The sequence below is a fragment of the Adiantum capillus-veneris genome, chromosome 16, assembly GCF_014529385.1.
Source record: "Adiantum capillus-veneris isolate H3 chromosome 16, ASM1452938v2, whole genome shotgun sequence".
NCBI lineage: Eukaryota > Viridiplantae > Streptophyta > Polypodiopsida > Polypodiales > Pteridaceae > Adiantum > Adiantum capillus-veneris.
In genome coordinates, this window is record NC_140946.1 from 72,467,585 (window position 1) to 72,539,673 (window position 72,089).

The following is a 72,089-nucleotide window of genomic DNA, read 5'->3' on the forward strand; positions in this document are numbered from 1 at the left end:
GTAATGTTGTTTAGCAGTACTTGTACCTTAACAAATCATTCTAAGCATCCGACAATTTCTAGCCACTGAAATTGTTCCTGATACGCCGTGCTAAAAATGGTCTAGAAAACTGATGGGACCAGCACTTAGGGACTTTGTTGTGACACATATTTGAAATAGTGGGCGCCAGTGTCAGTCCCAGAGACTCATATCCTCCACATGTGGAATATGTCTCATGTAAGAATGTCTAAAGAAGAACATTCTTCAAGTATAAGATGTACTTGTGCATGGAGGTAATGGCAAACACTCTACGATGGGAGTGAGAGAGACCCTCATTATCCTTGCTCCACACTGGATAAACCGAACTCCTTGAGTTCCTAGACCATGTTGTATCCCATGTGACAACATGTGCCAAATCGAATCTTACCAGTGGATTCATAACAGCCTAATGTACATTGGACACTACGGCCCAAAATACTTGTTTTGACATGCCCTTGGCATGGCCCTGAAATATTCAAGCGTATTTAATCGACTTGAAAAAACCAAGCAATGCATACTAAAAACTGGAATAACACCATACAATAGATGCGTACCTGGAGATTGAACTGAATGTTCACTTACCCGTATTCAAATACAGAGGAACACGTCATCCATATGTGAAAAAACAAGCAAAATTGCACTAGAAACCCTGGGTGTTGCCGTTGCAATCCAAACCCTTTGATTAGAATGTACATAGTCAAACCCTTTGGTAAGACCCTTTGTAGAAACTGCTCGATTAGTAGGTAACGATAACCAACATAGTCAACCATGTATAGAATGATTTGGAATCAACTTGAGAAGGTGAATTCGTCTGCTACCGCATGGTATAGTGCGGACTTCTTTCCTTGAAAGTATAACGAGAATAGATCAACTGTGATGTCCACGATTATGGGGTGATTTAGTAAGCACCCTTGGGGTCGTACCCCAAAACAATGCGTCCATAGACACTCGTAGTGCTATAGAGAGAGCAGAAGATCCACACAAGTGGAAGTCTAGCTCTTATGGACAGCCATGCTGTCGCAACGGTATGTTGCATCTAAATCCGTGGTAGAAATCAACCAAGAAAGAGAGAGAGAAGATGTTGGGATGAGGAACTTTCCTTAAGTGACGAGTTTGTATATGTTATGCCCAATCTGTGTCCTCTGACGCATCTTATGCCGGACTTACAACTTATCCTATAAGCATGCAACAATCTGCTATATAACACTCTCATCGAGAGAGGGAAAAGAAAACATAAGCCACAGCTTGACCCTCTTACCATGTATGGGGTCGTGACTTTAGAAAAATGACTTAATATGGCACTTTGCCGGTGAAATAGGTTGTAGATTTAGGTTCCATTTAGTGGTAGTGTGCGTTGACAACAACCATAAATTTAAACCATCCAGAACGTAGTTTGTCTGCGACAGAGTGCCTGGTGTGATAGCGGAAGCGTAATCTCTGAAGTGATGGAATTTATGCCACCTGGTTAGCATGCTGTGCATACAGATTGTTAAGCCCAACCACCATTATATAGGCAATTCCTTGGCCCTTTTCCCTAGTTGGACTCCCCGTTCCACACCGCCTAGCCTGGCCCTGCCCTTGTCTAGTCCGGCCTTGCCGGTGTCCTGACAAGTCCGGATTGCTTCCCATTGAGGTCTTGGGCATGCAAAGGGTTGTGGAGTACATGCTTAAGACACAACGTAGCCCTTTGCATCGACTTCCTAGAATCGCATATGAAGCAAGTCAAAAGGTCCAAAAGACATGCAAGAGCAAAATACTAAGTTCGGGGTGGATGCTTGACATCAAGAAATGGTTTGGAAGATGGGATGCATGTCACTTGGTCAAGGATGTGTTGATCGACTCCCAAGTTAATGAGGCCTTCTTACAACGCCAATGTATCACGGCTTGGGAGAAATCCGGAGGTTCTCGCTTCAGCCATTACACCGCACACGTTGCCCCGAACTACAAATCTCTCTTCTTCTCCGAACGAGGTAACCTAACCCATCCCTACATCCTTGAGCCCATCCCGTTGAGTGTGATCCACACCATTGCCTCCATTTGTCTTAGCTCCCATTCTCTACGCTGCGAGACAGGACATTAGGGCACTGGCAAGGAGTCTCATCAACTTTGCACCTTATGCCCTTGTCAAGTGCGAGAGAGTGAGTACCACATATACTTGAGTTCTCAGCTTTTGACCACATTAGGTCCTCTTTTCCCCATATATTCAGCCATGAGCTCTCCCTACATACCTTCCTCTCCCAACCACGATATGGACTCTCTATTGTGACGCTCATTTCAGCCATTTTTGAGCATCGAGAGTCAATTATGACCTCCACTCACACCACGTGACATGTTCAATTGGTCCCATAGGTCATATTTGACCTCCAAGGATGATAATAGAACTCTCTCTCTCTCTCTCTCTCTCTCTCTCTCTCTCTCTCTCTCTCTCTCTCTCTCTCTCTCTCTCTCTTGCATGGAATAAATTGTCTGCAGTGCACTGCCCTCTATAGTCTAGTTTCTGTGCGTGAGAGCAAGAACCCCCCTTCAATTCCTAATGCGTCTAGGTTCCAAATCTGCCACGATGATGAGGTAGAGCAGACTGGGTCCTTGGAGGTTGGGCTGGTGGTGGAGCCTCTCTCTAGGTTCAAGGGTACACGTCATGAAATGTGGAGTTGGAAGCTTGTAACCCCTCTCAAGCCTCTCTCTCTCTCTCTCTCTCTCTCTCTCTCTCTCTCTCTCTCTCTCTCTCTCTCTCTCATGTGCACATTGTGTGATGTTCCTGAGACGTAAATCCTTTTCCACTGTCACGTCACGCAGGGCAAACTGATCTGATTCCCGCGGATGAAGCTCGTGTTGACATGTGTCCGGGGGAGTGTCTGGAAATATGCTCTCTCTCTCTTTCTCTCTCTCATACACATACAAACTCAACAATGTTTGCCGTTTGGGAAAAGCGTGCCTTAGCTTAGCCTTGAAGCAGTTGAAAATTCAAAACATTTGGTCTGAGAGAGGTGAAGAAAGAGAAAATTCTCTTGGAAAATTAAGAAAATAGAGCAAAATTGCGAAATATACTAGTTATTTTGCATTCTCTCTCTCTCTCTCTCTCTCTCTCTCTCTCTCCAAAAATAGAGTTAAATATAAGAAAATAGAGTTAAATTATGAAGCCTGGCAAGACTCTCTCTCTCTCTCTCCAAAAATAGAGTTAAATATAAGAAAATAGAGTTAAATTATGAAGCCTGGCAAGACTCTCTCTCTCTCTCTCTCTCTCTCTCTCTCATACACAAATGCAGACAGAGTCCACAACAGTGTTCGGGAAAGGAAAAAAAGGGTGGTCCTTTGGCCGTGTTGGGGTATAGGCGTCTGTGCCTTGCCCGGCCGCCCAGAGTCTGGGCGCCCACTGACTTGTATACCTTATACATAGCATAAGTGTATAGGGGGCTGCTCACTCTTTAGAGTCTCCCCACCCACATCGTGTGTCTCTCCTTCTCTCTCTATCACTCTCCGTCTGTGGTGCTCCCCGATCCCTTCAATTGGTATCAGAGCTATGGTGACCGCGGAGAGCACGACGGCTTTGAGAGCTTCGAGGCGATAGCTCGCTCGCTCTCGACGGTAGAGAGATTAAGAAAGATTGGAAGCTTTGTGAGAATGCAATGGGAGCTTGTGATATCAGTTGAGAGTGATGTATGCTCTTGTGGAAGCTCAGAAAGGAGTGTGGAAGATTGTGTGTAAGTGAAGGTGCTGTCCTAAAACTGTGTGCGCAGCAGCACTGTTTTCAGATTCGTTTTTCTCCTTGTAGAATGCAGATCTGAGAATTCTGTCTACATTCCCATCCGTTTCGACGTGGTCTACAACTTTGCAGAAGAAACTTTTTGCAAATTCCTCACCGTTTTGCTGATATTCAGCTCAGACTGACTGTATACAGAAATTCCAGATTTTCTGTTGTCGCATTGTGTGCGAGTTTGATGCACTTTTGGAAGCACGGGAGATGCTTGATGTTGAGTGCATAAATTCTGAGCTGAAGATGCAATTGCAGCTTGTGTTAAGCTTGTGGTTTGAGGGTTTTTGGTAGACTTGGGCAACGAAGTACGGAGGCGTTTACACACCATCGAGGCGGTCTCTTGAGAGACGCAGTTTTTTGGAGCACACAGGTGGAGCTTCTTTCACTGGTTTTCACAGGATACTTTGGCAGTGATTTTGTGCTTGGATTCATGGTCTTTGTGGATGGTTTGCATATGGTTATGGCGCATGGTTGATGCCCATTATACATGCATTTTCACGAGCACTTTCAAGTGCCGGTGAGCTCTCTTGAGAGCATTGTTTTCGCATTGAATAAGTTTCCGGATTGCAAATCTTTTGGCGCTTGCTTATGCGCGGTCACTCCGTTGATGTACGTTGAGTGCGGATTGCCATTGTATGTGAAAATGTGGAGCCATTTTAGCATTTCTACTCATTGGCATTGAGTAGTGTTATGGTTTATGGTAGAGATTGTACTTGAGTTTTTGCTCAGTTTTCAGGGGAAATTCTGTCCGATTTTTCCCAGATTCTCGCCATAGTTTGTGATCGAGTGTTTACTCTCACTTTGACAGGTTTTGTCAGTTTGGACACAGTTTTGTGTTTTTTGTATCCACTCTCGCAAGAGTGAGGAGTTGTGTATCTTTCTTTGCTTGAGACAGTGGTTTGCTCTCGGGTGGGAGAGGCTTGTGATCTCGAGCATTGTTTGCCATAGTTTTGCAAAGCTTATGCATGTATGTTGAGTGTAGTTTGATGCGCATTGATTGCTCATTGTATTGAGCTTGCAGGACAATGGTTATTTTGTGTTATAGCCATTGTGCGTCGAAACTCTGGCGAAATTTTCCCAGGAGTTTTATGCGCATCATTTATGCGATCTAGGTAGAGATTGCGGGTTGCACTCAGCATTTGCTTGCGGTGTTCTCTGCAGGTGGGAGATTTGTGCGTGTGTATGCATCGATACCGCACAGTGTGGGCTTGGTGATTAGCTCACAGATTGCAGTGTGATACTAGAGCAGGTGAGGCTTGTATTGACATTGCGGGAGCTCTATTTTGGAGTGTGTCTCACAGGTTTTACATTGTGTTTCTGGCCATATTTGTAGACAGTTTCCAGGTGTTGTTGGTGAGGTGGTTTTGCTTTCTAGTTTGCTACATTGTGCTCATGGCAGAGACAGGTGATCGATCAGATTGTGACCTCTCACAGATGCGCGTGTTTGATGGGTCAGACTTTGCGGCATGGAGAGAGTGTATGCTTGATGCATTGACACAACGAGGGTTGCATCGACCATTGAGTGGTGATGCAGGTAGACCTTCAAACATGTCTGACGATCAGTGGCAGGAGCTAGAGGAGATGGCACTATCTACGCTCTCTTTGCACCTTGCGGAATCTGTATATGCTCTTGTTATGTATGAGACTACTTCGAGAGCACTTTGGCACAGATTACATGATATGTATGATAGATCTGAGTCATCAAGGACTCGTGTGAGACATGTACATTCACGAGTATGCCGACAGGTGATATGTTGGTATTGTGGTCATTCTGGACACGTTAGACGGCGTTGTTTTCGTCGTATGCGACATCGTAGGAGACATGGCAGTCTCAGAGATGTATGTAGTGATTCCATGGACTCGGTTGCTTTGACAGTTGATGCAGATGTAGTGTCGGAGTATACTAGTGACGGGGATGTCACTTTTACCTCGAGCTATGCACGAGATGCTATACATGTGGATAGTGCACTCCCTTCGCAGTGGTTGCTAGACGCAGATGCTATGTTTCATGTCACGCCGCATCGTGAATGGTTTTGTAGCTATTCTAGCGGGATGCTTGGCAGTGTATGTTTGACCGATGGATCGGTGCATGCAATATCACGTGCAGGAGATGTGAGACTGTCATTATCGAGTGCTGCATCTTACTTGTTACGACATGTGCGCTATGTACCAGATTTGACAGTGAGTTTGATCTCGATTGGTCAGCTTAGAGATTGTGGATGTCAGATTTCGCTACGAGAGCGAGATTTTGTGATGCATTTGGGTTCACTAGTGATTGTGAGAGGTGCCAGGAGTGGTACAGGTTACCCATTGCATGTGGATCACGCGAGAGACGGTGCTGTCTCTGTGATCATGCAGCCAGGTAGAGAGCGAGAGAGCAGGCGAGTCTCTTTTGCTTGTGGGTTGCAGGGTGCTTTGCATGGAGTGCAGAGCAGTGACCTTGTTGTGCAGGTTGCGTCTACGGATGCACAGGTAGAGCGGGACAGCTATAGTGAGTCATAGCAGGATGAGTCATCAGAGGTGATGACAGAGATGACTCACATGGATGCTGAGATGTCGGCTATTGTGGAGTCATTTCTTGATATGCTTATGCCAGAGCTTGATGCAGATTCAGGACATATGGATACACTTGGTACACATGTGATATGTGGTGGGCACGAGGAGTCACTCCAGAGCTCGGAGTCAGAGTGCCATGGTCTCTATGATAGGGGACAGGATTGCCATGAGTTGAGTTCTGAGTTGGAGGTGGCAGAGGTTGCCAGGGTTGCATCAACATTCGGTGTCCTCATGTACGAGATGTTGATCTCGAGGCCCGACATAGCAGCTGCAGTGGGAGCATTTGCAGTTGGGGTTGTCAGTCGTTTGTTGACTGATGATGGCATAGTGCACGAGGGAGATATGCAGGTATTGCGTACATACTTGCAGTACGTGTGCGGTACGTCTGGTGGTGTATGGACTTACACGGGAGCAGGACAGCCGGATGCACACGATCACAGCCAGCCAGTGGGCATCGGTTGAGAGCGGTTTTCTCTCGCCTTTTGTAGTCTTTAGACTAGGTTCTCTTGCTTAAAGGCACAGTCGCCTTTAAGTGGGAGGTTGTTGGGGTATAGGCGTCTGTGCCTTGCCCGGCCGCCCAGAGTCTGGGCGCCCACTGACTTGTATACCTTATACATAGCATAAGTGTATAGGGGGCTGCTCACTCTTTAGAGTCTCCCCACCCACATCGTGTGTGTCTCCTTCTCTCTCTCTCACTCTCTGTCTGTGGTGCTCCCCGATCCCCTTCAGGCCGGTGTGTATAGCGTGGTGCAGGACTTGTAGATGCGTAGTTTAAAAATTAGTTTATCTCTTCAGGTTTTTACACTATTTTTCTCGATTTCTCTCCCTTTCTTCTTGCCGAAAAAAGGGTGGTCCTTTGGTCGGTGTGTACAGTGTGGTGCAGAACTTGCAAACGCGTAGTCTCTCTCTCCTCTCTCGGCGACCCAAAAGAGGAAACGTGCCAGCAGTCTTCCGAAAAATTCATTTTTTCAAACATAAAAACTTCCTTTCCTTGATTTTGTCAAGAGGAAATGTTTAAAAATAAGTTTATCTTCCCGGGTTTTAACACTATTTTTCCTTGATTTTTGGGTGGAATTTCTCCCTTTCCTCTTGCCCTCAACCTGTGAAATTGATACTGGCACGATATTAAGGTGAGACACATTTTTGACGAATCCTACTTGACGGTGCCAGACAATCCCTCCCTCCCGCTCTCTCTCTCTCTCTCTCTCTCTCTCTCTCTCTCTCTCTCTCTCTCTCTCTCTCTCTCTCAAAATACACACACGCACGTGCTCACAGAGAGCGGCAGGCATCTTTATACCTCTCTTAGACTCAATACACATGCGTTAATGGTGCCAGCCCTCCATCCGGACTCCGCTGAAAAAGGCACTGCCTTTGCGCTCTCTCTCTCTCTCTCTCTCTCTCTCTCTCTCTCGCTCGCTGTTTCAATTGTTAGGCTGCACACTGGCCGGGGCTGCAGAAGGCACTCACCGAACAAAGGAGATGGGGACGTGTGGCAGGGAGGGGCCCCCGGAATCCCTCCCCCCATTATACTTAGTATAGATATCTCTACAAATGTTTATAAGACCGATTTAATGCCAATGATATGTTAGGAAATAGGACATAGCTAAGTAGATATTAGAGTAGTTTGCTTAATGGAGAGAGATAATTTTCACACGAGAGAGAGAGAGAGAGAGAGAGAGAGAGAGAGAGAGAGAGAGAGAGAGAGAGAGAGAGCACGATATACATGGTTCATCCAATGTGGGCTATGTTCATGGAAAACAGCCACTCAATGGCTTTAGCACTTCAAACTAGAAGTAGGTTACAAAGGGATTATACCATTATTTGAACTCCTTCCTTGCTTCACTCTCACCACCTCACACACACACACCTTGTTTCATCAACTTCACAATGCATTTTGTGTGTAGAAGAGGTCTCAATTTATAGGCCAAAAGGGTTGTCCTCTCTCATGAGAGGCAGCCGTGTGTAGCTGCCCTTGAGTGGACAAGTCCGAGTTGAATTCTCCCATGCGCCCATGTGTGGCCGCCCTTGAGAAGACAAGTCCTCCTAGAAATCGGCCACCAGCCATTGAATTTGGCCACTGGCCAAAGACTTCCACCCATCGACCATTGACTATTGACACCGGCCAACTGATCGGCCATTTTCCGATAATATTTTGAATGGGCGTGAATTTTTGGTTTTTCGACGAATGATTTTTCTTACACACGATGGCTTCTCTGGGGGCCTTACATATGCTATGTTTTGTTCCAAGTCAAGACACGTAGTGCTTGAGGTTGATTGTATATTCTTTTCTTTTCTTCCTATGGCTCACCCTTTATTTTATTCATTCATGGAGAGATTCTTCCGAATTCAACATTGGAATTCTTATATCCTTGGACAATTTCCCTCTAACCCTCTAAAAAGGGATTAGAGGATTCGAACGCGGCCGGGTTGGAAATCTAGCACCCTGAAGAAATTCTCATAGCCAAGCCACGATTGTGATGTGCATACCAAACCATGTATTTTAAAAAAGGGTTTTGTAGCAGCCGACTTCATCGCGCTCTCCCCCTCGTCTGAGCCCTCGTGCACCTTTCTCATATGTTCCTTGCCTCGCATGACCCCCCCATGGCTCTTCCTCATTTGCCTCGCGAGTCGCATCAACCTACGCTACCCATGCTCTTGAAGGGACCAGCTGGTACCCCCTACACACACTTGATTGCAAAAGAAACAAGTGAAAGGGTCAGGACGGCTTTCAAAAAGAATAAGAAAGTGATAAAATTGTTAGGTTGAATTAAACTGGTATCAGTGTTTGGGAAAGGATTGCCTCACCTTAGTCTTGAGCCGATTGAAAATCGAGACTAGCTAGTTGCAAACCATGGTAAACGGAAGAAAAACCGATGAAATATGTGAGAAAGTAATCCAAAAATTTTACAAATCTCAAAATTTTTGCTAGTATTTTCGGTTTGCTTCTTTGTGAGGAGGAAACTCGATCAACATCCGCTTAATAAAAGAGATTTTCTCGAACGTTAACACTGACTGGAATCAAGCTATAAAATGTAAAGCCATGTGAAGTTGTGAAATGAAAGGTGAAATAAAAAGAACTAATTAATATATGTGTGTGTGTATAGAATGCAAAAAAAAACATGTGTGTGTGTAAAATTTACTAAAATTATGCAAGGTGACGTTTCACTTTATTATTCTAAAACAATAGAATGCAAGAAAAATAAAGGCATCTCAAGATGTGAAATGAAAGTTAAGTCTCCATCATGCATTGAAAGTCTCCCTAACCCAACACAACACTAAAGCCAAAAAGACAATTAAATGCCAATGCCAAAAATTATGGTTTGAACTTTGAAGAAGAAAACTCAATTTCCGAGGCTGAAGGGAGGCAGGGGCCTAGGACTAAGTGGCACGGGCATGGGAGGGTGGGATCTACGGCCAGGGGATTGTGGGCCGTAGATCTGGAATGCGGATACCTTAGATTACTTTTTGTAAAAAATAAACTAAGGTACCCGAGTTTTGAAAGTAAACTAAGATACCCGCGTGGGTTTTGAACCCGTGATCTCATCCATGAGAGACGCACACCCTAACCACTACGCCATGCACGCGTTGTGAAACGTGGAGACCCTAATTTACTTATAACATGTATGAACAAAGACGACAGCCGAAAGTAATCTTGAATACCGTAGTTTACTTTTTATAATTAAAAAATAAACTAAGGTACCTTAGATTACTTTCGACGTCGTCACTGAGATCCACGATCCACAATCTCCCGATCGTAGATCCCCACCCTCCCATGTCCGTGCCACTTAGTCCTGAGGGAGGCAGTGTGAAACGCCAAACTAAGAACTCAGTTATATGGGTGGTCCACGTGTGGAACAAAGACTGCCCATTGAAAAAGTGCAAAAGTGGCCAAGTCCACCGCTGCATGCAGCTTTTGGACTTTGGAGTCCACACATCATCAGCCTGCTTTCGTATATACGCTGCTACGCACATTGCACTCTCGAGTTCTCCGCTCCAGGAGACTTAATCGGTATCGAGTATCAATTTGCATGTAGCCTAGTCAGGCCGCATACGAAAGGAGCGGCTTCTGCGTCGTGTGCGTGTGCGTGGGAGAGGGCGAGACAGGCAGAGAAAGACACAGACGGAGAGCTTCTATGGCAGCCACTTCTCCAGAACTGGGCAAGGTACAATTCTCTGCGTGAAACTGCAGGCACTCGTACACACAACTCTCTCTCTCTCTCTCTCTCTCTCTCTCTCACACACACACACACACACACACACACACACACACACACACACACACACACACACACACACTTGCCAGCTCCCCTTGCAAGTATACTGCCACAACCCATTATACTAGCTTCATTTTCCCGCATGTATATTTTTTCAAGTGTTTGATTCATGTCCATGGAGGGTTGTCTTAACGCAGGAGGCAAAGGATGTGGAAGAGCAGGTCCCTCTGTTTGCTCAAGATGGCTCGGTGAATATCAAAGGCCAACCAGTGCTAAAGTCCAAGACTGGAAATTGGAAGGCTTGCCCATTCATATTAGGTATGCTATGACTTTCGTTCTAGTCGCAGGTTCTTGCAGAAATTCCTTAGAGATCAGCATACTAAGATGAAGGGAGAAAGGTAATACTATCAATTTTGTTAATTACTAGTTGCCCCTTTGTATCCATTGCAAGGAAGCTATCTAGGGAAGATGGCCATGACCATGCCCTGCCTACCTGACGTGTGAAGGCATGGCTATGGCCATGCTCCCTTCTCCCTTCGCAGGGTTGCTACACACATGTTCCTTATTTTATGTAAGTAGGGCAAAGGTTGCTGAACTACAGATAAGATGCTAACTTGATATGTTCATCCCTTATGGAAGTTGAGCAAAGGTTATCGAAATACAGTTGAAATGTTAGTTTAATATTTGGACTCTTGAGTCTTCGGCTAAGAAGTTACGATAATAAATTTCTGCTTATGTCATTATTTGCTTGGACCGGAGATTTGGGAGTCAAAGAGGGCCTATGTAGAGGGGGGTATGTTCCTCTTTGCTGCTAATAAGTAAAGATATACTACTAGGGGCACTCAACTTGAGGGACAATGCTTCCTGGAAGAGGAACTACGCCTCTTGAGTGTCTGCTAAAGTGAAATTGTTAAGTCTTTATCTGTTCTTTGCAGTTCGTTTCAAGTTGTATCATTCATTTCTTGTTGCTACGTGGTGCAGGCCGTTTACAGTTTATCAGAGCCCAGCCTTTCTCTTGCTCCCAGAATCCTCTAAATCCCTGTACCTAGTGCGTTTTGGACCCTCTGTGGGCTGCACATTGCATCTCTTGACAGAGTTCTTGAGCGATGTGCTGATGATTGTTGTTCAGGCTGTTGGGAGCAAGATCTTTAACGAGTTGTTTGAGTTCAGGCTGCTGTCCAGAGTTTTCATATCCGGTTGCAGCCTCATTAATTATCTGATGTTCCTTTCTGCTGCCACTTTGACAAATCTTGCTATATGTCCTTGTACACTTCACACGCTACAAGAGGTTGCGAGAAAAGGAGACGTCCTGCGCTTTTCAAGAGGAAAGATACAGGGTGAGTGTTCAGATAGCTTGCCTGATGGGGTGAAGATGACCGTTTTGTTAGTTGTGTTGCGAAACTTAGAGCTTTGAGGTCCCTATTGGGAGTGGGAAAAACTTGTTATTGTTAGGATGAATTATATTTACACATGTTCATGCACATGTTTCATCCTATAAGAGGATGCAAGAAAAGGAGACTTTAGGAGGGGTGCATGGGGAAACCAATTCTGGCCTCAATGTTTAGGCAGCTTTGTTGGTGCAAGGAAGAGGATTTCTTGTGTGGCTTGTGTTACGCTTCTATTGAGCTGCCAATTGTTGATGCTTCTTGTGAACTTATACGGAATTATATTGCTCGTCTTCATACATGTTCTAACTTCTTGAACAAACCTCATGCCAAGTGAGCTTAAGCCTATAACTTGCATGCTCCCTCAAATATCACCATGTCAGCTTGCATTTTGCGGCGCGTTTTCCAAGGGCCACGTCAGTAGTTCATATGGTCAGTGCCATGTCATTTGTCCGTACAGCCGATTCTCTCTCTCCGTTCAAGTTGGGTGTATCCATGCCATCACTTGTGCCCCCCCCCTTAAGAGAAGAGTAATCGCCCTCAATTACGTTGCAAAAACAGACAGAAAATAGTAAACCAACTTAGTAGACACTGACGCTGTGCAGACATGCAATTCGACTACTCAAACCTTGCACTAGCACAAAAAACATTGGTCACTGAACAACTACAATCACATTCACATCAATATCGATGTTGAGATCTCAAACATGAATCGTGATCATTATGATTTATTTAGCCATCACATCTAGAGCTCACTGATCTCTAGTGGATGTCATGGTGCACTGCAGTGTTAGAAAAAAACCGGGGTCTAGTGTATTGAACCGAATGAAATTATAAAATCCCGGTTAGATATTGAGCTTGCCAAGTTTTAGTGTAATTACCGGCAAAAGCTTCAAATCTTGACCTGAAAACCGGGAGAATTTCAAGTTTTCCCCTTATTTTGTTCGGTTAGGAAAAATTTATTTTTCTAGCCTTGATGCATTGTCACAAATGGGAGCGCACAACAATATCAAATATACTATGATAAATAGACTTTATTATTTAATATTGAAGCCAATTGATAAAATTATTTATAGATAGATAGATAGATAGATAGATAGATAGATAGATAGGTAGATAGATAGGTAGATAGATAGGTAGATAGATAGATAGATAGATAGATAGATAGATAGATAGATAGGTAGATAGATAGATAGGTAGATAGATAGATAGGTAGATAGGTAGATAGATAGGTAGATAGGTAGATAGATAGGTAGATAGATAGGTAGATAGGTAGATAGATAGGTAGATAGATAGGTAGGTAGATAGGTAGGTAGATAGATAGATAGATAGATAGGTAGATAGATAGATAGATAGATAGGTAGATAGATAGATAGATAGATAGATAGATAGATAGATAGGTAGATAGATAGATAGATAGGTAGATAGATAGATAGATAGGTAGATAGATAGATAGATAGATAGATAGATAGATAGATAGATAGATAGAAGAAGATTTTAGCATTAACTCTACTTACCTAGACACGAAGTCCCTTCTTGGGAATCTCTACATCTTGTTTCCAACTCGAGAGTCTACCCCTCTTAGATCCGTGGATCTACTCCCAAACTCAAGGTACGAAACCCTTGGGCTGATCTGGCTCTATTTCTTCAGAGCACTTTTCTCTGATAGAGGGTCATACCTTCCTCTGCTCCTGAGGAGGTACACGTGCAAACAAACACTAATAGGACAAACCGTCTAGACATGAAAAAACATTACTTGTGGAGACTCGAAACTCGAAAAGCAATTCTTCGGAAGAGATCTCTATGTAGAGAACCCTCTCTTCCAATCCTACACTAAGAAGAGGTGTGTCCTTGGGTTTCAACTTTCTTCTCATAAATCAGCCCCGTCTAGGATGTCTATGGGCTTAAAACAGAGAAAAACAGCAGCTTGTCGCGATGGAAACACTCTCTGTAGGTACTTCTTTGCGAATGGAACTCACTTACTAGCTCCTGGCGACATCTGGTGCACTTGGGGCAGCCATGGGGTCCCTCGGTGTCATCTCCTTTGCCAGCTGAAACATGAGAAGTTTTTTGGTGACACTCTCTTCCAATCCTACACAACTAGAGTGCTTCGTTAGCTATGTTCCATTGAATTGAGATTGAACAAAATATTGGAAATTGAGAGAGAGAGAGAGAGAGAGAGAGAGAGAGAGAGAGAGAGAGAGAGATTTCATGAAAGAGTGTTAGATTTTTTTACCTAAGAGTGTTTGGGATACCGATCGTCGTGGTTCAGTGATGTACCTCCACAGAAATTGGTTATTGATCGTAATGCTTTAAAGGGGTACCTCGCCGAAAACCACAAGGAGTGTTAAAGAGTTTTGTCAAGCTCAATGTTCATGATCATACAAGATGTCAATGTTATTGTTTGTTGTTCCATTTTTATGTTTCAAAAAAAAAGAAAACATGCAAGTCTCCTTGCATGGGGCAGTTTGCACAATCTTCCCCAATTTTTATAATACGAGGGAACGTGCCATTCCCACGGCAGCGTGCAATTTTCAATGCGTTCATTAACTGTGTTCTCAGTGTCAAAAATAAAAAAAACGATAATGCTTACTCACTGCGCGATTGAATGTCCATCGCCAATGGACTTCCTTGCATCAACGATGTTGGACATCTACTGCACTTAACCCGCTAGAAGAGACGACACCCTAGGGAGGATACTCTTCAAGAAGTTTTTGTGCTATTGTGAGGACACCACATTTTGTATACATATCAATCAAACCACCACCAAGCATGAAATTGTACTCCCAACAAACGTTGACTAGCGATCATATCGTGAATTCTAATATCTATGGGTACGTACGTGATTGCATCTACTGACACGCATGTCTTCCAGATTCTTTTGTAGGCGTAGTTGATTGCATCTGGATAGAGACCCTTCCTACGATCTTGTGGCGGCGTTCTGCACAACAAGCTCCTCGGGTGCTTTTCGTGCGTTCTGAAGAGCACCATATGTGACGTACACATACTCTTAGGCAAAGCCAAGCACAACTTCTTTCCTGTATCGCTCATTGGCCTTGCTCTTGTTGCGCACATCCCACAGTGAATGCATTCAAGGAGTCCACACCGTAGATAGAAAGATGAAAATAGCCTAGAGCTTTCTGCGCTTGCTCCTGCGGTGCGTATCCTGTTACCAATGCATTGAAAGAGACGCCATTCCCATCATTTAATGCATTCGACAGGCAACATTTCGGGCAAAATGGTCATGTAGAACATGCCCATGTCATATTGCATCTTTGAAATTAATGCCAAAGCTTCCTCACCTGCCCTTGCTTGACATAACTGGATACAAAAGCACTCCAAGAGACTTCTGTTGGTGAGAAACCGTCACTTTTCTGAAGCGCAACACACGTGTCATACTTATCGACAAAGATTGTGCCAAGCGCGACATCTTATTTCAACAACCTCTGAACAACAATAAAAAGCAGATTTTTGTGCCCGTATCAGCCTCTTGCATAGAGACTCATGCCTTCAATGTGGACACGTAGGTGTTACCATATGGAGAGAGGCCCACATCGACATCTTGTGTACAGACATATGCCTTCAAGATGCACGCGTATGTGATTGCATCTGGAAAGAGGTCTTCACTTCAGATCCGCTGGAAACAGTCAAGAGCTTTTTGTCCGTGCTCCTGTTGCGAGTATCTTGCAATCAATGCACTCCAAGAGATGGCATCAGGGATATGAAGCTCCTCAGGCACGTTTTGTGCTTTCTGAAGTGCATCACATTCAGCATACATATCGACCAAGGCATTTCCAAGCAAGAGATTTTTTTGCAACAGCCCTTAACTAACAACAGCAGAGCGAATTTTAAAGCCATATCGGCATCTTGCATACAGCCACATGCCTTCCAAATGCACGCAGTGTGTGATTGCATCTTGAGAGAGGCCCCCGCTTTGCATCCGCTGAAAAGGACGTGGATGTGACGGATTTTCGGAGAGGGAGAGAGAGAGAGAAGAAGAAGAAGAAGAAGAGTATTTTAACGTCGTAGAAAACTATCCCAAAAGGCGGATTTTCTGTCAACGGAGAGAGAGAGAGAGAGAGAGAGAGAGAGAGAGAGAGAGAGAGAGAGAGAGAACGGACTAGAAAGCCGCTATTTTAAACGAGGCCACGTGGACGAACCTCCAGCCAAAATTTCAAAAGAGTCCGCTACGCTAACGAGGGAGAGAGAGAGAGAGAAGAAGAAGAAGAAGAGTATTTTAACGTCGTAGAAAACTATCCCAAAAGGCAGATTTTCTGTCAACGGAGAGAGAGAGAGAGAGAGAGAGAGAGAGAGAGAGAGAGAAGGACTACAAAGCCGCTATTTTTAACGAGGCCACGTGGACGAACCTCCAGCCAGAATTTCAGAAGAGGCCGCTACGCTAACGAAGTAAAGAAGAGGTGTGTCCTTGGGTTTCAACTTTCTTCTCATAAATCAGCCCCGTCTAGGACGTCTATGGGCTTAAAACAGAGAAAAACAGCAGCTTGTTGCGATGGAAACACTCTTTGTAGGTACTTCTTTGCGAATGGAACTCACTTACTAGCTCCTAGCGACATTTGGTGCACTTGGGGCAGCCATGGGGTCCCTCGGCGTCATCTCTTTTGCCAGCTGAAACATGAGAAGTTCTTTGGTGACATGTTCCTCTGCATCACCATCGCCTTGATTGAAATCTGAAGCAATGTGGGGTGAATTCTGGCGCCTAACTTTTTTAGTGCCTGACAGTGAGGGAGAGAGTGTTCTGGCAGCAGGCAGGATTAGGGCAGAGGGGTCCCCAAGTGTGTGTGAGAGAGAGAGATCGCTTTCCTTCTTTAAAAAGAGAGAAAGAGTGGGGCGCCCTGGTTGGCTGCTTTTTTTAATTGTGGCTGCCCACGTATTAAGTGGGTGGCCAGACACTCTTAAAAATGGTTTGAACCTGCGAAAAAACTCACTAAAACCTTATAAGCTGAAAACAATGCTTACACACTCACAACCGAGGCATCCCTGGATGTAGTTTCATGCACAGATGCAATGCGAACATAGATTTCTTTATGGGAAAGCATTTGCTTTCCCGAAAAGCAACTCGCCTTTTTTTTTTTTCAAAAGGCAACTGCATTTCCTCAAAAGTTTCCTGCGAACCCATCTTCATTCAAGTGCTTGCCTTATTCCTTGTGCACAGTTCTAACTCAATTTGAAATACCTCATGACTATGGAATATTCCCTTTTCGATGCTCCCATCACCCACCATGCAACGCATCAAGAATACCCATCACCTAGTCCTTTCTCACCAAACTTACGGTATGATCTCATACCATGACGCATCAAAGATGTTTGTTCCGGATGGTCGGATACTTTGTCTTGATGCTCTATGTCACCCATCCAATGTGACACATCAGAAGTACCTGTTCTTGGTGGCCCTAGAGATATTCCCGTACACAACGCGTCCATCATTACTCTGAATGACGCACTAGAAATATCTGTACTCGGATGTCTCAAGCGAGGAAAACCCTCTTACTTATAAATTCAATAATTCATGGAAGAATATTCTAAAATATTCTTCCTGATGTCTCAAGCGAAAAAACCCCCTCTTATAAATCCAATAATTCATTTAGAATTATATTTTCTTCAGATAAAGCTAATTTAGCAACATGCACTAAATCTTGTCGTTTCAACATTCGTATCACCTCGTTAGTGAATTGAGATAAAATGCTGCAGACACTTCATCTCACACGTACTCAAACAAATACACATTTGTAAGAGTACATCAATCAATCAGTTTTAGGGAATTCCAAACATAACATAATGGTAAAACAATCTATGTCCGTATCATACATCATCACTCAACAGAATACTGCTAGCACAATCAACACCCTTTAAATGTTGAAGATAAGTTTGTTTGAGTCTATCTCATTTTTGGCAATGTGTGACAAAGGAGTGGAGTGGCTCCTCTCTTGTCTAGCACGCATTGCACGAGAGAGAACCCGTTGATTCGATGTGAATTGTGGAATAGACGTAGCTATACGAAAAGTCTCAAGGTAAAGCTCTAATATATGAGGAAAGTCTCCCTCCTCCATCTATTGCGTATCAAGAGCATGTAGTTCCTAAACTCGACCAAGTATATCTGGACCAGCTTACCCTTCACTTTCCTTACCTTGTGTGCTAGGATCTGCTCAGGTATAAGAATCTTCTCAATCTTTTCTACCTCTAGTTGCTCCTTTGGCTCTCTGTCCTCTGGCGTCTCTCTCTTGAAAGGCTCTAGACTTGTATGAAAGGCATTATGAATCCTTCAGGTATCTGACAACTTCAGTTTGAAGGACACATCATTGATCATTGATCTTTTCCAAAATTTGGGCTATTCCTGCCTGTAGCTAGGAGCCTATGATAGCACCCCCAGCGCCCTCTCTTTCTCCAAATGTTCCAACGCTTGAAGGAGACCGTGTCGTGTCGGAGTTGCAAGTGATCACGACAAGTTAGAGTACGGAGGTCGTTTTTCGATACTAGGAGCGACATGTGAAGTTGTGCATATGCTTTACAATTCATTGCTTTTGTGTTTGTGCTTTTTTGCAGGTATTCCATCTCGGAGAACGAGCAAGGGGCTTCAGCCTACGCCCGAGCATTTCGGAAACAGAATCCGAAACGGTCTGCGGAGCTTCACGGTGTGAGTACATGGGAAAGGTATGTGAGTTGAGAGCTTGTCTCTCGAATTTTTCTAACGGGAAGGAATTGACCATCAAGTCCAAGATCTAGAATGGAGGGGTTGCTCTGGTTCTTGTGCTTGTAAAGAGATTCTCCCTGAATAAAGATTCTCTTTAAGGGGGGGACCAACCCATCTTCTGATCCCCAATACTATGTCGATCTTCTCCCTTGTCTCTGTTGGTTAATATTCTATTTATTTTCAGCTTATTGATTGTTCGTGTGCGCTCTCATTTGTGACAGAAGCACCCAATCATATTGGTCTTTTGCTTCAATTACCCTTCCTTGAGAGGTATCCCGAAATTGTTTCCCCACTTTGTACCTGTCGTAGATCTCACCAAAATCGAGGTTCTTAGCATACTCCTTCCATCGGAATCTTGATGATGCACAGGTATAACAGCAATTATTTGTAGCTTGCAAGACAATGCATCTGAAACCACGTTATTCTTTCCCCTCAAGTACACTATTTGAAATCGAAATTGAGACATGACTTTTGCCCATCTCATGTGTTTCTCTAACAATTTGGTCTTGGACATGAAACACTGCAAACTGCGATGTCCGTGTACACTGCAAAATCTGCACAAGTAAGTAATACTTCCATTGACTTAAAGCATGTATCACTGCTAAGAGTCTCTTCTCGTAAATTTGTGCAACCCTCTCAATAATTGAGAGCATCCGACTCTCATAAGCTATTATATGGTGCTCTTATTCTAAGAACGCACCCAAATTGCGTCCACACGCATCACATCAAACCTCACAAAATTTATATAGGTCTGGTAGAATCAACACTAACTTTTGCTGGAGGCGCTCAAATGCTGCAATGTGTGGAGGTCCAAGTGAATGGTACCCCTTTTGGGTCAGGATATGCAAAGGCGAAGCAATCTCCAAAAAGTGTTTAATGAACGGCCTATAGTAAGAGTACAAGCCCAAGAAGAAGCTCTTCACTTCATCCACATTCCAAGGCCAATTGCGAAGCATCAACTTTTGCTGGATCCATAGAGACACCCTGGACATAACAATGCGTTCTTAGAAATGTATCTTTGGCAAGAACTTGCCCTTCCTTCCATTGATCACCAATCTGCATTCCCGCAACGCTTTGAACACTAGTGTTAGATGTTGACGATGCTCTTCTTTGGTATTGAAGAAAACAATGATGTCATCAAAGAATGTGCCCATGTATTGTCTATGCTGTCAAAACATGATATACATCATTGTGTTGAACATTGTAGGAGCATTTTTGTAACAAACTGCTGATGTGTCGACCTACTGAAGAACGGAGCTACCGGCCGAGGGGCCTAAAAAGAAAAACAAGTAATAGAAGAAGTGTCACAAAGTGATAACGTGGTTGCCAGAGAGCAGAAACCCTAACCCTATTTTTGTTAGAAACCCTAACTGCTAAAACCCTAATTCTGGAACCCTAACCCTAAAACCTGCAGACCCTAATCTTGGAAACCCTAGCCCTAAAACCTGCAAACCCTAATTTTGGAAACCCTAACCCTAAAACTGCAAAAACCGTAACCCTAATCCTGAGGGCAGCGGGGAGATTTTCGCGTTTTGCGCTGGTTGATGACGTGGCAGGCTGTACGGATTTTCGTGATTTACGTTGGTAGCTTTTTGGCTTTGCTTTTGGACCAGAAGCTTTTGAGTTTTAAAAGCTTTTTATTGTAATTGCTTTTCAGGCCAACGGCCTTTAAATATGAGGCTAGGGCTCATTCTCTGGCATGCTTCCTGGAGAAGGTGCAGAGTCTGGAGTACCGGCTTGTACTGAGTTGATGCAATATAAAGAAAAATACCGAAAGGGGCACCAAGGTTTGGGGCCAATACTCTCTGGGGTGGAATTCCGCCACTCCGTGTCGCGTGTACTCTCTCTCTTTCAGTTCAGTTGTTATTGAAGTGCTAAAAGTCTGTTTAGTCTGTTCTTTTCTATTGGCACGTGGTGCCCGCCTTGTGACAATGGTATCAGAGCATCAGTTGTGCGCTTTTCTGAAAGCACACCGGTCCTACACAAGAGCAGACAGAGCTATTGGAATTTTTATTTTGAGAGATCTTCGCCCGCCAACCCGGACTTATTAGCCACTCCCACCCTTACTTCATCGCACATCGGGCACGCTCCCGTCTTCACCGCAAGATCACTTGCAAGAGAAGGATCCAGATTTGTTTCAAGTCACTGTTTTTTTTCTCAGAAGCAGTACCATGCAGATGTTGATGTCTATAGCTACCAAGCAGCATACTCCAAGTACTTGGCAAGCTTTCAAGAAAATTTTTGCCCGAAGTTATATGGTTTTTGACATCTTCCTTCGGAGTGCAACTTTTGGCATAGTGGGTATCCTGAAATGCTTGCCATGGAAACCCTAGCAGATTATAACTTGAAGTTTCTCGACATCTCTCAGTAGATGTCTCTTCACGAGCAGATGACCTTGGAGGTTCGATGTGAGATGTGATTGCTATCTCTTGGGACTACCATCGCCGCCAACGAAACACTGTCTGTCCAAGAGCTGATGGACCATGTTGTGCTCGGCTACGACCTTATGGAATGAACCTAACCCTATTTTTGGTGCAGGTTTAAGGATGGAAAGTCAGTCAACTTTTCGAGCTCGACTGATGTCGAGATTGCTTTTTAAGTTTGAAATCTGTTTGAGAACTTGTTTGGTGATCGTGTTTGGAATTTGTTTGAAATGGATGCTATCTGTTTTGAACCTGTTTTGGTGCCGATTTGAATTGTTTGACTCTGGTTTGATACTGGTTTCAATGATTGGTGATTTTACTCCCGGGTGGAGAAGTGAGAAATACCGTTTTGGTATTGTTTGAACCTCGGAACGACATAGGTCGATGCCTGGGGAGCGTTTCGTTGAATGTTTGAAAACCTCCGAACGACGAAGGCCGATGCTTGGGGAGCGTTTGGTTGTATGCTTGTAAAATAATTGTTGTTGTGACTCCCGGCCTGGACCTGGATGGTTATGCGGGAGGAGTATTAAGAAGTCTGAGCAATGGTTACTCTCACCACCTCCAAACGACGCAGGCTGCGGTCTGGGGGGCGTTTGGTTGTAAAAGGCCTCTATATCTCTCGGCCTGGACCTTTTTAGGTTACGCAGGAGGAGTGATGAGGGAGTCGTTGAATATCTCCCAGCCCGAACCTTGTTAGGTTATGTGGAAGGAGCGTTCATCGGCGGCTTTATGTTTCTATGTCTTGTAACATGCATATGTAAACATTTGTGCTGCATTGTGATGTGCCAACCATTGAATACTCCTAATTGGATGAGATTGCCTGGGTATGTAATTTTAGTGCATCAAGACATCCGTGGAAGATCAGTACGGTCTGGATGTGATGGCTAATTTTACTACGCCGGGATATCAAGAGTTCCGTTCTGGACGAAAGGAGAAGCTAACTCCTTGATCAAAACAACCGAAAGGAGAACCTAACTCCTTGATCGAAAGAGCAGAAAGAAGAAGCTAACTCCTTAATAAAAAGAGCAAACTGATTGTCCCTCGGAAATTTTTGAGCTAACTTAAGTTGTTTTGCAGATATGCTGTAATCGAGGACGATTACTCTCTTTCAAGAAGGGGAGATGTAACAAACTACTGACGTGTCGCAAGAACGGAGCTACTGGCCGAGGGGCCTAAACCCTAAGAAGAACAAGTAACAGAAGAAGTGTCACAAAGTGATGACGTGGTTGCTCGAGAGCAAAAACCCTAACCCTAATTTATGCCAAAAATCCTAACTGCTGAAACCCTAATTCTAGAAACCCTAACCCTAAAACTTGCAAACCCTAATTCTGGAAACCCTAACCCTAAAACTGCAGAAACCCTAACCCTAACCCTAAGGGCAGTAGGGAGATTTCCGCGTTTTGCGTTGACTGATGACGTGGCAGGTTGTACGGGATTTACATTGGCAGTTTTTTGGCTTTGCTTTTGGACCAGAAGCTTTTGAGTTTTAAAGGCTTTTTACTGTAATTGCTTTTCAGGCCAAGGGCCTTTATGTCAGGACACTGGCAAGGCCAGACTAGACAAGGGCAGGGCCGGGCTAGGCGGTGTGGAACGGGGAGTCCAACTAGGGCAAAGGGCCAGGGGCTTGCCTATATAATGGGTGGTTGGGTGGTGGACTCTCATACCCTAGTTCCCCTTGTCTAACATTGGTATCAGAGCTCAGGGGGGAGAGCTATGGAGGAAGGGGGCCTTGTGCATCTCTCTCTCTTCTCTCTCGGTCGTTCATGAAGAATCATGGAGAAGATCTCTCTCTCTCTCTCTCTCTCTCTCTCTCTCTCTCTCTCTCTCTCTCTCAATCAAAGAGGAAAGAAATCTCTCTCTTGAGAGCTATGGAGGGCGTGGTCAAGGGCCTTCGGAAGACGAAGGCCGTAGAGTTCTTGGCTACATGCAAACCGCGTCGGGGTTCACGGCGTGTGCAGAGCTGCTTGACAAGCCAAGGAAGCCGTCGAAGACCCGCGTGCACGGAGGCTTGGGCCGAGAAAAGGACCGAATTCGACCTTCACCAATTCAGGCCAGGGCGGGCTTGTTAGGGTCGCAAGGCCTTGGGGAGGAATTCCCGACACGGGCTCGACAGCTGTGGAGCATCACAGTGCGCCCGGCTTGCAAAGAAGGTAGCGCGCAGGCGGCCCGCCATGGCAGCGCAGGTTTGAGGTTTTTTTTCTTTTTTCTTGTTCATACGCGGGCGCCCAGAGTGTAGGTTTGAGGTTTTTAAAAAAAATCTAAAGCCTAAGTAAGGGGGTATGCCCACCCCGGGCACACACCCCTCACTGGTTTGCCCTCTTGCTTGGCCAAGCTCGGCGGTCCGAGGCCGATCAACTGCCGAATTTTAGGACGACGTCCCAGCAGCAGAGCCTTTTTTGACCGTGGCCGTTCACGGCATGGAGTACACACAAACCCCTCCGATGGTGACATCCATGGATGGAGTGGGGGGGTATAAGACATAATTGTGCCATGCAAGGGCATGTAGGTAAGCATACGGTTTTCGGGAAGATCAGATAGGATTGGCAAAGCATGCAATCCTATTGGTGCAACTTGGACAAGGACCTCGGCCGCAGGAAATAAGGCATCTATTGAACCAAGCCAACACGATCAGGCATGTTGATGCAAGTATTTCACAAGACATCACATAAGCTGTCGATGGTGAAGAAAGTTCTTGATCTTGGCCGGGACATGAACGGATTATCAGGCTCGCAATTTCAAGTTCTTGCAATTTTCATCGTTTTATGTATATAATTGTATTGCAAGACTATGTTCTTATGTTGATCTCGGCCATGGTGTCCGGAGAAATTATCTACGGGTCTAGTCTGACCAAGGTCAACATACTACGTCCAATACTGGTAGTCATTACCATGATTTGGACTAAGGAGCATGGCTCCTATAGAGATAACCTCTATACAGGTTTTTACGAGGCAGGATTGTCTAGCAATAGACCCAACTCAGGCATGGCCTGTGCCTTATAAGGCATCGGTGATTGGCAAGGCCGATTATTCTTTCAATTCTAAGCAATAGGCAATTCGAAATGGTGAAGTCGAATCCACTGTTGACCATGTCTATTGAACCAAACATCAATATCTACAAAATCACTTCTTGATTTTCTTCTTGCGGGCGACTCGTTAGATTCTTCCGGCGGCAAGCTTCGTCGGTAAGTGTACTTAATAAGGTACGCAGTTGATTTACGCAATTGATTTTTGGTTACGGAGCATCTGCTTGATAGCTACGACATGCAATAGACATGCATACATTTTAGGCCTACACATCAATATGGTTATGGAGTTGATTTTTGGTTATGGAGCATTTGCTTGATAGCTACGACATGCAATAGACATGCATACATGTTAGGCCTAAAATGTATGCAATAAACATGCATACATTTAAGGCCTACACATCACAAGCATGGCTTGTGACAATTACTGTAAGCACCAAAAATCTGATTGGTTTAAGGATTGGAATCAAGCATGGCCTGAGTACCAACCACCTTGCTTTGCAGCACGGCTTCTCAGTGATTCAATTTGGATGCAACAGCATAGCAAAATTGCAATGTTTTGGAATCTCAAGGAGACATACAAGGCCTTTTACTGCACCTGTTGAAGAAAGCAAGTTGCTCGGCATGGCCGACTCCTTGTCACGGTTTCTTTACCCTGACGGAGAATGTTTACCACACAGTACTGGTTAATTTCAATTGAAATTGCTCGACACGGTCGATTAATTTTGTCATGATATCCGCAGCCACATCCGTTGGCTCTCCACACAAACACATTTACGTGAAGCAGGGCTTCAATTTACGACTCTTGCATTGAGTTTTTTTCCTTTCCGGGTAGGCCATGAGCACACTCTTTTGGGGAATTTCTCCATATGCCTGCAGGATATTTCCGACCAACTTTCTCTCGCGCAACGGAGATGGTTATGCTCTACATTTGAGCAAATGTTTCTTCCGACATCTCAAGACAACTGGTTACAGCAGGATGACCAGGTTAGACCATGTTCAATATTGTTTATTTTTCCATGTTTATACATTTACATTGGAAACTAATGCTTTTGTACAAAGCAAAGTCCTTTGACAATTTTTTATGAAGCAAAGCTTCTCCCTTGTGCCAAAGTATTGCCCAATGACTTGGAATCACGAGCAATGGCACAGAAGTTTGAAAAAACTGGCAAAATAGGGCATATCACCTCATAGAATCCCTACCAGTTTCAACTGTGCAGGGCACTAATGGTTATGGCTCTCACGTTGGAGGCCATCACTTTCGCCAAGGGCTTAGCAATCAGTATGCACGGCATGGTAACCAGGTGGCATGAATTCCACCGCTTCTGAGATTACGCTTCCGCTATCACACCAAACACTCTGTAACTGACAAACTAAGTTCTGGATTGTTTCAATTTATGGTTGTTGTCAACGCACAATACCACTAAATGGAATTTACACCTAGGACTTAGTTCAACGGCAAGGAGCCATATTAACTCATTTTTGTCAAGTCACGACCCCATACATGGGAAGTGGGTCCAGCTGTGGCTTAGGTTTTCAGTTCCCTCTCTCGATGAGAGTGGTATACAGACCAATTGTTGCATGCTTATAGGATAAGCTGCAAGTCCGGCATAAGATGCGTCAAAGGACACAGATTGGGCACAACATATACAAACTCGTCACTTAAGGAAAGTTCCTCAGCCCAGCATGCTATTCTTCTCTCTCTTTTTCTTATTTCTCTCAAGAATAATGAAAACTTCCTAAGAAGATTTTCATACATGTTTTGTTTGGAAGTCAACATGAGCCAAGGTGCTCTAACTCTCAGCTAGAAATGGCCAAGATGCCATTCACATTAGTTTTCATCGGTTTATCGATTGAACACTAGTTGTCGTAAGAGCTAGGAGCCACACAAAGGCTTGCTAAGAGCCATTGTCAGATCTTGGGTAAGACCAAACTATTTGCAATTCCTTCGGTGATTGTTCTTAGGATCGAACAGATTAGCCCAGTGGCGTACACATCGAACATCTCGACGTTAATGGACGAGCAAGAGTCTTGTCATTTCGGAGGATTAGGGTGTCATTTTTGCACTATACGTTTCTAGTGCAACGCTGAAGTTGCGTATTTGACACTCTTGCACTTACATCAGCTGAGCTATACCATGGAGTCTAGAGGCAGCAAACAGTTGCGACAGCATGGCTGTTGATATGAGCTAGGCATCTCACTTGTGTGGATTTTTTGCTCTCTCTATAGCACTACGGGTGTCTATGGCATCACAGTTTTGGGGTACGACCGAGCGGGTGCTTACTAAATCATCCCATACGCATTGAGGATCACAATTTGATCTTTTATACTTTCAAGGAAAGAATTCCGCAATCTATCACGCGGTAGCGGGAAAATTCAACTTTTTAAGTTGATTCTCATCATTCTGTACACGGTTAACTAGGTTGGTTACCATTACTTGCTAGTTGCGCAGTTCTACAAAGGGTCTTACCAAGGCGTTTGGCTACGTAGCTTCTACCCAACGGGTTTGGATTGCGAAGGCAACACCCAGGGTTTCTAGTGCAATGTTGCTTCTTTCATTCAGTTCAATCTCCAGGTACGCATCTATTGATTTGGTGTTATTCCAGTTTTTAGTATGCATTGCTTGGTTTTTTCAAGTCGTTTAAATACGCTTGAATATTTCAGGGCCATGTCAAGGGCAGGTCAAAACAAGTATTTTGGGCGGTAGTGTCCAAAGTACATTATGCTGTTATGAATCCACTTGTAGGATTCGATTTGGCACATGTTGTCACATGGGATACAACATGGTCTAGGGATTCAAGGAGTTCGGTTTAGCCAGTGTGGAGCAAAGAATGAGGGTTCCTCTCACTCTTGTCACGAGTGTTTAGAGTTACCTCCACACACAAGTACATCTTGACCTTGAAGGATGTTCTTTTTTACACATCCTTACATGAGACATATTCCATATGTGGCGAATATGAGTCTCTGGACTGACACTGGTGCCATTATTTCAATTATGTGTCACGACAAAGTCCCTAGGTGCTGGTCACATCTGTTTTATAGACCATTTTCAGCACAACGTATCGGGAGCAATTTCAGTGGCCAAAAATTGTCGGATACTTAGCATGACTTGTTCACGTACAAGTATTACTAAACAACATTACAGATGGTTGTTTATACATATAGCAAGGCTATAAGTTGTTGACGAAAAAGTCTCATTGTCTGTACCTAGAAGTGATCAATGTTTCACCTTCTATTGTGATTCAGACATTTCAGCTAGATTTGCAAAAGATTGCAACTGAAAGTATTTAGTTCAGAACTATTTACATTCCTTTTAATGTGTGCTAAGCACATCACATTTGCCATAAGTATTGGCACGGATCACCATGGATATACATGTTCGGATCTGTTTATTGCTAAATGCATGCACACTAGGTGTTATGGGCCCTAGTGTTTCGCAAAGGATGATTTAGAACGGCATGCGTATTCACCAAGTCGGTGCTTATGAAGCCTTCTGCACTCGGTGTGCATTCTCTCAATGAGTTGATTTTTCGGTCTACCAATCACCAATAGAGGTCATGGCTCGGTTTGGGTGCTTGTGGATTTTTCAAGTTAACCACGATGGTTATTCAGCCAATTGTTGATTCCTCAACAATGTGGTATGATATTGTGATCCCCGTTTACTTGCCATCTAGTACGACTGCCTGTAAATCGTGGGGAGAACACACCTCCGTACTTATCCAAGGGGATATACAGATTACAAAGTGTAATCTTGTGCTAAAGGATATGCAAGTGCGTACGTTAGCACCAAGCGATTCAATTAGTAAGCATTTATTGCTCTTCTTGGAGTTTACTTACTATTAGTTAATGCATGTTACAACTTGGTAGTCTCTTCATGTATAAGTCAGGTTCTCAACCTTGACACTCGTTCGGGTGGGGTTGTTTACTGATGAAATTTGAGAATAAGTCAAGGACTTATACTTGGCTGATGATTTAGGTCAGCAAGTTACTTTCACAGAAAGTGAAAACCGGTACTCTTTCAGGTATATCTTTGTCGTGATAACTTGTTTAACATGCTCATGTGTGTTCTAAATGGAGTCTACACACTATGATTGGATAGGAATCGGTAACACCAGATGGTTGCATATGAACAACAATGAGAAAAATCAAGATGTTACTCTTGGTTTCATTGAACCTCCTGCTGAACTGTGTTCTGGTCAACCAAACAATTGGATCCATGAAGGATGCCACTTGGGAAAACATTAGTGTTCTTAAGAAGAAGTTTCCCACTTTTGTTTTCGAGGACGAAAACTCTTCTTAAGGGGGGAGTAATGTCAGGACACCGGCAAGGCCGGACTAGACAAGGGCAGGGCCGGGCTAGGCGGTGTGGAACGGGGAGTCCAACTAGGGCAAAGGGCCAGGGGCTTGCCTATATAATGGGTGGTTGGGTGGTGGACTCTCATACCCTTGTCTAACACTTTAAATATGTGGCATGCTTCCTGGAGAAGGTGCAGAGTCTGGAGTACCGGCTTATACTGTGTTGATGCAATATAAAGAAATACTGAAAGGGCCGCCAAGGTTTGGGGCCAATACTCTTTGGGGTGGAATTTCGCCACTCTGTGTCGCGTGTCGTCTCTCTCTTTCAGTTCAGTTGTTATTGAAGTGCTAAAAGACTGTTCAGTCTGTTCTTTTCTATTGGCACGTGGTGGCCGCCTTGTGACAAATTTTCAAACCAAAAGGCATCATCAAAAACTCCTACAATCCAAAGAACCTCCTAAACACGGACTTGTATACTTCTCCAAGACTTATCCCGATTTGATGATAGCCATTACTAAGATCGATTCGACTGAAACAAGTAGAACCTTGTAATTTATCGAGCAGTCTTGGGTATTGGAAACCTGTTCTTCATACTAATCTTATTAAGAGCCCGGTAGTCTATGCACATCTTCCAAGACCCGTCTTTCTTTTGTACAAGTAGCATTGATGAATAAAGGCGAAGAACAAGGTTGGATCAAGCCTCTCTCCAAAAGATCGTTGACTTGCTCATGATCTCTTCTTGTTGATTTCTACTCATTCTGTAAGGTGGTCGCTTAGTGATCTTTATTGCTCAAGGTTCCTTTTAGTTCTTAGGGAAAGAGAGAGCTTTCCGTCTTGTAGAGTTCTGTGGTCACAAACAAAGTGAGTGGATTGTGCGTGCAAGTGAATGAGACTGAGAGAAGGAGAGAGAAGAGATACGACACCAGAGACGTTGTAAAACCCTCCTCTGAAGGCCCCACTCTCGTCTGCGAGAGTGGTCTACTTTGATTGCACAAAGGTGTACAATGCGAATGCAATGGACTGATGCAATGGGACTATGCCGATGACGACGACGATGGCTGAAATCTGAGATCTTCTAATCGCTGAATTTCGGGACTGTTTCGGTGGCTGAAAATGACTGTTTTGGCTGCGTTTTCTTGGCTGAAAAATGAGGTTTCTTAGGGCTGAAAATTGATGGTCTTTACGGGCTGAATCTGCTACACTTCAGGTGAATATTGCCGGTCTTAATTTGCTGCTGAAATCCAAAAAGGCCAGGGACTGAAATTGGTTCTTTATGTCGCCGGGGTTCTGCAAATGCAAAAACGCTAGGCTGATCTGCTGTGCACAAATCGCCAAGGCTGATCTGATGCAAAAACGCTAGGTCTTCTGTGGAGAAAACGCCAGAGTAGTCGCGGGGGTTGGTCTTGCTGAGAAGTTGCTTGTTGAGCAAGGTGCTCCTGCTACCTCTTCTGCCAGAAAGTGCTAACTTGGGTTTGCTTATATATTAACTTAGCAAAATTGCCCTATCTACTTTTGTTGGAAAGTCACTTAAAAATAATAAGTGAAAATAACCAATAAATAGGAAAATAGGCTAAATGCACTGGAAAATTCCCCTAACTGATGCTAATGGATTCTGATGGGAATTCCGATGATCATGCTGTGTGCAACCGGAGGATATTGCATCTATGCTAAGTGACTGGGCATGCACGGTCTACGAATAGACTCACAAAAGTGCCAGATCACTGCTAATCTAGACTTGACTGAACTGACTGAACCCTGCTGTGGTGTAGCTTGTCCACGGACACATAGGGTTGGGATGTGTCACGTGACATCAGATCCTCCATAGAAGAAGAATGTCATTAAGGCCTCTTTGGGGTCTTCTAGGGCCCTTTAATTTGGAGGTTTATGAATTTGCATTAGCATTAATCCTAGATTCTTTGTAGAAATAAAAACTAAAAAGAAAACAGACAAAACTAAAAGTTAATGGTTTTTTGAGGGTGAATTCCTCCTTTGCAAGAAAACCATTCTTGGAAACTTTGAAATGGATAGGTTTTTATTTTACTTATTTGTCGAAGTCTGGGTAGGGCAATTTACCGAGTTTGCTATATAAGCAACCCTTGCCTCCATTGTACACACATTAAATTATTCATTGCCAAGGTTGATTGCTTCAAGAGTCTCTCTCTCTCTCTCTCTCTCTCTCTCTCTCTCTCTCTCTCTCTCTCTCTCATGCTCACTCTCCTCGATCTCTACGCTTCCGCATCGTCGTCTTTGACATGGTATCAGAGCCGTGTTCTTGAAGAGCCTTGGCGGAGGAGGAGCCGCACAAAGAAGAGAACCTGTGAAGAGTTTCCTCTCCATCATCACCGGTGCCTTGCCTCCCCACACACTACTGTTGAGTGTTCAAAATGCTGCAGTACTACGTCGTGTGGCCTTCCCCTTGCTGTTGCCGCTATCCAAAGTTAGCAAGCCGCTAGCGTTTCAAAACGCTAGTCGGCAGCACCTAATCGGCAGTTCACGACACTCGCCTCCCCTGCGTTTTAAAACGTGCAGTCGGCAGCTTGCTCAACTTGGGCTGTGTCGCTGCGAGCATGTTGAAACGTCGACTACGGCGACGACAGCTCTACCCGCCAATGTTCTAAAACGCTTACGTCCCCTTCCCTTGGCTGCCGGCAACCAACTCCTACCCACTGCGTTTTAGAACGTTGCGGGTAGGTAGCCCTCTTGTGAAGTTCACGGTCACACCTTCCCCATCTCATCTGCGTTTTAAAATGCCCTTCCTTTGTGCTTTCTTTCATTACCGACTTTTGTCCCTTATTATCCCCCTCTTGGCGACGCAATCCTCAAGGCACCCAAAATTTGCTTTAGGGTGAAATTTAGAGGAGGGAATCCAAGGACCTCTCATTGCTTGATCGACTTTGGGATAAGTGAAAGAGGACACTCGAGCTTTGAGCAGTAATTTGGGAGCGAGGAGAGTGGAGCCCATAAAGGGGTCTTGCCGGGCGGCTTGGAAAAGGCAAGCATATTGGAGCTGAAGAGAGGAATAGCAGCTTTTGCGGAGCTGTTTGGGAGTAGTAGAGGAGTGGAACAACTTGGAGATTTTTGCGGCTTGGGATTTGTGCAGCCACCCTTGGAGTGCGAGAAGGCTTTACCGGTTACCAAATCTTGCAACTTCAACATGAGCCCCCCTTGCTCGAGCGCCAGCGACGTTAATAACCAAAGCCAACAAATGGCTATGGATAGCGGATCAACCATCTAGTTAGCGGCCTATGCATTGACACAGTTCTCAAGGAAACCGTCAAATTGTTTGGCTCGAGATTGTGCAACGAAAAGCAAATGGACGAATCCTCTAGAGGACAGAGGCAAAGGCACGCTTGACAAGAATGGCAGTACCAGCACTCAGTTAGCTGCCTTGGTACCCACAAGGTCCAACAACAGTTGTTAGAAATGTGACATGACGACGCTTTGTTTGGCTCGGGAGTTTGAAGCCAAAGACAAAAGCAGGAACTCACAGGAGAACAAAGGCAAAGGCAAGCTGAACAGAGATGATGGTAATAAAGATTTGACAGAGGAGATCGGCATGGCACACGTGGTGGAGACCACAGTGGCCACGACACCAAATTTCTAGTCAAGAGGCAGTTGGCTCCACTAGCTTCAGTTAGAGAGAGGCTTGTGAGTAGGCAAACAGTGCTCTGTATAATTAATTTTGACCCTTTTGTTGGAGTTCAAATTACTAGTGTTTGAACCCGTGGGTCGGAGTTCAAGACACATGTCACAAATTGATGACAAGGTAGTGCAACCCGGACACACACACTCAGCAAAGTGATGACGTGGTTGACCGTACGGGACGCCCGAAAACTACGTTGGCAAGTAGTCCATACGGACCCCGAAAAACGCGCTGATTGGTTGACGTGGCAGCGTATGGATTTTTCGCGTTTTACGTTGGCTGTTGACGTTGCCTGGCTGTACGGATTTCAACAATCAGCACTGCTGCTTTTTGTGGCAGATTTTAGCCAAGTTGCTTTTGGGAAACATTGCTTTTAAGTTTTAATGCTTTTGGGGCTCTGCTTTTAGCAACTCTTGTAATCTTTATAAGTGACCCAAGGGGGGCTCACTTCTCAGAGCATGTGGATGTAGAGTCTGAGAGCAAGCACCTGCGGGAAGTGTACTTTGCTCAATGATTAATATAAAAGAAATACCGAAAGGGGCGTCAGTCTTTGGGGCCAATACCTCTTGGCATGGAACTACGACGGGCCGTGTTGACTCTTAAATTTTTGTGAAGTGTTTTGAATTGAATCTCTGCTGTGTCGCGACAGAATCTTGACTTGGGGTGTCCAAGTTTGTTACAACACATGCATCTAGCAGGAAACTAATCAAGACGTATCTAAAACACTATGGATGAGTGCACCAATCCATTGTTGTTGGTCGGATTATGGACAGAATGTGTTCCGCAGTTCATTATCTTTGAGTATTATATTTTGGACGTGATGTGTTCACAGTTCACGAATGGGATTCTTGGATTGGTCTACATTTGAAATTTTCTAAAAAGGAAATTGATGCTCAAGATGGCATTCTTCTAAGGTACAAAGTTGAGGGTAGCAAAACCGAGGTGTATGCAGTAGTCCAAGGCCTTCTACTGGGGTGTCCATGGTAGCTTCTTCATCGACTTGGTCTCACTATTGATGTCCACTATGAGCTGGAGAGGATGTTGAGTTTTGGCATCTCAAGTGAACTGCCCATTGTGATCCCATTATTTATTTTGGCTTTTAGGTATTTATTTTACTTATTTGTCAAAGTCTGGGTAAGGCAATTTACTGAGCATGCTATATAAGCAACCCCTTGTCTCCATTGTATACACATTCAGTTATTCATTGCCAAGGTTGACTGGTTCAGAAGACTCTCTCGTGCTCACTCTCCTTGGTCTCTACGCTTCCGCATCGTCGACTTTGACACATTAAAGGGCCCTCATAGACTCCAAAAGGGCCTTAATGGTTGAAGCTCCGATGCCACTATAACCAACAAGACGTTTGTGAGGCAGTGGATCCACAACAAACACATGAGTGAAACTTGAAAACCGTTTCAACACTTGAACTTTAGAGAGACGGAGTGGCAGAGTTCCACTCTTAGATGAGTTGGCCCCTAAGTCAGGTGCCCCTTTCCTACTAAAAACAAGTTTCAAGCATCCACAAAAGTGACATTGCTAAAGTTGGTGCCCAAAAGTTCCCAAAGTTAACTGCTTGCCATAGCTATGTTGAAAAGTCAATTGCCATGTCCGCCCCCATTTTGTGACAGAAAATGCGGCGTCATTTGCGGGTGCCACATCAGCCGTTTGGATGGCCAATGCCAAGTCGTCAATCTGTATAGAAAAGCTATGTTTCGTAGCAGGTTTATTTTGAGCACTTTTGTCCTTACCCAGAGGACACACACATGTGCATTGTTTGTCCCAAAGGCGGACTTAGGCCTCTAGAAGGTGTTATTAAAGCTTTCTTTCTTTCTCTCTCTCCCTTTTGCACAAAAGTATGGCTTGTGCCCTTTGCTAGCACAAACGATATTACAAAGGAGGCAGACTCTGACAGTTGCAAAATATAACTAAAAGCCACATAACAAGATACAACCATGGGTAACAAAACCCCTCAAGATCACGAAGGAACACAAAGCTGAGAGGAAAAACCAATGGATCTGAAAGGTATAAGTGCAATAGAAAGTTGAAGAGGCTGAAGACTCAAGTACAGTGCTGCACAAATCTGCCCAAGACAAACTGCAGCCCCAAGCGGTACCACTCTGCCAAGACGACATCCTCTGATAACTTCCCTGACGTGGCACCCACTACCAGGACAGCATAAAGCTGGACCACCATCCACACCAATAACAACAGCCCACACTGAACACCTTGCATACTGAAAAGCTGAATCCAGCACAAGGAGAGGGCCACATTGAACTTGCATAGAGATCTTCACAATAGCAGGACAAGTCAATGAAGACATTAAATGAAATTCCATCATAAATTGCATAGACATTTTCAAAGTCAACGGAGATGTCACCCTTCAAAGTTCAAACCATCTATTGACGGCAAAAAACTCTCTCTCTCTCTCTCTCTCTCTCTCTCTCTCTCTCTCTCTCTCTCTCTCTCTCTCTCGGGATAGTTACCAACGACGTTAAAATACTCATCTTCTTCTTCTTTTCTTCTCTCTCTCAAGTTTGTAACGGATTGGTCTCATAGGTCATTTTGGCCTTTTGAGGACGTTAATATATCATTTCATTTCATCTCTCTCCCTCTCTCTCTCTCTCTCACACACACACACACACACACACACACACACACACACACACACACACACACACACACACACACACACACACACGATCTTAAGTTGTTTGGTAATGTGCGTGTGGTGGATATTGATGAGATTCGACAGCGACCGATGAGAGATTTCATTTTAACCCACCACCCCCCCTCCCTCTATCTCGTTTCAGCTCCGGATCAGCTTCAGATTCATTTCCTTAGTGTATTAGTTTTAGTTCTTTGTACTTTCCGTACTCAGACATGTTATCAGATTCACCAATTGTAACTTTCTGGTCTCATAGGTCATTTTGGCCTTTCAAAGACGTTAATATAACATTTCATTTCATCTCTCTCTCTCTCTCTCTCTCTCTCTCTCTCCCCCCCCTACAATCTTTTGAACTTAAGCTGTTTGGTAATGTGCGTGTGTGGTGGACTCAGTTAAGTCTGTTGTTGGAGCTAGTTGTCCTAACTTTTAACCAAAGCATCATCCTTGATGTGCAGGCAATGAGACTAGTGAAAGGCTTGCTTACTATGGAATCAATACAAACTTGGTGACCTTCCTGACTAAAAAACTGAATCAAAGTAATGCAAGAGCATCTGTGAATGTCACGAACTGGTCTGGAACTTGCTACATTACCCCTTTGATAGGGGCTTTCTTGGCTGATGCATATCTTGGGCGTTACTGGACAATTGCTGTCTTCTCGGCCATCTATTTTGTGGTAAGCTATGTCTCCATTGTAAATTAGAAGATGCTGGGAAGAACAGTTTTGTGAGCAAATCTGTTGACAATGCTGCATACACACTTTGTGACAGGGGATGGTTCTTCTGACTTTGACAACAGCTGTTCCGTCCCTTGTTCCACCTAAGTATGGTAGCGCAACTATGGGTCAGCTTGCTGCATTCTATCTTTCACTTTATCTCATAGCTCTTGGTACAGGAGGGATAAAACCGTGCGTGTCTTCTTTTGGTGCGGATCAGTTCGATGAGAATGATGAACGTGAAAAGAAGAACAAAGTTTCCTTCTTCAACTGGTTCTACTTCTCTGTCAATATTGGAGCTCTGATAGCTTCAAGTGTCCTTGTATACATACAAGACAATGTTAGCTGGACGTGGGGTTTTGGAGTTCCTGCTGCAATGATGGGAGTAGCTATTATAAGTTTCTTCTCTGGGACTCCGCTTTACAGGCATCAAAAGCCAGGAGGAAGTCCTCTTACAAGAATTGCTCAAGTCTTAACTGCTTCTTTCAGCAAACGCAGGGTTGCACCTTCGTCAGATCCAAATCTTCTTTACGAAACTACAGATTGCTCCATCCAGGGGAGCCGGAAGCTTGAGCATACCAATTTTTTCTGGTAAGCCTGCATTGAAAGTGCTCTTCTTGCAAGATTCCCCTTATCCTAACAGGCATTTTGTATTGTGAAGTTGCAAAGGTATGCCAGACAGTTCAGTACATGGGGTAATGGTCTATGGAGTGCATGAGTGTCGGGCGGGAAGTCAAATGCTTGATAAAATATCAAGTATGCATGGCCATAGCTTTCATAAAGCTAACACGTCATTGTGCAAGCTTTCAAGGTTTACACATTGGAGTTTTATGAAAGCCATTGTCCTTGCTTGTGCAAACCCTCTTGAACTGCCTCTTGATCATCTGGTCAATTTTTGTGTTTCCTGTGCAGCTTCCTAGCTTATATTTTGATCATATGAGCAATGTTTGCGTTTCCTGTGCAGCTTCCTAGACAAGGCTGCGACTCGAATTGAAGGAGAGAAAGGCAACCCAAGTGCTTGGAAACTCTGTACAGTAACTCAGGTTGAAGAGGTCAAAACAATTGTCAGACTTCTTCCAATTTGGGCCACTGGCATTGTTTTTTCGACGGTTTACTCACAGATGTCGACTCTCTTTGTGGAGCAAGGTCAAGGCATGAATAGATCGATCGGACGCTTAACAGTGGGTGCAGCCTCCTTCTCCCTATTCGATACCCTTAGTGTCATAATATGGGTCCCTGTCTATGATCGCCTGATTGTGCCAATTGTACGCCACTACAGTGGAGATGTGCGTGGTTTTACCCAACTTCAAAGGATGGGCATTGGGCTTTTGATTTCAATCACTTCAATGATTGCTGCTGCTATTGTGGAGATAAAAAGGCTAGCAATGGCAAGAGAGTTGCAGCTTCTTGATCCTTCGGTCAACACGCCGATAGTGCCAATCAGCGCATTTTGGCAGGTACCTCAGTACTTTTTGGTGGGTGCTGCAGAGGTTTTCACATTCGTAGGGCAGATTGAGTTCTTTTATGATCAAGCGCCAGATGCAATGCGCAGCCTGTGCAGCGCGCTCTCGCTCACAACGGTGGCATTAGGCAATTACCTTAGCTCCCTGCTAGTGACTGTTATTACCAAGATTACTGGCAAGCCAGGTTGGATTCCAGCCAACAACCTGAATATCGGTCATTTAGACTATTTTTTCTGGCTCTTAGCTGTATTAAGCTTTTTGAACTTGCTTTGCTATCTCGGATGCTCGCACTGGTACACCTACAAGAAGCCCCATGCAGAAAAAGAGGGTGGTGTAGGGATCTCTATGGTCCCAGGCAAGGAGGGCTCTCAAAAGCAAGGTTAAGAGCTCCTCTGTACATAGCATAGCTTATACTCTGTGAAATAGCATGTATTTAATTGAGAACAAAAGATACCATTGATTCCATTTTTCATGTATAGGGTGAGGTCCCTCCCAGTATTCTTTAGGTGAATGTAGTAAAGCTCTCTCCTTTCAAACAAAGTAGCTTCATATGGCTATGATTACAACATAGTGCAAGAAATGTAGTACCTGAAAATGCAACAAATTGAAGGTCCTGGTAAAGCTGTATGTATGTAATGTATATGTATATGTATGTATGTATATATATGTATATACACAAGAGCATGCTAGTTAACCATTGTATCAAGTAACAATGATTAAAAGGAATGATACACGATAAATTCATGCAATTGTGAACATTGCAGATAGAAACTATGACATTAAAAAATCATTTTTAAAGATGTGGTTTAAAAACATGAAAAAATCCTACATTTTGCTTGCCGACGATAGCATGCAATAGGCAACGATATTATCTCATGAAAAGTATGGTTGTAACTTTTACAAAAAAATGTGAAGTTTTTCTCTCTAGAATTAGTTCATCCAACCATATCCAATTTTGTTGATATCTTATTTTTAAAAAATCTATTATTTCAAACACCGACAAATTTTTTTTTAAAAACAAAGGTAACATCAATTTAATTCAAAAATGAAATGACCACCACTGACATGCAGTAAATAATTACATGGCATCAAGTACTCTCACTCTTGAGCTCTACATGTCTATTCTTTTTGTATCAAAGAAATTCTTGAGATGCACACAAAAATGGTTTAACCTCTTTGTGAGTGACAAACTTGAACACACACTCAATGATTCCTATTGGAAAGCTAATGACCCTACTTTCATAGAGTGTGAGAGTAACCTGAATGTAATAGAAACATTGATTTAGATGCCCCTTATTCTAGTTCTTGAAGTGAGCTTGGGACTCAAAATACAAGAAGTTAAAATAAGTTCTATCTTGAAGTGTAAGGACAACACTAACAGAATGAAAAAGTTCTAATAATAGCTAAGAGACCAAGGTGGAAAACAAAAAGATAACATCAAGTCACTTATTACTTGGACCATAGAGCATTTTGGCATGCATAGACCGATTGCTTAGAGGACACCGAGAGTGCATAGAGGTTATGTGATGGAGCCCATGTCAATGGCTTAGAGGTCACATGGGACAGCTAGGTGGCCTTGGATGGACTTTCGCCTGCTTGTTGATGAAGTGTGAATGACCCAGTCTATGCATATGGGATCCTACAAGTAGGTGGCAAGTATATAGCAGTGCTCCTATTTTAGAGAACTACGTATGAGAGGTTTGAGATGCCTTTGTTTCATTGGTATTAGAAAAGGGAGTGTCCTCTCATTTGAATGGATGGAAAGACAAAGATGATCATAATGCCTACATTTCCCTAGTACCTAAAAGGGAGTGACCTCTGATTTGAAGAGATAGAAAGACAAATTATTATTTTCTCGTTGAGAGAGAGAGAGAGAGAGAGAGAGAGAGAGAGAGAGAGAGAGAGAGAGATTCTGTTATCTCCTCGGAGGTCAAACATGACCCATGGGACCAAGAAAAACATATAGGATTGGACCTCTTACTAGAAGGGTACATGGAGAATCATAACTAATGTGGGTACAACAACAAAATTATGACGTATGTCACTTAGGGAGGTGAGAAGGGGAAGGTGACTTGGGAGTTTTTGGAGCCTGAAATTCCTCGATGATGGCCTTGCCACCTCGATAGACGGTTCATTTTTTGATTGCTCGTGCTGCTCGAACCTTTTGAAGTTCTTGCTTCTTGACTTTCAGTTGGGAGGGGGTCAAGGCCTTGCTCATCCATATTTTAGTGCCCTTGAGAAGTCGTGCTTGTTGTAGAAGATATGCATTCCTCTTTAGTTTTGAAGACCAAGATTCCTTGATTGGTGTGGTTGTCATGGTGAACCTTCTCAATTATGTTGAGATCAAGCTCAATAGGATGAAGGGCTTGAGTGACCTTGACTAGTGTTGAGGTGAGGTCGTCGTTCTCTCCCCACCAAATAGTTGGCAAGCCGCCAATGCGGACGGAGAGTGCCAATCCTTCTCGTCGGTGATGTTCGTGCATGCATTCTTCTACCTTGGAAGAGACTGCAATGGTTGCTTCATGAACTTGGGTGGCAATGTTGGCCACGTGTGTGGTGAGGGTGAGTTTTGAATTCTTTTTCTTGGCGAGGGCATGCTCATTGTCAGTTTGCTTTTGAGACTCGAAGGAGGAGAGACGTGTCTCACGGGCTACAAGATGTGTACATTGAGCTTTTTGTTTTGATCCACCCATGGAATGAGCACAAAAAGGCGCATTTGTTTAATTGGGGAGAGAGCCTCCACGTTGTGTCGTAGCTTGAAGAAGCCCCCTTCACAAGGAAAGGCCATGTACTTTGTAGGTTAGGTCAAACTCGAGCCTCTATCTTCTCTGTGGGAAGGGGATCTTGGTTTTGAAGGGTTGAAAGGCCTGCAGGTCAATTTTGCCTACCAAGATCCTCTCTTTGTTGAAGTGGTAATGTATCTCAATGTGATTCGTCCTTGCATGAGACACTGGGTTCCAAGCCAATTTTATGCTGCTAAGGTTGTCACAATAGATGACAATTAGCTTGTGTTCCTGTACAAAGTTCTAAAAGAGCAACCACATCCATCCTACCTCACATGTTGCCATTGCAGCATCCATGTACTCTACCTCTCTACTTGATGACAAATTGTAGGTTGCTTCTTGCTACTCCATTGATAACAATACACCCAAGTGAAAACATGAATCCGCCGGTAGACTTGCGATCATTTGTACTACCAACCCAATCTGCATTTGTGTAACCATAGAGAGACAAACTCACATCAGCCCTATAAAAGAGTGTATGATCCAAAGTAGTACTCACATAGTGCAATGTGCACCTCAATGCATCCAAGTGTGGCTTCAAAGGAGATTGCATAAAGTGACTCACCAATCTAAGTATGCTGAATGTGAGATAGTCAAGTAGATCAAACTATCCACAATCTTCTTATACATGGTAGCATTTTGAATAACTTGATTTGTATCATACCCTAACATTAAATTTTGACATAAGAGTATTACAATTGGTTTACAATCAACCATTCCATACGTTTTCAGCATGTCCAAAGCATGGCACCTTTGTGAGAACCTTTGATGTATCCTATAGTTGGGGCACACATAACACTCGCCCTAGGATCTAGGGGCATTGCTTACTGTGGGAACTGCCTCTTAATATTAATAAGGGCCAAGAGGGTCAAGTGTTGAGAGGAGGAAATATAATTCCCACGCAGAAGGCGAAGCGATGACAAATGATGAAGGGGTGCGATGGAGCTCCGTGTGTGTGTGTGTGTGTGTGTATGTGTGGTGGAGCCTATAGCTCGTACTGTTGCTATCATAGCACTCTATCCTACACTCCGCTTTGTGTTTACTATTCTAGTCACTACCCTTAGCTACAACTCCGAGCTATCAAGAGAGATTCTAGGGATTGGGTTTAATTTGTTCTTGTGATGATTATGCAAAAAGATCATCATGAGGACTATATTTGGGGGCCACTTCACGTGATTGCGGGATGCATTATTGAGAAAAATTGAGTGCCAGGTGTGCGGACGGATGTAGAAGGGTGACAAAAACGCGATGCGTGGCCATTTTTTGGCCAGTTCGGGGTCCGTTTGAGGTCACTCAAAAGGCCAAAGGTGCCCAAGGGATAAAGTGAAGTGTGGACACTGAAAAACCTAAGAAAAAAACCAGCAAAGTGTGGAGAGAAGAGGAGGAACAACCGCAACTGAGTTTTTATTGTTTTTGGAGCCTGTTTTGGCCATAAATTGCTCATCTGAGGTCGGATTTGAGCACTTTGATATTGTAAACTTGGGTTTTGGGCTGTTACGGACGCAATGGTGCTATCCATTTTGCCAAATTCCTCACTATTTTTCTGTTTTTTTGGCTGTGTAATTTCCTCCTATGGAGCGAAGCCTCTGCTCAAATTTGTAATTGTATTTGGCATATTTCATCTATATTGTGTGAGCTATTTGCCCATTGGTGTTGGCCCAAGCTCAATTGTATCTAAACATAAAAAATCTTCCTCCTTTGAGTTGATCTTTTGTGTGTGTGTGTGTGTTTAGTGGGCAAATGGATAGTCTCTCTCCTCTCACTCCATCGGCGTGTTCCCTATCTCGGCCAAGTGGGTTGTGTAAGCCGAGTGGTGCCTCATAGTGTGTGTGTGTGATCCCAAGGGTGTGTGTCAAGTGATTATAGAGGCATTGTGTGTGTTTCTTCGAGTAACTTCAACTTCGGGATTACAGGTTGCAGATTACAGATTACAGATCACAGATCACAGATTACATGTTACAGGTATAGGTGATTCACATAGGTACACGTAGCTGGAGTAGAGTGATATACTGGCAAGTGAAAGTCACTTACAATTGTCGTGGGTATGCATCATTTGGCGCCTGTTTGAGCGCATTGTCTAGTATTATATGTTACTTGTGGATAATGCCATTGTACGCCTTTGTGGAACCATACTTGGTTTTATTTGGCAGTCCCAACCATTTCTGAGACTTGGTCTGGAAGATAGTCATTTCTGAGACTTGACTATACGAGATTTGCATAAGCCTTCGTGAGAGGGTCGTGGTGAGGTTTTATTGAACTGGGGGATTCTCAAATGTGAGATCCTTTTGGTGATATAGGTGGCTAGATCACCCTTTTCGTGACCTCGTCATAGGCTATGTACTAGTGATTCCTACTTGATGCTTGGGTTCCATTGTTGGCAAGTTATGCATAAATATACAGTCTATATTTTGGGTTCTTACTACTCTACTTCTCGGGAAACTCTACCAAAATTTTTTCAAGTTGTGATGGCTGGTTTTTTGATCTTTTGAGCTAATTATGCTGTTATGGTGCTAAAATTTTGGTAAAATCAGAGGGTAATTAGTCAAGTGTGCTTTCTTGGGAGCTACATGGATGACTTTTAATGGATAATCACGACGGACCTCAGTTCACTCCTTTTCATTTTGCACAAAGAATCCAGATAAATGTTCATGTGGACAGGAAGATATTTTACCAACAGCGCATAGTCTTTATGTTTGGGCCAAGAAGATTAATAGAGATATTGGAATCTCCTTTGCCTCTTGTAATTCCGATGATTAACTATGAAAACTCATTTGATGTGCATGTGTTCATCCTTTTCTAAAGCTTGAGCTCCATTGAAGTTTTTGGAGATTGAGTCAGTAAAAAGTTTTGGGTTATTTCACCTGTGTTAGAAGGGGTTCTCAAAGCATCAAAACTTGGGTAGCCATGGCCTTCTCTTATACGGAATTTCATGGAAGAAGTGATGAAGATGTGGAAGACTTTTTGGAAAAGATGGAGGTTGCCTGCATTAGCGACCAGATTCATGATCCTGCACAAATGTTATGTCTTCTCCAAATTTGTTTGAAGAGTGATGCACGAGTTTGGTCCAAAGCATTTGAAGAAGAGTTGCCTGCGGCTGATTCACCTGTGAGATTAAGTTGGGACAATCTAAGACATGGATTGTAAGTGGAGTTTATGAAGACAGAAGATCCTGACAAAGTGTGGCAAGAAGTACAGGGTTTGGTGCAAAGGGAAGGTGAGCCAGTAGATGCGTACATACGTAAGTTTTCAATGGCATTGGAAGCATATGTGCAAGGACTTAGCACCACAGGTACCCCCACCTGACATGATGAAGAAGGATAGATTCTTGGCTGGTCTTTGGGAGAATATACGTTGGAGAGTGGAGCTAAAGAAGCCTAGGATATATGAAGATGCACTAGATGTAGCGAGGAACAAAGAGTGGAAGCTGAGAAGAGTCAGCTAGGAGCAGAGTCTTTGCCCAAGAGGGCTGAGTTTTAGCCTATGGATTTTTTGCAAGGTCTCATGCCAGGGGTTCATCATGAACCAGTGGTTTCTGTTACTCCTCAGGTTATGCCAGCAGTGGTCACTACAGCAATGCAAGATGATGGGCTAAGGCAAGACATGAGGCAAGTGGTAGATTTAATGAATAATCTCAGCCTAAACATGCTAGGTAATGTGGAAAATAATTGAGGTCGGGGGAGGTTTGCAAATCAGCCAGGAGGTGAAGAAAAACCCAGGAACGGTGTTGGACAAAGCAATGGTAGGTTCTGGAGGCAGATGCCTATGTGTTATAATTGCGGAGAGTTAGGCTGCATCAGCCCAGAATGTGATAAGCCACCAAGGATGGGGGGAGACATGTATCCATTGCCAAGACATGTGCTAACTAGGTCAAATGATTATGGCATTGAAATTAAGGGAGAAGAAGGAACCAGTGGATTAACCCAAGAGAAAAAGGGAAAGACAAAAGTGATAAGTGTGGTCACCTTGGAGAAGGCAGCAAAGCTAGAGGATACATTAGTGATGCCTATTGGGAAGAGGACCACACAAGATAAGGATGAGGATGTCAAGGCCAAGAGGAAAAGAAGGGTTCGTCACAAGTTTCATGTTTCAGATTTTCCACTAGGGGATGGGCAGTTAAGCTATGACTTGAAGGAGGATTTGACAAGCAGGAAAACAGATGTTACTTTGGACAGCTTATAGAGATGGTGCCTAAGCTAAAGAGATAGTGAAAGAGGATGGTTAACCCAATGGAGAAAGAACTAGAGAGAGGTTCAATGAAGGTGTTGGCGATGGATGAGCTACCTGATATTTTCCCAATAGTAGATGTGTGGCACAAAAGAAAAAATATGGGACAAGGTTATGTTGATGGCCGAGCCCAAATATGTGTCATAACACATTCATGCGTTGAGAAGATGGGTCTTACAGTGATTTCTGTGTCAGGCTTTCCGATCAGATTGGCAAACCATTAGAAAGTAAAATGTTTGGGTGTTGTAAAGAGCTTAGAAGTGGAGGTGTATGATGCAAAGGCTGTGGTTGATTTTCATGTTATGCCAATGAGGTTGGGAGCATATTCTATTATACTGGCAGACCATGGTTACATGCAGTGGGAGCCATTCAAGATTGGAGACATGGTACGATTAGCCTCTATGGAAAGACAGGTGCCAAGAAGCTATATAATATGGACACAAGGAAACTATTGGAGGAATTTTATGAAGATGAGGATGATTCTAGTGATGAAGACTATTTCACAGTGTCTGACGAGGACAATGATAGTACTACCAACAATGATGAGGATGTTGATGTTGCATTTATTTTGATGGACAAAGAAATCCATGAGTCTGGTTTAGTTGCATTTACAAATGAGATTGAAGATGAAAGTGAAGGGCCTTATGAAGTGATTGAAGGGCTGATACAAACCAAGGTTGGATTGTCAAAGAAGCAGGAATTAATGACACAAATGATCAGTGGAGACCTCTCAGCTATGGAGAAGGAGATATATTTGCACATGCTAGCTAGTTTTTCTGATTTGTTCATTACTTCATATGAAGAGATTAGAGGGTTCAAAGGAGAAGAGATGCATATAGACCTGAAAGAAGGTGCTAAGCCAGTGCGGCAAAGGCTGAGAAGGATGGGTCAAGAGCAGATGGAAGCCTTGCGGAAAGAGGTGGACAAATTATTGAAGGCAGGGTTCATAGTCCCAGTGGAGACCACAAAATGGGTGAGTCCAGTAGTAGTCAGTCCAAAGAAGGATGGGAAGTGGAGGATTTGTGTAGATTTTAAATCCTTAAATACATCCACTAAGAAGAACCCATATCCTCTTCCATTCATTGATCAGATCTTGGATTGAGTAGTAGGTTATGAGAGGTACAATGTGTGTGATGGTTTTTCAGGCTATTTTCAATTGAAGATTGCTCTTAAAGACCGAACAAAGACAAATTTCATTACGCCATGGGGTTGTTATTGCTACACGGTATTTCCATTTGGGTTAATAAATGGACCATCCTTATATCAAGAGAGAGCAAATTGGGTATTGACACCATTCATCGCTAGTTGTGTTAAAGCTTTTATAGACGACTTCTGTGTCTACAACAGTAGGGTTGAACACCATGAGAAGCTGCAGATGGTATTGGCTCGATGTGATGAATATGGAGGACAACTAAATCCAAAGAAATTTCATCTAACACAGCCAAGGGTGAAGTTATTGGGCCATATGGTGTCAGAAAATGGCATTGAGGTTGATCCAGACAAGGTTAAGTCTATTATTCTTCTTCCATCACCTAAGAGTAAAAAGAAATTGGCAACCTCTATACACAAAGTGAACTACATGGCACGGTTTATTCCATTGTCTTCACAGCTCCTTTATCCATTACAACAAGTGGCAAAGCATGATCCATTACAATAGGATGACAAGTGTGAATAAGTGTTTCAAGAGGTGTTAGGGGGGTTGTCAGCCATGCAGGCTCGTGATTGGGAGCAAGTGTTTTATGTAAATCTATCAGTAGGGGATGATGCCATTGGATCCATGCTATTGCAAAAGGGAAAGGCAACCATTATATGAGGCCAGTGTATTGTGCAAGCCAAGTGAAGTTGGTAGTAGAAAGAAAATTGTTGGAAGTAGATCTAGTGATGGCCAGTGTAATATCTGCCTGCCGCCGACGATTTTGTCATTACTTGCTACCACGACCTTTTGTTTTCTTAACAAGTTACGCCTTTTTGACACAATTAATTAATGGCACTAACATGTCAAATGTGATCAAGAAATGGGTTATTAAGTTGCAAGAGTTTGAGTTCTCTTTTTTAGTGGAAGATAGTACAAGAGCTACCCTAGTTGATTTGTTGACTTACAAGGAGAATCCCCTTCTTATTAAGGAAGAGATGGTGAAACGGGTAGTTGAAGAAGTGCCACAGATCAACAATGCACATTTTTGGTTCTTTGATGGCTCAGACAGAAAGAGCCATGATGCGGCTTCAGGGGGTATAGCACTTTATGATCCAGAGGGGAAGCTAGTATGCAAGAGAGGGTTCAAATTGGATGCTCATAGTAATAGTGAGGCTGAATATGCTACTTTGGAAGCCGGATTATACATTTGTTTAAAGCATGGATTAAAAGGTTGAGCATAAAAGGTGATGCCTTGTTAGTTGTGAAGCAAGTGTTGGGTGTTGTGGAAGAGCAAGAACACCTCATTGAAGGAAATGTGTTTCAGAATTAAAGGCCTATTAAAAAGTTAGAAGCATGGAGCATCAGACACATTGAACGTGCTCTAAATGGAGAGGCACATGAAGCAGCTCAAAGCATGATTGGGGAGCTATTTGTGTTGAGGACCAATTTACCTCTTTATCATGGCTGAGAAAGTTTTGCTCAAGAAGAGGATTTTTTGCTAACAAGAATCATTCCGAAGGACATTCACAAGTCTAAGAAGTATGGTTTTGTGCGTAGAGCATCCAAGTACAAATTGATTGGTGATGTCTTCTACATGAAAGGGGTTGATCTCGTGTTAGACGTGTACCTTGGTGGGAGGAGCTTTATAGAGTGTTGGAAGAGAATCATGAAGGCGCATGTGACAGACATTTTGCTCTAAAGATCACCTTGCATAAGATCTTGCAAGAGGGGTATGTATGGCCTAGTTTGCACAAGGATGTTCATCATTGGTGTAGGTCTTGCAATAGGTGTCAAGGATTTGGGAAGAGAGTGTTGAAGCCAGAGCTACAAAAAAACCATTATGGCATTTGATGTGTTTGAAAAGTGGGAGATTGATGCAATAGGCGCGTAACCTATCACAAGCAGGGCAAAAGCTATATTTTGAATGCAGTGGACTATCTCTCTAGATGGGTAGAGGCTATAGCAGTACAACAAATCATTGCAAAGGATGTGGAAAAATTTGTGTACGATGAAATATGTTGCAAGTTTGGGGTGCCACTAGAGCTACTTTTGGATAAGGGTCCAAGATTTAGAGCTAAACTATTAGACTCTTTATGCACAAAGATGAAGATTAGGCACCAACATACCACTCCTTATTATCCACAATGTAATGGCTAAATGAAAGATTCAATGGTGAGTTGGTACAAATTCTTTCCAAAGTGACAGAGCACCAAGGAAAGAATTGGGATTTGGAATTGCCCGGTGCATTATGGGCTTACCGTACTTCGGCAAGACAGGTACAAGGTTTGCTCCATTTCATTTGGTATATGTAAAGGAAGCATTATTGCCTGTGGAAGTAGAGTTTTCTTTGGTCAAGATGTTAGAAAAGTTGCTTGGGAAGTCCAGTGATGCATTCAAAGAGAGGCTCTTACAATTACAAGAGGTTCAGCTGGATAGGATGAGCGCATTGGAACATTATGGGAAGATGCAAGATAAGGCTTTAGAAAAGATAAATGAAAAGGTCAAAAGTAAGGGTATCAAGAAACATGACTTCGTTTTGCGCTACAACAGTAAGCTGGACAAGACATTCCAAAAGAAGTTTCAAATTAAGTGGGAAGGCCCTTTCAAGGTAGTGGAGTGTTTTTCGAATGGTACGTATCAGCTGGCTAACCCGGATGGGATTCTACATAAGTCAAGGGTAAATGGATTGCATCTTAAATTATATCATGCTAGATTAATGATGAAGGAGCAAGATGAGCTATCTGCAAGACAAGTAATGTATGTGAGGCATGAGGAGACCTGTGACGAGACAAGTCTCATATCTCTTTTTGCTGCTGCTGATCATGAATGATCCAGCAGGCTAAGGGATGGACAAATTATGTTAGGAGTTTTTTGGAAGAAGTGATTGCGCATATGTACATACACATGCATGGTACATCGAATAAAGAATTTGCCATTGTCCAAAGCCAGGTGTTTACGTGGGGCCCACATGTGTACAGGTAGGACAACGTGTACATAGTACATCGATTTTCATCGTCACCAATATCAGTGTGTTTTTCTATAATAATGAGGAGTTGGTAGAGCATAAAACTTCTGGAGGAAGCTATCAGCGGGCCGATGCCATGAGATAAACAGGTGCATCAGATGGCATCTAGTCGCATAAGGAGGACGAATGGGGTCAACTTGCACGTGGTAAGCGAGGACACAACGTGAATATTTTCTTGTGATGATTATGCAAAAAGGTCATCATGAGGACTATATTTGGGGGCCACTTCACGTGATTGCTGACATGCATCAAACTCACACACTGTATGAGACAAAAAACCTAAAATTTCTTGTAGCGTGTAGACGATGTAGGATCTACTTGTGATTTTATTTGGGGTTTCAAAGATTTTTGGCAGCCATTTGGATATGGTCTTGATGTATGATCTTTACGATTTTTGAGAGACTTCGTTCTCTGATCTTTGTGCATAGCCTTGTTGCAGGACACTTTGGCATAGATTCAATCTTTGGTTTGTGGTCGTTGGGGGCACACAATTTGTATATGATTTTGGCACATGGTTTATGCCCATTGTTCATGCATTTCAGCGAACACTTTTGAGTGCCAGTAAGCTCTCTTGAGAGCATTGTTTTTGCATTGATCGAATCTTTTGGATTGCACCCTTTGGTGCTTCTTTATGCGTGAACACTCCGTTGATGTACGTTGAGTGTAGATTATCATTATATGTGACATTATGGATCCATTATGGCATTTCTACTCATTGGCATTGAGTAGTGTTACGGTTTATAATTTTAAGTCCTCTTTTGGAGACTTTAGTGTTCAAGGTTTACTCCCACTTTACCATATCTTTTTGTTGAAAGATTTTGGTCACTTATAGTGGTCAAGAGTTTTTTCCACTTTGGAATCTTGGATGCAATTCATGGTTTGAGAGCTTGCATTGAGATTTCAGTCATTTTGTGGGGAAGACTCTATCCAAATTTCCCTAGATTTCTCGCCATACTTTTTGACTTGATTGCCATACACTTCTTTGATACATTTGCGATCATTGGATTGAGAAGGTGATTCCGTCTTGTTGTGGTCGAGGTTTACTCCCACATTGATGCATTTGTGGTTTATAATTTATGGAATCTTCTTTGATTGACAGTATGTATGACGCTTGCGGATCTATGGATGCAACTTATGAGAGTCAGACTTCTGGGTCATGCCGATCTTTGAGATGTTGGTATTGCAACCATACAGACATTAGGTGTTATGCTTTTGATGCATGAGGTAGTGGTAGTAATGTATGCAAGATGCATATGTGGTTTTGACACATACTAGAGAGGTGGCTTCATATGTGAGTGATGGTGATGTCACATTTACCTTTAGTGTCCCTCTTGCTTATATGTTTGGCACATGTGACATTTCTTCCCATTGGCTGCTAGATAAGGATACAATCTTTCACATCACACCTTACCATAAGTGGTTTAGTACCTTCTCTAGTGGAAGTTTTGGTCATGTGTACTTGGTTGATGGTTCGGCATTTGACATTGAGGGTGCAAGAGATTTATGTTTGTCATTACCTAGTGGTGCATCTTTTATACTAAGCCATGTCTATTATGCTACTAAGATTGCACAAAGTTTGATCTTGAGGAGACAAGTAGTAGATTGTGGCTGTCATGTACTACTTTGAGGGAGTAGTCTTTCCATATGCATTGCGCATCACTTGTGATTGCGAGAGGAGCTAGCTATGGCTTCTTCACTCCATTAGATGTTGGTGCAGTCAAAGTGTGTCAACCCTAGCAGAGGGCACATGCATTGAAGTGTATGCTTACAGGTGCATGACTAATTGCTAAAGTAGATATGGAAGGCATGGGCAGGCATGTAGCAGCGGAGATGTATGCTTTATGTGGTTTTCTAGGCCAAAAGGGCTACAAAGAGAGCCTGATGGGGTGGCAAGTGAAGGATGCCCAAAGGGAATTTTTTTCTCTTGGAAATGTAGATCTTGAAGTGCTAAGTGAGTAGGTCTATATGGCTCGTCAAACGGAGCTACGAAGTGTAAGATATGGCAGTTTGAAGTTGGAGTGCATTGCAGATCTGAGACAGACAGGGCAGGTGAGGCCAGGTGAACAAAGTTAGCCTCAGTGTATGGGTGTGTAGAGCTCAAATTGTGGAGCATGTTGGTATTTTCAAATTGTCATTTCGAGTTATGCTTGCCTATTTATTGCCAGTTGAAGTTTCACTGGGGGCGAGTTTTGTGCCAGATTGGTTGCCTTGAGTGGTGTGCCATATGAAAGTTTTGGAGCTTTGCCAAGGTTTGTATGATGTGTTCTATGCAGAAAATGAAGGCCATGGGAGTTTACGGCTTGTCAACAATCGAGATTCAGATCAACAAGATATTACAGGGTGAAGTTGGCGGCGGCGAGATTTGAACAATCCAAAACCGGGAACCGGGGCTTTAAGGGGTTTTGTTTGAGTCGGGAATTCGATCCACGAGAATCATACAACAGAAGGTGGAAATGGGAGCAAAAAAGAAAAGGTTTTCTCAAAGTTATGGGGTTTTTGGAGCTTAGGAGACTCGGGAATTGTTGAGGTGCCATGTGGAAAGAACGAATCGCCCCACATGCAAGAAAACAAAGCCGTTTAATGGGGTATTTAGGCTAGAGCATGTGCTCCACTTGGGCACAAGGAGGGAGAGGAAGGGAGCTCCCATGGGCTTTCGGCATGGAGGGGTGGCGCCCGATGATTTTGGCCTGGGTCAGTGGCAGTGGGCGCAGTGACGCCGTTGACGACAATGGTATGTCAACGCGGATGTGGCCCCGCCTCGGGTCTGGTTCACATGCCTGCAGGCATCACTTTTGAGGAGAGAGTGGGTGAGCACTAACGGTGCCTTCTAGCCTCACTCAAGGGGATGATCACATGGCTTGGGGACCAAGCAAAGCTCGGGTTAGAAGGTGGTGCTTCACATGTAAAAAAGGGGTCCCAAAATAGCATGATCTTGACCAAAATAGGGGCCATGTCCACACCCTAAAGGGGCCCCTCATTTGGCCATAAGGGGGGAGTTGTTTTTAGAGATTAGGGGCAGCTTGTTGAGGAATTTGAGGGGCTTTCTTTGGAGAAGAGGGAGAATCTCTACGTTGATTTGGGGCCAACAAGGGCACCAACACAAGCTTTCTTTGCCACACTCTCGGCAAGGAGAGCCACACGATGACGAATACACTGATTGCCAAGATTTTTTTGTGCTCGATGTTGTCGTGTCGAGTCAGATTGTAGCAGAGGTTTATACGGTGTTTGTAGAGGATTTTTCTGCCATAATTGATGCAAATCATATCAGATTTTGGTGCCATTTCTTCCCCCTTTCCTCTTCTTCCTTTGCTTTGCTCCAATCATCTGGTGCCGGTGCTTGAGATGTGTGTGCCTCCCCGAGCCTATATGTGTGTGAGAGAGAAAGAGAGAACGGTGTGTGTTGTGGCACGGTTGTAAACATGCAAAATTTGGTGTGGCGAGCTATCAGTTTTGTGAGTTTTGAAGGTGAAATCTAGTGGATTGGGGTGCAATGACTATCCTGGGCTATAGAGAGGCAGACTGTTTGGGTTTTGGTTGTGTTCCCCTTCCCCCTATCCATCTTTTGATGCCACCACTGAGGAACATGTTGATGCTCCGATTTGAAGTTGGAAGCGGTGTTCAAAGCTAACAGATGGTTGGTGGAGAGTCCAAGAGTTTTTGGTGGTCAAGTTTGAAGATAGCAGAGATGACGGATCCAAGCTTTGGCCCCATATTTATAGGTGTTGAAGACCTGGAGGATAGGTTGGCAGATTTTGGACCTATGGATGTTATTGATGAATATGTTGACAGATGCAGAGAAGTTACAGATGGCTTCATTGCTGATGGTGGATGTGCAAAGATTTGGTTTGGTGATTTGAAGGGTGACGATCAAAGCTCATGGCAGGAGTTGCAGAGATAGTTTCTAAAATGGTTTACAAAGGTGGTTACTCCGGAAGAGGCTGGTGCAAAGCTGAAGGCGGTATGCCAAGACATAAGTAAAGATTTTTTAATTTTTCTTGAACAATTTGAAGCATGTTGGAAGCAGTTGGAGATTGCTGCTGAGGTTAAAGGTAGTCAATACTTGAAGCTGTAAAAATTGTTAAGTGCTTGCATCCAAAGATCAGAGAAAAGGTGGAGTACGGTGCTGATACCTATGAAGACATGGTCTATTTGGCCAAGATGAAGATCAAGAAGGTGAAACAAAAGCTAGAGTCGGTCTTGCTAAAACGTGAAAATGACATGTCTATTGCGGCCGCATCGGGGAGTGCTATGGTTCAACCAAAGGTGGTGCTGACTGCTCAAAGTGCAAAACCTGTTGAGGTAAGGCCAATCATCAATTATGCTCCTTGGAGGTTTCTAGTTTGTGAAGTGCCTACACCGATGATGGAGGAGCTTGTCAATGAGGATAAGACCCTTGTCAAAGAGAATCTGTGTGCAAAAGAGGTAGCCAATGTCAAGTTCCTAGAGCAAATTGAAGAGGTAAATCCAGTTCTTTTGAAAAGTTTGTATGAAAGGGTAGCAGAGTGAAATCGGGTTGTAGATGCCAAGAGCTTGGAAGGGGATGGAGAAAGTGTGCAAAGCCATGATGCAGGTCAGGTTTTTGTGGAGCTGGCAAGAGGATGAGGATGCTGATACAGAGTCGGCATGTATTGGTGATGAAGATGAAGTTACAAGCTCGAGTCTTTGGGAAGCAAGTGGAGAGGATAGAACGGATGAGGCCACATCCTATGGCGAGGAAACCGAGTTAGATGAGCTGATGCTAGTAAAGATAAAGTTGCCTTATTATGTGTCTAATGATATGGTGATTGCCAATGTGAAAGAAGAGTAGGTTGAAGTGCTAAAGAAAATAAAAGAGGATATGTTGTCAAAGAGAGCATGCAATGCTATGCTGATGAACACGTTGATGGGAGTTACAGTGGTAGGTACTACTGCAATGCACATGTTTTGGAGATTTGCAGAGAAAGATGAAGCTACGTTTATGGATATCGAAGCTGGCCTATCAAATCGGCAAGAGGATGATGAAGAGGTGGAAATCGAAGGGGTTGGGAATTTCCCTTGTGCTCATGATGTGCCAGATGCTGATCAAAGAGAAGAGCAGATGGAGGTGCCTCTGGATTGCAATGATGATGCTATGGATCTAGGCTCTTTGGATCAGGTATGCCTTGAAAGTGAAGCTGATTGGGGATTTGATGATACTGAGGATGCCATGGATGAAGGTATGCAAGTTCTTGTGGATAAAGCATTCACCTTGATATAGGTGATGCAAGGGTTAACCCCTCTATAGGTGGAGGAGCGCTTGGATCAATCGTAGTGCTATTTGGAGGAGGTTTCTTGTATGTAGAGACTCACTTTATATGGTTGGGAGGGAGGGTTAGACTCAGTTTTTCCATATGTTGATTTACAAGAAGAGGTCATGGAAGAAGGCAGTTGGAGAAAGAAGGTTGATGGTTGGAGAAGTACTATGTTGATGTATTTCATGTGAAGGGTGATGATCAGATTGTCTTGTTTAACCCAAGAGGTGTTGGTGGTTATTTGGATGGTGTAGCAAGTGGCTGTCCATTTGATATGGCAGAAACTATGTGATGTAGGGGCCAGTGGGGCAACCCACTTGAGTTTTGGTAGCAGTAGGCCAGAGTAGGGCCTTGTACATATGGTAGTGGTTCTTTTGGTTTGCTAATACTATTTGTCAGTGTGTGCAGTTTTTGCTACAGACAAAGAATGCGGTGGCCCTACAAAATAGAGAAAAACAAGATATTGCAAGCCATAAATTGACAAAACTGAATACCTAACAACCATCCTTGCACATATTCCACGCCATACGCAACATAAAGAGAGAGAGTAGAAGAGCACGTGTAGAGCTTGCCCACAATGCATAGGCCTTGTGGGCAAGCTTTATGGCTTGCCATATTGCCAAAAAAATTTCCATTATGTTGTTTTTAGGGACACGAGGCAATTTTAGCGCTTGAAAATCGCTAGCAAACATATAGACAACACAATGGAGATCCGTTTGGCAATACGGCAAGCCATAGAGCTTGCACACAATGCATATAACATAATGGCCAGTCGTTGGCAATATTGTAAGCCATAGAGCTTGCCCACAATGCATATGCATTGTGTGCAAGCTCTATGGCTTTCTGTTTTGCCAAACGGATCTCCATTGTGTTGCTTTTAGGGTCACGAGGCAATTTTAAATCTTGAAAATTGCTCGTGGACGTGTAGACAACACAATGGCTAGCCTTTTGGCAATAGAGCAAACCATAGATCTTGCACACAATGCATATGCATTGTGAAAAAACTCTATGGCTTGTCGTATTGCCAAACAGCTTGCCATTGTGTTGTTTTTAGGGTTGCTTAGCTATTTTAGGGCTTGAAAACCGCTTGTGGACATAAAAACAACACAATGGCAAGTTGTTGGCAATACGGCAATCCATAGAGCTTGACCCCAATGCATATGCCTTGTGGGCAAGCTTTATGGCTTGCCGTATTGCCAAACGGATCGCCATTGTGTTGTTTTTAGGGACACGAGACAATTTTAGCGCTTGAAAATCACTCGCAAACATATAGACAACACAATGGAGAGCCGTTTGGCAATACGGAAAGCCATAAAGCTTTCCCACAATGCATATGCAATGTAAGCAAGATCTATGGCTTGCCGTATTTCCAAAAGGCTTGCCATTGTGTTGTTTTTAGGGCCGCTTAGCTATTTTAGGATTTGAAAAGCGCTTGCAGACATATAGAAAACACAATGGCGAGCCGTTTGGCAATACATCAAGCCAGAGAGCTTGCCCACAAAGCATATGCATTGTGGGCAAGCTCTATGGATTTTTGTATTGCCAAATGGCTTGCTATTGTGTTATTTTCATGGCCGCTTAGCTATTTTAGGATTTGAAAACCGCTTGCGGACATATAAACAACACAATAGCAAGCCGTTGGCAATACGGAAAGCCATAGATCTTGCCCACAATGCATATGCGTTGTGGGTAAGCTTTATGGATTTCCGTATTGATGAACAGATCACCATTGTGTTGTTTTTAATATGCGCTGTGGGTAAGCTCTATGGCTTACTGTATTGCCGAACGTAGCTTAAACTAACCTAACATAACGTAGCTTAATCTAACCTAACCTAGCCTAACCTAACGTAGCTTAACTTAACGTAACCTAATGTATAAGATAACCTAACCTAACCTAACCTAACATAGCTTAACCTAACCTAACCTAACGTAGCTTAACCTAACGTAGCTTAACTTAACCTAACCTAACGTATAAGATAACCTAACCGAATCTAAGCTAATGTATAACCAGCTTAACTTAACCTAACCTAATGTACAAGATAACCTAACCTAAACTTAACCTAAAACATACACAAATTTCTTCAAAACAAGATTTTTTCATAAACCAAACCAAAATTGTTTTATAATTCAAAATGAAATTTCACATCACAAACCATAATTTCTTTTAAAGCATTCAAAATTTAAAGCATGAACTTTTTTAAATTAATATAAAAATTAATTTAAATAAATTTAATATGCATTTAGAGGTTCGAGCACTCACATTAAACTTGCAAAAACGCACACACAAATACAAAGTCAAACCCTAAACCCTAATTCTACAAGTAAACATGTTTGAGGGTTGCCGCGACGGACGTCCATATCATAACTCTCACACATCCACATAAAATATCAATACAAGGGAAGCGACCAGGATGAGGCATGGAAACTCACTAGGGTGTCGTTCCTAATGAAGTGAACTCGATGAGATGCAACTACTAACTCTGCAAGCAGATCATATGCACTAAAGCCAAGTAATCTGCCTATGTCCTCCTACACAGCTCTACAGTCATCACGCCCGTTTACCATGCAAATCATATCGGATTCGCACGAAACTTGAAGGGGAGCTACAGGGGACTATTTAGAATCTATCCTATCACTGTCACAACATTCTCGAGAGGTACATGGATCGTGATCGTTCGTCCCAAAGCTTGCAAAAACAATGAACAAATGATCCCAAAGGGTCGTTGTAGGGTCCCTGAAGCCTCTCCTAGGGTCAAAACAACATAATATACACATTTAAACACTCAAAACAATGATTTAAGGTCTCAAACGCATAGTTGAACACCTACACCGAATATTGAATGCTTACACTTGAATGGAAGAGCAAAGGAAGAGGAACACAATGCAATAAATGAATATGAATTCGGATTACTGTAGCCACAATAGCAAAGATTACAAGTTGGAGCAAGAGGAAGCTCTCAAACGTACGCTGTCTTCTTCAAAACTTGTGATAAAAGATGATGCCGTTCAAACTTACAAAAACTGACCTTTATAGTTTAGGTCTTTACAAATGGCTTGTCTGGCCAAAAAGTCCTAAACTTGTAACTGGATCTCCACTATACAAATGCTCTTGGAAAAATAATCAAAAATTTCTTTACAAGTTCTCGGCTTAGAGAAGCTCTTTTACAAAAGAATGAGATTTCTGCAAAAATGTAGATTCCCTGAAAAATGTGACTCTTTCTCTGGAGACCATTTCTTCGTCCGCCAAACACTCCCCCCTTCCTTATCGTTGCACGTCCTCATGCATGTTCAGAGCTTTGGTCATTGATTGGGCTCCAAGGAGGCAAGTTTTGCTAAAAAGCTTTGTGTGAGGAGTATAGCCTCCAGGTCTTCTTGTTGCTGTCTGAAAGAGTTTTCACTTAGTGTGTGCTGGTATGCTATGTAAGTGCCTTGAGGTCCTTCGTCATAGGATGAAAGATTCTTGAGTTGATTTTGAAAAAACCTATGACGAAGGCCTCCTCGAATGTCTGCAAGTAATGTGAGGGCAGGTACATAAGTCTGGAGTACATTGCCATCAGGATATGTCATGGTGGTGAATCTTGCAAATTCCAGCAAATTCCTCTATGCCCTTCTAAGAGAAGATTCCACTGATGATCGTCGCCTTCAGTGTCTTTGAACACCTGGATGCAGGTGATGATCATCCGGGCTATTTTTACCAGCATCTGACAGGCTACGTCAGGGACATCCCGCAGCAAAGTGATTGTCGAATTGAGAGTGTTTACTACGTAGGCTATACCGAAGGAGGGTTTTGCGCTGTCAGGACTGGGTAGTTCAGTCTCTGTCTCTTCGAGTGTCTCCATGCTGCAAAGTCCTTCCATGGCCTTCTTTGAGGGACTGGACAGAAGGTAGGATCTATTTGGATGTGTTGAGGAGCATTGTGGTAATGTGTTAGATCCTGCGGCCTCTTGTCCAGGCACTTCTGCCTCCATTTTGGGTGATCTTCGATGAGAACCTAAGCTTCTTCTGATGTTAGTGCTACACCTTCGTAATTTCCTTCTTTGTTTCGTGGCAGGGTTGGCCGCATCTTTTCCTTCCATAAATTGGCTTCGTGGCATATCAAAGGAAAAGGTAGTCATGGCCAAACCCTTGTGCTTGCTCTTCTGGCTGTAAGAATGCCAGTGCCGCTGACTCCATTATCTTTACTTCATAGAGCATGTATTCTTTGGCTGGACCTTTTGGCATCTCCTTAATGCTTTGGGTGAGCTCATCTCTAATATCTACTCATCTCTAATATCTAGGCTTGCCTCGGCTGATCCGTGTCCTTGTTCTCCTTCATGTGAAGTTTCAGGCAAGGCAGGCATGTCTTGACTAGGCAGCAGTTGCGGTTGCACATGGGCTTCATCTGTTCTGATTTGTTATTGAGAAATTAGTGCTTCTTTTTCTTTCAGCAGTGTCTTGCTGATTTGCTTCTGCATCTCTAATTTGGCTCTCGCTTCTGCCAATTGCTGCTCCAACTCTTTTACTTTTTGCTCGTTGGCCACCGTCTGGGGCATCATTCCCGAGAAGAGCAACTGTCTTTGAAGTTTTTCTTGCTCTAGCTCCTCTTTCAGTGCCGCTAGGGTGTTCACTACTGCAACATTGTCTGATGTGGAGACCAATGCTCCAACAGGTTCCTGGTTCGCCAGCAAGGTTGTTAGAGTACTTTTGACAGTGAGGTATGAACTATTAACCCTCTGGAACCTTGCACTTTCGTAATCAAGCTGCTCTGTCGCTTTCTTTACCCTTGCTGTCAAATCTTGGCATTTCGTTTCCTTGGTTGTCAACTCCGTCCTGACATCCAGTAGGTCTCTGATAAGAGATCGAGTCTGCTGTCGCTCAATGTCTCTTTCCTTCGTTGTGAGCTCCAGTTGTGCCCGCAGGCTCTCTAACTCCTCTTGCCCAGATTTTTGCATGTGTTGAGCCTCATGTACCAGCCTTTCCTTTTCTTCTAGCACCACGTGCTGGCATTGGAACTGTTTTTCCAGATCTTGCAAGGTTTTTCTGTAGTCAAAATCATCCATAGCCTGACAGGCTTCTTGGTACCCTATTGCTTCAGGAGGGGGCACAAACTCTTTGTGTGCAGATGATGGAGGAGGAGGTGGTGGTTCTTGGGTTGATGAAGAAGGAGGAGGTGGTGGTTTCTGCGAGGGAGGAGTAGGATCCATTTTTACTTCTTCTATAACTTCCTCCACTTCTTGTATGTGCCTCTTTTTCGATGCATCTTCCCTTGGCTGTGAGCCGCCTGTCGTGCTTCCACATTCTTCTCTCTTTGAGATTTCTTTAGTTGCTCTGCTTGGTTCGTGTCTTTAGCCACTTCTTTCTCCTTTGTTCCTTCAGTGGATTGAGAAGAAACCTCCACTTTTGCAGCCTTTTGTTCCACGGCTAACCTTTGTTTTTCAGCCCGTATTCGAGCTGCCTTTTTTACTCTTGCTTGTCTTTCCTTCTCGAACCTTCGTGTTTCTGTTTGTTGTGTTGCAGCAGCCCTTGCCTTTCTGTCAGCCCGCAACTTTGTCCTTCTTTCCTCAATTCTGTCTTGGGCCTCTGCATATACTTTTTGAAGTTCGGACCTCGACACTGTACTTCTTTCCCTTCCTCTTCTCACGAGCGGTGTGGTGGTGCCTTCCTCCTCGCTTTCTTCAAATTCAGATGGTCCTTTGTCTTTTGACCCTTGAGGGTTTCCCTCGTCTTCAGTATTCGTCTTTTCTTCATCACTTGAGATTTTGTTGGATGCCTTGACCGAGCGCGATGATGTTGCGCTAGTGGTCGTCCTTACTGAGTGAGCAATCAGCTTTGTGTTCTGAATCAAGGCCGCTTGAGAACTGGCCGTCGGTAGGTCTTCAATCATTCCCAAAGCTTGGTATGCTATTCTAGTTAGCATTGGCCCTGCGCTCATGTAGCTTTTGTTTTTTGCCGAGCCCTTCAAATTTACTTTGACCAAGCTTTCCAAGATGTAAGAACCATAATCGCATCTGATGGTTCTGTTTTCAGTTGGTGCTAGAGCCATGACCATTGCAATGTGCAAGATCGTCTTGGTGTAGCGAGGAGGATTTTGTACCCTGAAATGTTGAGAGATCAATCTCAATGGTAACTCCAGCTCACCGTATATCATGTCACTGTACTTGTACTTGTTTCCTTTTGCTTTGATAAACGCCTTCTCGTTGTCCAGTGACTTGGTCTTTGCCAGAAAGTCGTGTCGCCCTGTAAGGAAGTGCAAAGCTTCATTGATGATGTATTTTGTGATCTTTACTTCCACCTTTGAACCATCCTTGTCGGTGAGCATCGCTTGCCCATCATATTGTATCGAGCTCATGATCTCGTGGGCCCTCATGTAGTCTGTTCCCCATGGCTGCAATATGAAAAACTGCTCCAAATGAATAGCCTGCATGGCTTTGGTGACCTCCGGCCTTCGTGGAGATTCCATATTTCCCGTGGCATGGTGGTCGTCTTTACCATGTCACCATCAGCATCCCTAAACTTCGCGATGAAAATGTGAGCAGGGATCTGAGCTAGTGTTTCATCCGAGATGTGAGCTTTCTCATTCGTAGAGAGCTCATCCACTTCATATGGTGCTGCCGTCCACTGCCTTGCTTGCTTTTGGCGAGGCATTCTGTGTCATTAGAATCACAAGCTGTCAGGATTTTCCTTTCGCAACCAGTAGCATTTAGACTTTTAGTAAAAAGTAGTTCAAAAGTTAAAACTGATCATAACTTGAACAAATCTCATCCATTCTTGTCCATATTTCACCAGTGGGACTAGGAAGACTAGAGCTATGACTAATTGAAATCTGAGCCAAATCTAGGCCTGAGGTACACATATCGTGATTGTAGTACCATGACCAAAATAACATTTGATCACATGAGTGGTTTGCTGATAGCTAGAGGGTCATTTTGGTCCACTCTGTCTTTTATTTGAACCACTTTTGAGTTTATAAGTCCTAATTTTGGGTTACAAGGGAGTTTTGGACTAGACTTTGATTTTTCATGGGTTTTTGATGTCCAATTGGCTTGAAGCTTGATCTGTGACTTGAAAAAGATGTGTACAAGAGATCTGTTAGGTTTTGGTCAAAATCTGATGCTGAGGTACACCGATCGCGATCGTAGTACCTGGGATTTTTTGGGTGAAAACTAGATGGCTTTAGTCTCCTATGCCTGCCTAGCCCACTGCTGATTTATTTTCAAGTTTTGGACTTAAAATGAACAAATTAGAGCAATTTTTCATTGTTTGAACTTATTTTACAAAGTCTAATCATATTGGGTTTTTCTGATGAATTCTGGTTGGAGCATGGAGTTAGTTGATATTAGTTTTTGAGCTTTTACTACTTCCATGATGTGTTGCTATCATCAGCCTACTCCGCTGATTTGATCAGGCACTTTTTACCCCGTCTTTGGAGATTTTCCGAACTTGGGTATTTTTCAGGCATTCTTTGGATACCAATGGGATAATTGGGCATCTCTAAGTCGCCTTTTAGTCTTTGACATTAGTTCGGCCAAATTCTTCCCTAGTGTGATCACTCGAGACTGAAATGGTCATCTCCGTCCTTGTAGGAGATTCTGAGCTCCATTCAGGGTTTTCTACTACCGTGCTGACTCCTAGTCGGGTGTGCCTTTCAAACCATCCGTCATAATTTTCAGTCGAATTTTGGTAGTTGTAGGTCAAATTTCCCGATTTGGGTGTGTTTGACAATTTTGGCCCATTCTATGAGCAAACTTTGTGCATTTCTTATGAAAATTCAAGAGAGTGTACTCCTCCATGAGTTCTAAGCCTCGGCCATGACAAGATTTCTAAAATCTGAAACTGGGGGGCACCGATCGCGATCGTACCATAGATCCCAAATTGATTTTTGACACCTGCAGGTTGTTGGCGAAGTTGAGAGAAGGCTTTTTGCAATTTCTGTGTCAAATTTGGTTAGTGAGGTACACTGATCGCGATCGGTGTACCACCACCAAATTGAGATCTGATCACATGGCTTTGTTCCTGACATTGTGGGGAGCACATTGATGTGTTCTGTCCGTGATTTTTTTTTTCATGATTCCTCTAAGGGCCCTTGACCTATTCGACTCAATCCGACTTTGATTTGGTCAATGCGTCCGTTTGTGCAATGTTTCGTGCTTGCATGTGTAATACACTTGATCTTTAATCGACAAGGAACATACCTGTGAAATCTGGTGTGAAATGCCGACTCCGATCGTCCGTACGAAGTAGAAATATGGCATCTCGCTCTAGGTCAAGAAGCTCTCCTCTTCTCTCTCAGAATGGAAATTGAACAATGAGTTAGATTTTTGGCCTACCTGACCCATATCTTCCCGAGGTTTTCGTGACATAGGGCTAATTTTCCTTACCTTTGATCTCAAGATAATTTGTATACCACCCGTGGGTCGAGAACCGTTCGTCATTTTGGCGTCGTATCATCGTTTGATGCGATTCTGGGAAATTGTGGTCATGATCATTAAGGCTGAAATTCGACGTCTTCAAATTAGCTTCATATCTTCCATGCTTGATAACCCTATCATGATACTTCGGCGTTTGCTTCCAAAACTTGATTCCGATACTGTGGGTGATATATTTTTAATTTTTGAAGTTTTATTAACAAAAATTAAGCGAAATAAATTGAAAATACTAATTAACTGGCGAAAATTAGCCAAAAATTATTATACTCACCCCTAAGTATATATTTTCACTAGAAGCATCCCAATGCTCCAGATTTTGTCATTACAGCTCATTATTATGCTGGTTGGATGATAAAAATGCTAAAAAATATCAAAATTGGATCAAATTTGTTCAAAATTAAACTCTAAAAAATGAAGAAAAAACACGTATTATGCACATATATACACATTGGACCCCTTAATGGTCCTGACTGCTGCTAGATTCAACAGCAGTACTCCCCCCTTCTTAAATTGAGTCGTCTCAGATGAAGCTTGTGTGCGTGTGAATGGATTTTGAAATCTGTGTCTATGCACGGCCGTGTAATGTGGCCCTATCCTCATGTTTGAGACAATGCATTGGGAAACAAAGTGCTGTGCAAGATGCGGGGACTGAATGTAATTTTCAGTGGCTTTGGATGGCGAGGCTAGCTATTTATGGAACAGAAGAGCTTGCAGTTTAATTGCTCTCTCCTTGATTGTTGGTTTTTTGATGGAAACTATTTTTGGAACCCTATTCATTTTTTTTCATATTTGCAGATTTTAATGTAGGTTCCTGAATTTTCTTAGGTTTCCATTGCCATTTTGTTAGTTCAGGCTTCCTGGGTTGACTTTTTGGTCTCCATTCGATCTTTGTCGTCGCTGAATTTTTGGTTGTCTCGAGCTTTGGTTGCCATTTCCACTCTGGATTAGCTCATGAAGGTCTTTGATATGGTGTTGCTATCGTTGGGAGTTGTGACTTGGGCTGTCTCTGTTTTTTCTGCACGACGGTTTTCTTTATCCATACTTTCCGAACAGCCGTTTTCGGTGTTTCTGGCTGATGAGCTGATTGCTTTTTGTTGATGGGGATAATCGGCCACGAGTGATCTGTTTTGGTGAATGGAGTCGTGTACGTGTTAGAGTTGTGTGTGTACATCAGCGCATTTTCTGACCATTCTGTAACTGCATTGTACGTTCTCATCCATGGAACTCCCAAACATAGTGATTCTCTGATTCCTTCGTCTTTCATTACGAGAAATTAATGAGGACAACTATTTCCATCAATATTGATTGGTAAGTTTACTATTCCCAATGTTGGCATTTTTGCCCCGTTTGCGGCTTGTAAATCTCGTGTGGATTGTACTAGGGGTTCATCGGTAAGCATCTTGTAAGTGGAGAAGTTGACCACATTGACTCTTGCCCCTATGCCAGTCAATGCTCGTTGATATCTGCCATTCGGAATTCTGACATTGATGCGAACATCGATTCCTATTTCCCATTGCTCGTCAATGTGAATTATAGAAAGAGGAATTTGAGCCGTATCTGCTGGTTGAGGAAGTCTTTGTTGTTGTAATTTTTGTTTCCGCTTTAAAATCCTGATTCTGGCCTCCTCCTGTGCTTATGCTTTTGTCTCATTTGCTTTGTTCTTGCTCTCCTTCACAGCGTGGATTTTGGCAAGCATCTCTGAGGTTAGTGGTAGGTTGTACTTCTTTAATCTGCAGCCACTAATCCAATTAGGTATCTCCTCTCCCTCTAATGTCGCAAGCTTAATGGCACCGCTAGATGATATGTCATGAATCACATAGGGTCCATTGCCTCGCTTTTTGAGTTTCCGAGAATGTTGTTTCAGGGTATACATTAAGACGTAATCTCCCGTAGCAAATTCCTTGCTGATAACATGTTGATCAAAGAATGATTTCATGTTTCATTTTTGCGCGTAGATTGATGCAATTGCTCTCAATTTAGTTTCATCCAGTTTTTTCAGGATATCTATTTGATTGGATAATTCATGGCCCGTCCATTCTAATTCTTTAGCTACCCGAAGTGTGGGGATAAGAAATTCAAGTGGCAAAATCGCTCGAATTCCATAAACCATGTTGAACGGAGTCGTTCCGATTGAGGTTTTGTACGCTACTCTATATGCCCATAAAGCTGAATGCAGCTTCTGATCCCAGTCGGCTCTCGATTCACTAACAATTTTCGTGAGAATTGTCACCAAAATCTTGTTCGTACTTTCTGCTTGGCCGTTAGCTTGTGGATGATAGGGAGCTAACTTCTTGTGGATTACCATGAATTCATCCAATAGGAATCTTCATTGACAAAATGAGTCCCTCTATCGCTCACTATCTCTATTGGTAAACCATACCTGGTGAAAATGTTCTCATACAAAAACTGTGCTGTCGTTTTTGCATCATTTTTGGTTGTTGCTTTCGCTTCAACCCACTTTGTTAGATAATCTGTTGCCGCAATAATGTATTGAGCGTGCGTTTTATATCCAGGAGGCGCAATTGGTCCTACAAAATCTATTCCCCATTTTGCAAACGCTCTTGCCCCCATCATTGGTCTCAAGGGCATGTCATCTCGTGCTCTAGGAATCTTTGTCCTCTGGCAATCATCACATCGTTTACAAACTCCTCGGTGTCCATGAATAGTGCAGTCCACCATATGCCAGCAATAAGAATTGCTTTGGCCGTTTTGTCAGGCTGAGAAATGTCCTTCAGCTTGTCCGCCATGTGCTTGCTCTAAGATAGGAACGTATTCCTCTTCCGTCGCACACATTCTTAATTGATTGTCTTTTCCTCTCTTGTAAAGATTGTCCTCAATCAATACATAGTTTTCTGCCTCTTTCGTGATCGTTTTGATACGTGATCTACTCATCCCTTCAGGCAGTATTCCGGTGGTGAGGTATTCTACAATGTAGTTACTCCATCTGGGTGCTATAGATAATTGGAATAGAGTCGCGTGTTCTATCGGCTTCTGAAAAGTGCAGATAATACATGATTTGATATGCTTATGAACACTTTGTTGCATTTTTGGCCAATATACACCCATTCTCATCAATCTTTGATACGTCTGTGCATGCCCATTGTGAATCCCCGTTATTTGTACATGAGATTGGTTTAGATACAAGTCCTGTTCACTTGATTCAACACAAAGCCTAAGGATTTGATCCGATCCCTGTTTGTCTAGCCTTGCAGCCAGCATTACCAATGATCTAGATGCTACAATGGTAGATGGTTGTCTTGTCAAATTCAATGACCCAATAGTCAACAAAGGAATTACATCCTCGCTCCATCTTGGAACCATTTCTATGTTGAAGAGATATGCATCTGGCAAATAATCATCAACTCCTACAGGGTTTTCTCCATGCACCATTCTAGATAAATGATCCTCTCTTTGGTGTGTAGTTCCTTTTTTGACTACAACCGTGAAGTCAAACTCAAGCAGTATGATGAACCATCGTATAATCCGCCCCGTACTGCAAGGTTTGTTTACCAAGTACAACAATGCTTGGTGATCAACGAAGAATACAAATTTATTGGAAAGTAGGTAATGTCTAAACTTTTTCACAGCATAGATCATACCCAAACCCTCCCTTTCAGTTGTTGTGTAATTCTTCTCTGCACTGTTTAGTTGTCTACTGAAGTAACTGATTGGAAAATCCATGTTCTTTTCTCCAAGTTGTGCAAGCATGCATCCTATAGCATATGCTGATGCATCTACGTGGATGTGGAATATCTTTTCCCAATCTGGAGCCTTCAAAATTGGAGCGAATATCAATGTTTGCTTCAAAGTTTGAAAAGATTTCTCGCACTCATCTGTCCACTCAAATTTATTTATCAACACGTAAAGTGGTTTCACAATTATAGAGTATGAGTAGATAAATCTGCGATAATATCCATAATGGCCCATAAATGCCTGTACCTCCTTTATCTTTACTGGTCGTGGTAAATCAACAATTACGCTTATCTTCTCCATGTCTGTCGAAATACCATTTTTGGACACTATATGTCCCAATATTTTGCCTTGTCTTACCATGAAGACACATTTCTCCGGATTCAGGCAAATCCGATACAGTCTGCATTTTTTGAATACTTTGGTCAAGTGCTCTATGTGCTCCAATCTTACGAGAGAGTGAACTCACAAGTCATCCATGTAAATTTCTAAGAATTGTCTTAGATATTCTTTAAAAGCATGACCCATCAGCCTCTGAAATGTGGCTGGTGCATTCGTTAAGCCAAAAGCCATTACTCTGAATGCAAAAATGCCCCATTCAGTTGAAAAAGCCGTCTTGTGCTGATCCTCTGGCTTTATTGCGAGTTGGTTGTAGCCTGAAAAGCCATCTAAGAAACTGTAAGATTCTTTTCCTACCACTCTTTCTATTACATGATCATTAATCGGTAGGGGATAGTTGTCCCGAATTATAGCAGCGTTTACTTTCTTGAGATTGACGCATACTCTCAACTTTCCATTTTTCTTCGGGACCACCACAATCGGTGAAACCCAGTCAGTGTGCTCAGTTTCGTAAATAAACTCTACCTCTTTCCGCTTATCTATCTCCTCCTTGATCTTCCTTGCAAACGTCTCATTGTAAGTATAAGGATGTTGTCTGCTTGGTTTGGCGTCATTCTTAAGGGGTATTGTGTGTTGACTGATACTTGGATCCAACCCCTTAAGATCTTTGTATGACCATGCAAACACATCTCTATACTGTTTTAGAGTAGCTATCAAAAGCTTTTCCTCTTCTTCAGTAAGATCCGTGGCAATATATATAGGTTTTGGATCTTCTCCTGGCTCCGCTAGATCTATTCGTTTGGCTTTTTCAGGACCGTCGTATAATGTACCAGGTTCCTTCAATTCTCCCATCGGTTGCTGCACTATGATTTTTCTATCCTGTATGGTATACTTTTTATAATGGGACGACACATCCATCTTGTCAGAATTCGTGTCCTCTTCTGTTTCCATTTCAGTTGTCCATATGTCTTTGAGGGTCTGTTTGAGCTTATTGTACTCTGTTTTCCTCTCTGTTTTGGTCATTCTAGACCCTGTTTCCCCCTCCTTATGTGTCTCAGTCGTTTGCTTTTCGCGCTTGTTCTTCTTGTTGTTTTTTCATGGTTTAGTTTTGATAAACCGGCCAGTGACCTTGTCTTTGACACAATCGTCAGCTTTTACAAGCCTTAGATATCCCATTTTGTCATTGACAAGAGGCATGGGTTTATGCTTATTCGCTCTTGATTTCCTTGTTCTCTTTGATCTATACCGCTCTTATTGACTAGGTTTTTGGTTAGGAAACTCGTAAAACCTGTCCGGTCTCGACATATACTTCCTATCCATCTCTGATCCACTTGATCTTTCTTCATCAACATCTATCATTTGGATTTCATCACCCAATGATGGAAGGTCATCGCTTAGTGAGTCTATGAATTCCTCCTCTATTCGATTCCTATCGTCCATTACAGATATCTCATAACTATTCTTTTGCACTCAGTCTCACGTAGTGGTTCTTCTTGTTCCTTGCTATCTGATCCTGACTCAAGGATGACGTTATCCATTTGCAACGTTACTAGGTCATATCCTTCATCTTCACAAAATTCTGTAGGCGTGCATTCGTTAACACATACATCCAAGGTTGACAATATTTGAGTCCACCCAAATGGCTCAAATAAATATTTAGGGAAAGGTTCCGGGAGATAAGCCTCGTCTTCTACTGAACTTTCCAACACACATTCCTCTTTGATTAAGTCTCCACATTCAGATGCTCCACACATCCAGACATGTGCTTTCGTTTGTAACCACACAGGTATTTCTTTTCCATTCACTATGGTTGAATCAAATTTTTGCACTGGTGTTTTTGGAACGTCTCTATAGCTGTGATCCTTCATGTTGATTTTTGTTATTAGCTCCTCATGCCTTAGGTAAATTTGGTCGTACCCCCAATCTTGTATCATTTTGAGTTGACGCATAAAAGGTCGCCCCAAAATAATGTCAAAGTTGTTCGTTTTTCCGAAATCTACCACGGCAAAGGTATGCTCATAGTTAATTCCACACGAAGTTACAACTATTTGGTCCAGGACTCCCAATGGTCTCTCTACATACCCATCTGCGAGTTGCAGTTTCATTCTCGTCTTTTTGAGAGCTGGACGGCCCCATTTCTCCTAGATTTGCTTTGTAGCAATCGCAACTCCTGCTTTACTGTCTAGGATAGCTATTGTCTTTATATCCTGATATTCGACAAGTAAGGTTGTATTATCTTTCTCACCTTCACAGTAATCTCCGACCTTGTTCATGGGCACAGGTTGGGCTTTGGGTTGACCTTCCTGTTTGTTTTCTTCTATCGTAGGGTTTGTCTGAAGAGGAATCTTTATTCCTTTGTTCTCCAAATGTTTCCCCATGTCTTCCCATAAGTGTGGTCTGACTCTCAAGAGTTCTGACAGTGTGATTGTGCATGTTACAGGTATCGACAGTATCTCTTGAAGACTTTTTGAGTCAATCATTTGTGGAATAGCTTTGGGATGGAACTAATCTTATCTTCGATTGTGCCTCGTGTTCACCTATAAATGAAGGCAGGATTTTCAAGGATTGAGCTTTGCTTTCCATCGAAACCTCCGTTCCTGCATCTCCATACAACGATTGTATATCTCTTGGATGAAATTTGTTGTCCATGTTAACCTCACGAATTGGTGCAGACTGTAACCTCTCACTTTCGTTCTTTCTATTTCTAATGGTTTCCCATAAGTGTTGTGGCCATGGTTCTTCCACTTATGGAATTGGCATTATAGTCATTGACTTAGCATCATCAGTGATGTTCGGCACCACTCGATGATCCAATGACAATATAGTTTCAGGGCTGGGTCCGTTTACTTGTTCTGATTCATTGATTTTCAGTTTTTCTCGCTCTTTGTGAACCAGCACTTCTTGTTCTGGGGTTCTAATCGCATTAGGTTCCATCAATGCCTGGGATGTTTCAATAAGGTGTTTACACATTTCCAAACGCTTCGTTTCCACTTTTGGTTGAGGATAATTCAACCATCTCTGCTCTAAGGTTTAGTTTGTTTTTAGCCTTGCTTCATACGCTTGTAATAGAGCATCTAAAGGCTCTAGCACTTTCTCGACCAAGACTGAACCCCCTGAGGATGCTTTCCTCGTCTTGTTGTTGTCCTCAGCAGTTTTACTATCTCTCTCTTGTTTCAGTTGCACTTTTGTTTCATGTAATTCATTTTTCATGGCAATTTGGGTTTTTATCCTTCTTGCTTTCATTTTGTTTCATTTTGCCTTCCATGATTTTCGCTCTGTTCTCACAGATAAACTCTCGTTTTGTGTGGGTATTGACAACTCTACCTTTTCTTCCAATGGCTTGTTTTTCTCTAAGTCCTTGGTTGGGCTCTTGTTACCACATAGATTTGGATCATGGGTTCGGTTTCTGATCCACTTCTTGCACTTGGTAACACCCCCACAATATTCATAGTTGTTTTTCCCTTGTTGTCCGGATTCCTTGGGCAATCTGACAGTATGTGATTCACACCACACCCATCACAAAACCCAAAAATTTTCACTCTTTCGCCTTTGAAAGGACAACTAAGCTCCGAATGATCTGTACTTCCACAGTTATAGCACGGCCAATTGGTGGTTGATTTTGAGGAGGTGATCCCATAGGTTGTCCCGCCCTATTAGGATATCCTCTTGGTTTGTAGTTCTGGTTTGCAATGAACATTAGCGTTCTTTCGTCCACCAAATATTGATCCCTCGAAGGTTGTGCTACATACGTTGGTGGTGTCATACCCTCGTTATTTCCCCACGGTTGATAGGCTTCGTCTGCGTACATCTGTGGTTTAGGTTCAGTTACGTAAGGCTCATTCGGTTCCTCATAATAAGAAATTTGAGGTGTATTATTTGTTCCTGGTGATGCTTCGTAAGGTTGAGTATACCTAATCATGGTCCTATTTTCCTGTGGTAAAGGAGGATTGACCCAACATAGGTTGAGGTCTGTCTGCTCCTGCTACCATATTCACATTTGGCCCAACTTGATATCTTGGAGGAGGTGGTTGGGGTGGTCTTGCTGGAGGTCCATACGGCCTCTCCCTCACATAGTTTTTGTTGTAAAAACACTCATTCGTGCCATGGTTCGTCCATTTTTGCTGTATGGAGCACCATTTCAGTACTCGTCCTCGTCTGAGACTGTCTCATCACCGGATTTGATCTCATATGTTGCTGCATTCTCTTCGTTACTTCCTCTATCATTTGGTCAGCTGTCGGCATCAAAGAAGCCTGAGCATCTTTCTTGGTAGAGGGTTCACTCTTAATAGATGAAGAGCCACTGGTTACTGAATCAGTATCCTCTGACACTTCCCCATATTCTTTGCAGTTATCAACAAGATATAACGCTTCCCTTGTAACCTGTTCAAATGTGCTACAGGCTTTCAAGTGAAGGTCCTTTTTCAAGGTTTCGTTTCTAAGTCCTTCAACGAAGAGCGCAGACAATATCTCATCCTGTGGTAATTCTCTCCTTGGGCACCTCTCAATGTATTGCTTGAATCTCAAGGATGATTCCTTAACTTTTTTGTTCTCCTTTTGTTTAAAAGCATATATATGTGATACATTATTACGCTTTATACCCTGTTCTAAGAATTCTTCCGCGAACTCCCGCAATACATGTTCAATATTCGGACAAGTTTTAGGGTTCAAAGGTTGAAACCATGTTAAGGCCGTCCCTTCCAAGGTCAGCCCGAATCCCTCATATTGAGTATGGAAATCAGTGATCTGCTCTGCTCTTAAGACTTGCTTGAAGAGCGACACATGAGCATATGGATCCCCTGATCCGCTATACTTCTTTGGCATGCACTTCGCTACCTGGGATGGCCTCATTCGTCTATGGTCTGCGACCAATATCAATGCTCCCGTGTCTCGACTTAATCGTTCTCGTACATCATGGATGTTGTGGGTTTCTCTCTTTGGCTCCCCTGCCACGAATCTACTACTAGGAGACAAATATGATGGTGTGGCGGTATGTGTAGAGATAGGAACTGCACTACCTCGATTCGTGGCCATTGACTCTCTGGGATATAATGTTCCCATGGGGTTTGGCATAGAATAATCAGGTTGACTGAAAGAATCAGCTACATGAGTCCTCTCTCCACCTGTTGCCATCGGGTCTGGCATGACATTTGTAGGTGCTGGTCTCTGTGGGCTTGGAGTGACATAATATTGGTCGAGTGGTCCCCCAAAGTACGTATATCCTTCCAACTCCTTTTTAGTGATTGTTGCGTATCGTCTTCCATATTTGTCGTATACGACGATTTTTGTTTCTGATCCCTCTGTGTAGGTGAAGACATAAAGTCTTTTCTGCTCTGTCAACTCTCCGATGTAGGGTTCCTTGCATCTATAATAGAGATCTTGCTCTCCATTATTATACTTGTATAACCCCACGTAGACGTTGTCTGTGTTGACTTTCAAAGTTTCATTTTCTTGCCTTAACCTCGCATTAGGGAAGCTCATTGTTGGTGCTTTCTCCTCAGGTTCCTCATCTACTTTGGCTTTTGTGCCCATCAATCCCCACTTGTCCACAATATTAGGATTCAGGACTACCAAGTAAATGATACCTTCGTCATCTAGGTACCTATCTCCGCTATAGCTCATAGGCACTAAGTCCTTGAACTCACTTGGTCTATCTTCTATTTTCACACAGTAGCGGTCCATACCATCTTTGTAGATCTTGGCACCTTGCTTGTTGTCATACTGATACTTGATGAACAAAAGGTTCATTGTGGCCGAAGGGTTTGATGGTCCTACTGCCATGTTTTCTCTTTTGTTTAGGTTTAAATGTCCCAAGTGTTTCGTGAAATACTCGTAAGATCTCTCTGAAGAAGTATCGGAAATACTTACTTCAAGGATTGGCTCTAACGGTCATACTACACCTTGGTTTACACTCTCCTCCGTTGATAAAATACTTGCTTGATCCGCTAAATTTCGGTGTTGGTTGTTGAGTTGTTTTCCCGATCTCAAAAACATGAAGAAAGTGGAATTTACCGATTGAATCCAAACCTCTTACCTGGAGATGGAGTGATCTTCCAACTCGCACGACTGCATGGATTGTTACTTGATCGGTCTCTGCAAATGAATACACTTGATGGCTATGAGATCACTGTATCATTCCAACTGTCAGCAGATTCAACAACTTCTCAACGACTTCAACACAATTTTGCTTCCAGATTATTGACAGTATGTCCAATTTGGGTTTTGACAACTCCTGATATCTTAAACAGTCTAGGTCTATGAACATGTAAAAAATGAGTCAATTCTGGCACAGAGGTACACCGATCGCGATCGTAGTACAGTGACCAAATTTGATGAAACTTCACCAGCTTTTTCACTAGGCTAT

At 43.1% G+C, this 72,089-nt stretch overlaps 1 protein-coding gene and 1 pseudogene across 1 annotated transcript; one reads left to right on the forward strand and one right to left on the reverse strand.

The window, feature by feature from the left end:
* The first annotated feature begins 10,265 nt into the window (after positions 1 to 10,265).
* LOC147439271 (protein NRT1/ PTR FAMILY 8.2-like) lies at positions 10,266 to 37,423 on the forward strand. Its single transcript, XM_086485139.1, has 5 exons — positions 10,266 to 10,491; positions 10,740 to 10,860; positions 35,138 to 35,355; positions 35,450 to 35,985; positions 36,359 to 37,423. The coding sequence occupies exons 1-5, from the start codon at positions 10,462 to 10,464 to the stop codon at positions 37,239 to 37,241; spliced, it is 1,788 nt and encodes a 595-aa protein (XP_086341265.1). The 5' UTR covers positions 10,266 to 10,461; the 3' UTR covers positions 37,242 to 37,423.
* On the reverse strand, positions 12,887 to 15,357 carry LOC147439272 (uncharacterized; annotated as a pseudogene).
* Positions 37,424 to 72,089: the final 34,666 nt, after the last annotated feature.

Excerpts from the sequence above, each read along its gene's own strand:
- LOC147439271 (XM_086485139.1), top strand. The coding sequence starts at position 10,462 with ATGGCAGCCACTTCTCCAGAACTGGGCAAG. Across the intron at positions 10,492-10,739 it reads CTTCTCCAGAACTGGGCAAG|GAGGCAAAGGATGTGGAAGA; the intron begins GTACAATTCTCT and ends GTCTTAACGCAG. Across the intron at positions 35,356-35,449 it reads TCTCGGCCATCTATTTTGTG|GGGATGGTTCTTCTGACTTT; the intron begins GTAAGCTATGTC and ends ACTTTGTGACAG.